At 34.2% G+C, this 72,089-nt stretch overlaps 5 protein-coding genes across 5 annotated transcripts; 2 read left to right on the forward strand and 3 right to left on the reverse strand.

The window, feature by feature from the left end:
- Positions 1–283: 283 nt before the first annotated feature.
- LOC109146728 (RING-H2 finger protein ATL67-like) lies at positions 284–1,065 on the forward strand. The gene has a single exon (XM_019294377.1). It carries the CDS (start codon positions 322–324, stop codon positions 850–852), a length of 531 nt encoding a protein of 176 aa, XP_019149922.1. The 5' UTR covers positions 284–321; the 3' UTR covers positions 853–1,065.
- Positions 1,066–12,498: 11,433 nt separating this feature from the next.
- On the reverse strand, positions 12,499–13,644 carry LOC109146639 (glutathione S-transferase T2-like). The gene has a single exon (XM_019294294.1). The coding sequence runs from the start codon at positions 13,642–13,644 to the stop codon at positions 12,499–12,501; it is 1,146 nt and encodes a 381-aa protein (XP_019149839.1).
- A 682-nt stretch (positions 13,645–14,326) lies between these two features.
- LOC109146640 (putative nuclease HARBI1) lies at positions 14,327–15,700 on the forward strand. Its single transcript, XM_019294295.1, has one exon. The coding sequence runs from the start codon at positions 14,327–14,329 to the stop codon at positions 15,698–15,700; it is 1,374 nt and encodes a 457-aa protein (XP_019149840.1).
- Positions 15,701–19,467: 3,767 nt separating this feature from the next.
- On the reverse strand, positions 19,468–34,365 carry LOC109146628 (cytochrome P450 CYP82D47-like). The gene is made up of 2 exons (XM_019294283.1): positions 33,396–34,365; positions 19,468–20,233 (listed from the first exon to the last, which is right to left on the reverse strand). Exons 1-2 carry the CDS (start codon positions 34,338–34,340, stop codon positions 19,610–19,612), a joined length of 1,569 nt encoding a protein of 522 aa, XP_019149828.1. The 5' UTR covers positions 34,341–34,365; the 3' UTR covers positions 19,468–19,609.
- A 9,369-nt stretch (positions 34,366–43,734) lies between these two features.
- Positions 43,735–56,735, reverse strand: LOC109146824 (importin-9). The gene is made up of 33 exons (XM_019294488.1): positions 56,484–56,735; positions 56,148–56,209; positions 55,895–55,987; positions 55,596–55,767; positions 55,288–55,403; positions 54,749–54,835; positions 54,548–54,664; positions 54,306–54,369; positions 54,058–54,200; positions 53,438–53,485; positions 53,285–53,353; positions 52,443–52,518; positions 52,003–52,133; positions 51,732–51,791; positions 51,380–51,449; positions 51,016–51,080; positions 50,876–50,937; positions 50,667–50,790; positions 50,497–50,554; positions 50,260–50,372; positions 49,904–49,981; positions 49,744–49,806; positions 49,545–49,640; positions 49,346–49,455; positions 48,334–48,523; positions 46,126–46,240; positions 45,562–45,674; positions 45,404–45,481; positions 44,888–44,953; positions 44,683–44,814; positions 44,537–44,593; positions 44,365–44,445; positions 43,735–44,265 (listed from the first exon to the last, which is right to left on the reverse strand). The coding sequence occupies exons 1-33, from the start codon at positions 56,605–56,607 to the stop codon at positions 44,215–44,217; spliced, it is 3,084 nt and encodes a 1,027-aa protein (XP_019150033.1). The 5' UTR covers positions 56,608–56,735; the 3' UTR covers positions 43,735–44,214.
- Positions 56,736–72,089: the final 15,354 nt, after the last annotated feature.

Genomic DNA, 72,089 nt, shown 5'->3' on the forward strand with positions numbered 1-72,089 from the left:
CCCCCATGGTGGAGGAAAATGACCATTGCCCATGTTGTACAGCGGCAGACATAGTTCTCGTACATTAAAATATTCGAAAATAATATTATTTAATATTTTTTTTTATATATTATCCACTATGTATATACTAACATAATACGCACAAGTTTTTGAGAAAAACGTGGTCCAATAAAAAGAATAAAATTTTCTATCCATTGATGACGTCAACTTCCAGGTGCTCTCTGGTCTTTTACCTTCTATATATACACCTATATATACACCATGAGAGTTGAGACAGACAATTAAGAATCACACCCAGAAAAGCTTAAAGAGAAAGAAGAAATGAGACCAGCTTCCCAAGCTCTATCCTTCTTCTTCCTCTTGATCATCTGCACTTTTATCTGCAAGAAAACCATAAAGATGTTTCCCGGTTCGGCGTTCCTAAACTACGTCGTTTTCGTGGCCACGCAGTTGAAATGGGCGTGGGATTTTCTCCTCCTGCAATCTTTCTGCCAGGCGCGGCCGGGGGCGGCGTTCAAGTTTGACATGGCGGCGGTTTCCGGGAGCGCCGGGCAGGATCAGCTCGCGGTGCGGCGGTTCCAGGGCGGCGGCGGGGAAGTGGAGTGCGCGGTTTGTCTGTGCAAGGTAGAGGAAGGGGAAGAGGTTAGGGATTTGAGGTGCGAGCACGTGTTTCACAAGGTTTGTCTGGATAGGTGGCTCGGGACGGGGCGGACCACGTGCCCGCTTTGCCGGAATCACGTGAAGCCGCCGCGGGCGGCGGCGTTGGATGAGCTCCACCGCCACCAGGAAGTTATTGTGTTCGACGTGTTCGGTGGCCGGCGCCGGGATCGGTGCACGTGGTGGCTCAGGTGAATGGATTGATCGAATAACGTAGGCTACGCTCGCCGCCGAGCGCCGGGCGGGCGGGCGGGCGGGCGAGTTCTGTATATTAGTATGTATAGTGTCATATGCTTACGCAATGTGCCACGGTTTAGGGGTACGATGATGACGAAATCTCTTTCTTCTTTTGCTTCGATATGTACTTTGGATGCAACAAAAGCCAAAGAAGTTTCTTTTAATTTTTTATGATGGCATTCCATTACTAGCTCCGGAGTCTGTCTCTGTTAATGGATATTAATTAAAGTTTGCCTTGGATTGGCTTTACCAAAAACAAAAATGATGGCATTCGATTATGAATATACAACATCTCCATAGAGCACTAGGTGGGTGGGGGGGTGGATGATATAAAGTGTTGCAAAAATCTTACCCAAAAGGTTGAATCTCCAACGGTAAGGGCCATTCACACTCTGACCCGACAGAGTATGTGGGAGTATGTAAATCAGGGTGACTCAATGGGTTAGTAAACAGGGAGAATGTTGCAAAAATCTTGCCTAGGCACAAGGTGTCTAGGCGGTAGGCACTGGTCCGTTGCATAGCATATCACCCTAATCCGGGGTTTAGGCCGTCGTATAGGTTATCTAAGCGCCGCCTAGGCACTAACCAGTAACCACCTAGGCACCGACTATGCCGCCTTGTTAGCCGATTATCTATTGTGCTCTTCTTTTTTAAATGTGTTATTTCACACAAAACGACATTATTTTTAGCGAAATAACTTTAAATTATTCTAACTCTAGATGTTTTTTAAATAAATATTTAATATTTTAGTATTAACTATTAAAGTATTAAATATTTTATAATTACAAAGTCTTAAACGATTAAATAAATTTTTAGAAAATAAAAAATACACGGGCACCAATGCGCCAATTAATCGCTGCCTATGTGTCTTGACTTTATTTATAAGCACATAATTTATTAACTGAATACACATAATATATTAACTTCTTATACATAATTTTTGAACTAAAGTCGGCAATGCAAAGTGAATCATGTTCCATGTTATAACAATTGTCCATTGTGAATCTTGATCTATATTATATATATAAAGTTAACATATTATGTACTTTCAATTAATAGATTATTTATATTTAATTATTTACATAATTTGTTAACTGAAAATATATGCACATAATCTAAGACTAGGATTGACAACAAACATGATTAACCTGATATAATTTGCGTATGGATAAACGGGTTATGAAAATAGTTAAAGATGGGCATAGATGAGAGTAGTTATATTTACTAATGTACCTTACCCACCATCAAGTGATACTCATTGCATAAATACTCACAAAATAAAATTATATTATAAACTAATCAAATTAAACTGAATTTACTAATTTATAGTTTTTTTTTCAAAAAAAAAAAAAACTGAATTTAAAGATTAGTTATTTAACTACTTTATAGAAAGCAATATCTTAATATTTATAAATTAATAATAATAATAATAAGTAAAATTATGGAAAGCATAGACTTATTAAAGCATATGCAAAACAAAACCACTTGTACTGTGAGTGCACTTTCCTATTAAATTAGAATTATTCGCTTCTATTTCGGCGGCTTCTAATTAAACCTAGCTAATCCTAGCTTGATTTTTCTATTCGAGTTTCTAGAACTTATTAGAATGGAAAAGTATAACCATCAGGGCATCAACCAAGGCAGGATTCTAGGTTTCTTCCCTTTTTCTGCATGAGGGAAAAGAAGATATTTAAAAATTTATAAACCCAACTTTTTAAATATCTATTTTAGAGTCATAAGGTCTTAGAATATTTAATTGATAATATGCCATATATTTTAAATTCTTAGAATATTTAATTTAAAAGAAATATGCTAATTTATATTTAAATTTTTTTATTAAAGTTAATATGTAATTAACAATTAATTATTATAATTAATTTATTATTTATAAAAATAAATATTTGATATTGATGTGGCTATCATTTTATGTGATGAATATAATAAATTATATAATAAGTATCTGGTCGTGCATGTTTTAGTTAAAGTAGTATATTCTCAATTAGGTCCAGGAATTTGAAATTACTCCCACCCCACTTGTGTGTGTCTATATATATATATATATATATATATATATATATATATATATATATATATATATATATATATATATACATTTTTTTTTTTTTTTTTTTTTTGGTTCTTGTGAGGTCAGGTCTTCCCGTGCGGTCAGTGCGGCATACTCCATTAGGTATGCATAAATACACCATACAGTGTTCGGAAATACACAAGAATGAAATGCCAAAAAATACACCACACAACAAAAAAAATACACCACACATAAGGGTGTATTTACAAACATGTACTGTGTGGTGCATTTATGCATACCTAATGGTGTATGCCGCACTGACCGCACGGGAAGACCTGACCTCACAGGAACCTGACCCTATATATATATATATATATGTATATATATATATATATATATATATATATATATATTTTTTTTTTTTTTTTTTTTTGATGGAGTATTTGGGACTCAATGGCTCAGCAGATCGTACCAAATGTCGGTGCGAGTATACAAGGGATCTGTCCACTTTGAACATAATCCCCACATTATCATTGTTGAAGTTCAAACATTGATCTCTTCTTTTAAATAGTGCCTACTGAACCATTGAGTTAGGTTGGTGGGGGCAACTCGCATACTTTTCTATTGATCCTTATCGTGGTATGTACAGCGATATAGGGTATAGCACATAAAAGTGACACCGTATAGTATCAATCAAACATTCCCTTTTCTTCTGATGAAGTTTAATTTCACAAGTTTCAATTTTCATTTCCGTTGGAGTATTAAATAGCTGAGTTTTAGAATTAAGCTGATATAACTCATGCCTGCCAGTTTATGCTTATATTATCTTTCATTTCAAAAATTCTCTCCTAATGTTCAAAGTAAAACTCTTTAATCTCACGTGTGCGGCATAGGTCTAATATTGATACCTAATTAAAAGATACGGAGTATATTTCAATGCAACTAAAAGTCTTGATTAGTGTACATTTATATTTTATATATATTATATGTTTAATATGCACTAATAACACATTAAAAAGTGAACATTAACTCGCACAAATACTCCCGTAAACTCCGAGTATATAGAATTTATAGTTTATTAATTAGCATTGTATGATCAATAATATATTCTTATTGTCTACTCATTGTCAAATGTTGAGCACTAGTTTGAGAAGCCGAGTATAACATCACACTATCGAAACATGACGTTGACTGTTACACAATGCAGATATATAATATAAGAAAATAAAGTTATGTCTTCGCTACTAGTTATGTCTTGACAATTGGTATTAGAGTATACTATCTTCATGTGTATAATCCAGATTTATTACTTAATTTTATTATTTAACTAATACGGAATAATTATATTTAGTTGTTGGGTAAGATAGTCTTTGCAAAGTACGTATCCATGACTAGTTTTAAATAATAATGATAAGTTGAGGTTAATGAATTGTTGCATGGAACCAAAAAGTCTGTGGGTATAGTAAAGTTGCCATTCAAGACTCATACCCTAAACGAGAATAAAATATGTATTGGGGGAAGAGATTAAAATAAGTACGCCAAGACGAAATGTGATTAAGGAATGCAAGAAACGTTTAAAACTGTAATTGGAGATTAATTAATTAAAGTCAATTAATAATAAGCACTCTGATCTCCATCTTCGTGCATGCATGCGCCATGCAAGACCTTTGCCACATGTCTTTTTCAATTTTTGACATTATCATCACCATAAACAATCTGCTGTCGTTTAATTTTGTTATCCAACCTTATTGTTTACTATATATCATCGTACCGCCATTCAAAGTAATATTTTGGTGTCCAATTTCGTTAATTAATTAATTAGTAGCAATATACTGGCTATATGGTCATTGATTGGACTGGTCAAAATAGGAAATTATAAGAAAAAAACATTAAGAAAATGTTAGTAAATGTCAGGATGCAGTGAACTCAAGGATTGTGTATCTTCCCAGAAGATGCTTAGGAGGCGGGCCAGCCAACCAGGCCAAGTCCAACCATGAGTGTTAGGCGTGAAATGTCATGCGCCGAGAATTCAACGATATGTTTTATTTTAATTCAATGTTTTCTCAATCTTGTCCGGTCCAAAAAATTAATGCCCATCAGGATTTGATTAGATGATCACTCATTTGAAATGGTAACAGAACAGTTATCAGATTACATAGTAGTTGGCAATTAAATGTTTACATTTAATAGTGAGAGTGTATTTTAATGTTATTGTATTTAATTATCATGTGAATTTTTTTGTGTTCACTATAAGAAAAATCGTAAAGCCTAGTGCAAAAGTTGACCATCCAATCATGCACCTTAGCTTTCATCACTTTAAAGTAGTTTAAAGGGAAAGGCATATGTAGTGTTGTTCGTGAATCGACAACGGATTATGTTCCGTCACGATTCGTGATTTTTCTTGTAATGATTAACTTATAGTGAAGTTCGTCAATTTATTCATGGTTAGCATTCTCATTTATCAACCATTGAATTTCTATCACTGTGGAACTATATTAAAATTCAAATTTGGCTTGAGTTGCGTCTATGTTCTCGAAAAGGTTTAGCTCGACAAAGCTCTTTAATTAACATGGTACCTTTTGCATACAAGAGTTGATCTTCTAATTAATCTTGTAGTTGCATTAGTTGCACACTTACAAAAACTGCTCTAAGATATAGACGATGTTGGGTTATAATTATGGAGATATATTAGTTGATAGTTTCGTGTAAAGTTGTAATTATAACATACTATATTGCATGTACGTACTTGTGGGTAATAATAAAAAAAACTAAGCGTAATTGTAGGTCAATTGAGACGCATCCCAATATCCCATAATTTACATCTCCACCAATTTTTTGATAGAATGAAGTTGTAAGAGCCCTTATGTTTAGAATTTAAAGAAAAATTAAAATAGCTTTCTAAATATCTAATTAATAAGCTAAGCTATATAAGATATTATGTTAAATGCTTATTCTCCAAAGAATATAAACATAAAGACAAAAGTAAAGGAGCCAAATCTTCTCAACAAAATCATTCACGATCTATGGTGTCACGTCCCACTCAACATTGCACATCAAGCCTCCATTTTGATTTGCCCATTAGATTTTTTTTTTTAAATAATAATAAAATAAAATAAAAAATTGATAATGTGGATGATATGATGCGAGTTTTTTCTCCATGATCTAAAGTTTTTCATTCGAGTCATAAGATTGCAGTTACCTTTAGAATGTAGTTAGTTAAAAAAAAAAAAAAAAAAAAAAAAAACTTTAACAAAAGCTCTTCTTCGAATGGTGAACATCTGAATAATATTGTTGCCGACGATATCTAAAATAATAAAAATAATATATTTAATACTATTATAATACTTTCCATATACACACACATTATGTAATAATAATAATAATAATAATAATAATAATAATGATAATGATAATAATAATGATGATAATGATGATAATAATGATGATAATAATGATGATAATGATGATGATAATGATGATGATAATGATGATAATAGTGATGATAATGATGATGATAATGATGATAATAATGATGATCATAATGATAATAATGATGATAATAATGATGATAATAATGATAATAATGATGATAATAATGATGATAATGATGATGATAATGATGATAATAATGATGATAATGATGATGATAATGATGATGATAATGATGATAATAATGATGATAATAATGATGATGATGATGATGATGATGATGATGATGATGATGATGATGATGATGATGATGATGATGATGATGATGATGATGATGATGATGATGATGATGATGATGATGATGATGATAATAATAATAATAATAATAATAATAATAATAATAAGATTAAATTCCACATTGAATGGCTAAATATAAAGTGTTTAGGTAAGTAGAGTAATTTATAAATATTGAGTCAAAAAAGGGGGGCCTAGCAAGCATGGACCCACTCCCACCACACGTGCAGTGGGTTTCTATTTCCTTCCACCATTCATTATTCTATGGGGGAAAAAGTGCATTTTACTCTCTTAATCATAAAGAGTTTTTTTTTTTTTTTTTTTTTTCAAAAAAATAATTTTAAATTTTATTATTCTTTTTTTTTTTTTTTGAAAATTTAAATTTTATTATTCAAATAATGATAGTTTCAAACTTATTATCAAATAGAGATCATTTTTGCATGTTTTTAAGTTGCCATTATCATGTCATAAACATGGCTAAATAATTTTTATAAATAATATATATATTATCATACTATAATTAAATAAATAATATTTTGATCTTCTGAAATCTGAACACAATAGATATTCACATCATTCACATAACTACATTATCACATCATCTAACATGCCATCATGCCATATCAATATTAATATCACTTGCATTAACACCATCATATATATTATGGGCATGTTTAAGTAAGAACATGTCTTTCTATAAAAAAAAACAAATGGGAAATAATTATAAATTTCAAATTATTTTAATTTTCGTATTTTAGTTATTGCATAATACACTTCTAAATTTACAGCCCAAAAAAAAAAATATCATGTCAATTAGCAGGTGTTTTTGGTTATTGATTATTATTATTTGCTAATAATTTAGGTTCAATCTATGTTTTACTTGAACGACGAAAATCACAACTTTTTATATAATTAGAGGTATTCTACAATAATGAAAAAATAATGGGTAAAATGACTAAAATATATAAGTAAGATATTAAAAAGACATTTTTCTCTTAATTATTATCATTATATCCATTATCACAATGCAAGAACACCATGGGCCATGGAAATGAACTCATTTTCCATTCTTACCACATGCCCATTTTTTAAATATTAACATTTTACACCCTCAAAGTATATATCAAAATATAATTAGACCGTCATAATAAAAAACATTAAATTAAATTTAACCTTTAAACTTATTAAAATATATAATTAACCAATTTAACCTATACTAACATGTTATCCCCAAGTCAATTGCCACGTGGATGCCACATAAAATGCTACATAAATTTATATTTTTAAAATTTATTTTTAAAAAAATCAAGATAATTATGTTTATAAAAATAAATAAAATAGATTAGCATGGCTTCTTCGTCCATGTCATAGAAGCTTGGCATGGCTTCTGCGCCATGACCAAAACAACATCATTTTGTATCTGTTTTTTGTTAGAAATTTTGGTTCCCATTTTTGTCGTTAACTTCTAAAAAAATCTCATGTTTCGAATGTACATAATTGTATAGTAGAATACACATAAACTCATAACATAATACACATAATCTAACATAATACATGATATACATAAACTCTTAACATAATACACATAAAAACGACGTCGTTTAGGGCAGGGTGCACGGTATAACGATAGACCAAATGCTACTACTTAGAACGGCCCAAGAATCCACATATGCATACAAATAAGGGAAATCTCTATTTTAGTCCCTTAATTATATCTCAATTGTCAATATAGTTCTTAGTTTTCAATTTCAACTAATTTGATTATCGAATAGTTTAAAATTTCTTAATTAAACCCTTTTAGGGGGGCGAATTTTTAAAAATGTGGAAATCCTCATTTTGGCCCCTGTAAGGGTTTAATTGACGAAATTTTAAACAATTCGATGATCAGATTGGTTGAAATTAAAAATTAAGGACTACATTGACAATTGAGGGGCCAAAATAGTAATTAATTCCAAAATTAAAAACAGTTATGGAAATTTCTATTTTGAGCAAATAGCCATTTACGCGCTCAGGTCCATCCACATAATGACATAAGCATAAAAAATTCATGCTCTACCCGCTTGTATGTCAAATGAATAAGGGTCAAATAGGTCATCAAACTGCACACGATAATGCAATTAGGCCACTGAACCTAAAAAACCAACAACTAGGTCCCTAAACTAACCAAATTCATGCAATTCTTCCAATTTGCAGGTTTCCAACAGGTCATCTTAAAATAAATTTTAAAAAATAATTATTTAAAATTAATTTTTAAAAAAACAAAAAAAAAAAAAAAAACTTCCGACCGGAGACAAAGAAACCGTCTCCGGCTGGTTTCTTCGTCTCCATGGCCGGATAGGAAGAGTTTCTTCGTCTCCATGGACGGAGACGAAGAAATTCTTTGTCTCCGGCTATGGAGACGAAGAAACCGGCCGGAAGATCTGTTTTTTTTTTTTTTTTAATTTCAATTTTAAATAATTATTTGTAAAATTTATTTTTTAAAAAATAATTTAATTTGGGATGACCTGTTGGAAACCTGCAAATTGGAAGAATTGCATGAATTTGGTTAGTTTAGGGACCTAATTGTGGGTTTTTTAGGTTCAGTGGCCTAATTGCATTATCGTGTGCAGTTCGATGGCCTATTTGAATCTTCTAGGATAAGATAATGTATTTTATAAGTTAGAGTAATATACTTTATGTGTTAAAATAATGTATTTTATGTGTTAGAATGTAATTTTTGGAGTAAGATAATGTACTTTATGTGTTAGAATAATATATTTTACGAGTTAAAATAATGCACTTTATAGCTTTGTGGACCACACACGGTCAACTCGATAATGATTGCCTATGTTAAGGCTATGCCAATGACGGCAAATTATGATGTGAGCACGTGCCCACCATGCACATGGTGCGCACGAATCTGTATCCATAATTTCTATACTATAGATCCATAATTTCTAGAATCTCGGTGAACTAAAATTTATACTTTAGATTCCAATTGTTGAACCATGTTTTCACAAATCTATGCAATATAGAAATTATGGATCTACTGTATTTAAATTATGGATCCTACGATTTTAGAAATTATGAATCTAAAGTTTAAATTTTAGCTCACCGGGAGTCTAGAAATTATGGATCTACAGTATAGAAATTATGGATATAGTCATATAGATTCGTGCACACCATGCATGGTGAGCACGTGTTCACAGCAAAACGACAACAGTGCCGTTAGGCACTGTTATCTTCTTCTTTTTTTTATTTATTTTTATTTTTTATTTTTTTTATTTTAAATTTCAGACCGCTTCGTTATAGGAGTATATGTTCATAATTTTATTACTATATGTTCATAATTGTAAGTTAATAATGTCAAAGCTCTATGTTCATAATTCCATAACTGTACATTCATACTTCCGTAACTGTACATTCATAATTTCGTAACTGTACATTCATAATTCAATAACTGTAACTTCATAATTTTCGAAGCTCTATGTTCACAATTTTAGAGCTCTATGTTCATAATTTTATCACTATATGTTCATATTGTAAGTTCATAATGTCAGAGCTCTGTGTTCATAATTTCATAACTGTACATTCATAATTGCATAACTGTACATTCATAATTGCATAACTGTACATTCATAATTCAGTAACTGTATATTCATAATTCAATAACTGTAAAATCATAATTTTCAAAGCTCGATGTTCACAATTTTAGAGATCTATGTTCATAATTTTATCACTATATGTTCATAATTGTAAGTTCATAATGTCAGAGCTCTGTGTTCATAATTTTATAACTTACATTCATAATTCCATAACTGTACATTCATAATTGCATAACTGTACATTCATAATTCCGTAACTGTACATTCATAATTCAATAATTGTAAAATCATAATTTTCAAAGCTCGATGTTCACAATTTTAGAGCTCTATGTTCATAATTTTATCACTATATGTTCATAATTGTAAGTTCATAATGTCAGAGCTCTGTGTTCATAATTTTATAACTTACATTCATAATTCCATAACTGTACATTCATAATTGCATAACTGTACATTCATAATTCCGTAACTGTACATTCATAATTCAATAACTGTAAAATCATAATTTTCAAAGCTCGATGTTCACAATTTTAGAGCTCTATGTTCATAATTTTATCACTATATGTTCATAATTGTAAGTTCATAATGTCAGAGCTCTGTGTTCATAATTTTATAACTTACATTCATAATTCCATAACTGTACATTCATAATTGCATAACTGTACATTCATAATTCCGTAACTGTACATTCATAATTCAATAACTGTAAAATCATAATTTTCAAAGCTCGATGTTCACAATTTTAGAGCTCTATGTTCATAATTTTATCACTATATGTTCATAATTGTAAGTTCATAATGTCAGAGCTCTGTGTTCATAATTTTATAACTTACATTCATAATTCCATAACTGAACATCCATAATTCCATAACTGTACATTCATAATGGCACAAACGAATAACGTCGTTAACGGCGAGACAAAATCAATTTTTTTTTTTTAAACTAAAATGACGCGTTTTTCCTGAAAATGACGTCGTTTTGGACTCGTGTCCACAATACATTGTGGACACGAGTCCACTGCATAATTTGCGGCAAAACGATTGGCCAATGACTATATCAATATCCAATAGTTATGATGTGCAACCGAATGCACCATGCGCATGGTGCATAGAATGCAAAACGACGTCGTTTTGACTAAAAACGCGCGTCCCACTTAAAAAAAAAAAATTCATGTTCGATTCTCGGCAATAGCATTATTGTGGATATATAGTTATGAATTTCTGGATATATAGTTATGAATTTATGGATATATAGTTATGAATTTATGGATATTTAGTTCATTCATTGTGGATATTTAGTTCATTCATTGTAGATATTTACTTCATTCATTCACTGTGGATATATAGTTATGAATTTATGGATATTTAGTTCATTCATTGTGGATATTTAGTTCATTCATTGTAGATATTTACTTCATTCATTCACTGTGGATATTTAGTTCATTCATTGTGGATTTTTTTACTTCATTCATTCACTGTGGATATATAGTTATGAATTTGTGGATATATAGTTATGAATTTATGGATATATAGTTATGAATTTATGGATATATAAAAATGCTATTGCCGGGAATCGAACCTGATTCTTCTTTAAGTGGGACGCGCGTTTTTTAACCAAAACGACGTCGTTTTGCATCGAATGCACCATGCGCATGGTGCATTCGGTTGCACAGCATAATTTGCGATCAATATCACCATTACAATTAAAACACTAAAGCCCAATAGCATAAACCCGATTAGGAATAAACAATATCAATTATAGTAGCCTATTAGGCTGTCCTTAGGTTGTCCCCAACCCAGCAATTATCTCCTATTTCTAAATGATGATGTGGCATGTTTTTAGCAATTTTCATTTATTTTAATATGCCATGTCACTTAGCAAGCTTGCATCTGCAGCAAGCTTGTTGTTGGCAGCTTTTGCTGCCTTTTGCAGCAAAAGCTGCCGACGTGACACCTTTTTTTTTTTCGGAACTTTTGGTTTTGATTTTTTTTTTTGTTACTTTTATATACATATATTTTTGTTTTTATTTTTTTGATTTTGTTTTTGTTTTTTTTGTTTGGTTATTTCTTTTAAATATATATTATATATATATATATATATATATATATATATATATATATAGTTTTGGTTAATGATTTTTATTTTGTTATTAATTAATTAATATAAATGTTTAATATTATTTAATTTATTTTAATGAAATAATATATTAAAAAAGTACATTAATTTTCATTGATTTCTAAATACAATGCATACAAATTAATTTCTTCATACTTAGTCATCTAATAACTTCTTCATTTGCTTATCGTACAACTGTTTTTGCATTTCATTCATAGTTGATGTATCTAGTTGCATAAGCTCAATGAGAAACCTATTTTTATCCTTTTGTTGTTGTTGTTGCAACCTCTCTTCTTGTCGCTTCATATATTGTTTCATAAGATTTACTTTTTCCATCTCCACGGTCATTTGCTTTTCAACTTGCTCGCCATAACTTTCTGATACCGTTGACTGTGTTGGTGATTGCTTTCTTTTTCCTTTCGCCTTAGAAGCGTCCCTTCCCAAGGGACGAGGGCTAGGCACTCCCACACACGGTGTCTCACTTGATTGTGAAAATGTATTTGATGATGATGATGTGAATTTACCTGACTCCGTATTTTTTGTTCGCTTTGGACCCCCGGTCAAGTGAACATCAATGCCCCTCCCAGCTTGGCTACACCATTTCTCTTCATTCCTTAGCACTTCCCAAGCATGCAAAAATATAAAATTTTCTTTCTCAATCTCGTTATATAATTGCATGGCCCTATTTCTTTTATCAGCTTCATTTAAGCCACTTTCCCTCCGATTCAAAATTTGTTCATAATAGTCGACGAATTTTGAAACTGAATGATTTATCTTCCCCCAACGATTCAGCAATGCCTGTTTGTTTCTTCTTGCTTGCTCAGGTTGTCTTCGGTACTGATTGTAAAATTCTACAATTCGATTCCAAAAGCTATTACCACTTTGATCATTTCCAACTGCACTATCTTTACTAATGTTGAGCCATGCGCTACATAACAACATGTCATCCTTATTTGTCCATCGACTTTTCAATATGCTTGCGGGTCGTGTTTCTTGAGGTGTTGGCATTTCTTGAGTGGAGTACTCAGGAAATTCTGGCAAAGGTATATTTGTTGCAGGAGTAGGATGAGTAAACCCAGTGGGGGTAGACATTGGAGTAAAAATGGAATATGATGGATGATAGGGTGGTGGAACACCTTGATACAAACTAGGTAATTGTTGATAATTGACATTGCTCATTCCGTGAAGAAAGGAAGATGGATAGATTGGGGGTTGTGGGCTTTGATTGGCTTCATTAGTATCATTATGTGAAAGTAGTGTGAACTTAAAAAATGGATTGGGTGGAGGATGTGAAGGATCCATTTGAAGGTGTTACAATATTTCGGAATAGAAGAAGGCAAAGGATGGATGAAGTGATATGCATGGCAAGAATGATCCATTATTTATAGGTAGGATGATTCAAAAATTTCTTACAAAAAAAATGATATTCTCTCCCCAAAATTTCCTACAAAAAATGATGATATTCCAAACCAAAATGTCATATTCAAAATGATGATATTCTCTTACAAAAAATGATGATATTCCTTACTTAAATGTCATATGCAAAATGATGATATTCTCTTACAAAAAATGATGATATTCCTTACTTAAATGTCATATGCAAAATGATGATATTCCCTATCCAAATTTTCTTTAACAAATGATGATATTCCCTACCAAAATGTCATATTCAAAATGATGACACACACACATTTGTAATAAATTTGGATAGGGAATATAATCATTTTTTGTAAGAAATTTGTGTAGAGAATATAATCATTTTTTGTAAGAAATTTGTGTAGAGAATATAATCATTTTGTGTAAGAAATTTGTGTAAAGAATATAATCATTTTTTGAATGAAATTTGTGTAGAGAATATATAAATATATGTGTGTCTACAAAATATATATATATATATTTATTGTTACTTGAATTGATTCTATTACTCATTTTACTAAATCTCATTATTCTTTCTTCTTCTCCCAATCTCATTACTCTTTATGAGATGGATGAGTGGAACTCAATTGGTGATTCTAATTCATTTTATTCGGAATTTTCTACCCAAAATTTTGAAAACTCACCCTTCTCTGACTCGTCTTCTTCTTCATCCCAAGACCCAGATAATCCTCTTTCTGAGCAAAATATCATACAGTGGTTCATGGATGATACTCTATCGAACCTACTAAACCTACGACGAGAAGCTATAGAAAATGAGGCTGCATCCTCTCAGCGTAGAAGAAGGCCAAGACAGGTCATTGAGAGAAATCGTGAAGAAGCAGATCAACGATTATATAATGACTACTTCTCTAATAGCCCAACGTACACCGACGATTTATTTTGGCAAAGGTTTCGAATGCGAAGAAACTTATTTCTTCGCATAGTTGAAGGTGTTACAAATTATGACCAATATTTTCAAAGCACTATAGATTCTACCGGTAGAAGGAGCTTTTCGCCGCTACAGAAGTGTACTGCAGCAATGCGTATGTTAGCATATGGGAGTTCTGCAGATGCTGTTGATGAGTATATACGAATGGGTGAGACGACTGCAATTATGTGTATGAAGAGATTTGTTCAAGCTATCAATGGTGTGTTTGGGGAAGAGTACCTGAGAAGGCCAACTGTTGTAGACGTACAAAGGCTAATGCAAATTGGAGAACAAAGGGGCTTCCCAGGTATGCTATGGAGTATCGATTGCATGCACTGGGAATGGAGAAATTGTCCAACCGCCTGGCATGGACAATATGTTAGAGGAGATCACGGCTATCCAACCATTATACTTGAAGTTGTTGCTTCTGCAGATCTGTGGATATGGCATGCTTTCTTTGGTCTCGCAGGTACATTAAATGATATCAATGTGTTGGACCGATCCCCAATCTTCCACGAGGTCTTGGAAGGTAAAGCACCTCAGGTAAATTACGTTGTTAATGGTAACCATTACAATTTGGGCTATTACTTGGCAGATGGAATATATCCAAGTTGGGCAACCTTTGTGAAGTCAATCCCCTTACCTCAAAGTGCAAAACATAAATTATTTGCAAAGAAACAAGAAGGTGCAAGAAAAGATATAGAAAGAGCCTTTGGGGTGCTCAAAGCACGATTTGCTATCATTTCTAACCCGGCACGAATGGGTTCCAAAGAAACACTTGGACAAATTATGAGAGCATGTATAATCATTCACAATATGATTGTAGAGGATGAGCGAGACTCATATGCTATTGATTTTAATTATACGAATGAAAGTGTGAATTGTAATGTATCTATACCTGAAAATAGTCCTGGCCACTTCATTAGAAATGAGGATTATATTCGAATTCATGCAAGGATTCGCAATAGGCCAACAAACCATCGACTACAAGAAGACTTGATCGAGGAGATATAGAATCGGTTTGGTGGAGATGAAATAAATGAATAAATGTATTTGCTTTCAGTGGAATCGGTTAGTTGTAGTTTCTTAACTTTTAATGATTTCAGTGTCTTCGGATTTGTAATTTGTTTAATTTTAGTTATTTCGATGTATTCAAATTTGTACTTGGCTTAATTGTAGTGATTTCAGTTAGTTCGAATTTGTAAGGTTCATTTGAGGTTTAGTTTTACAATTTAAATCGTAATTCAAATTAATAACACGAATTATTTTAGATTTAAACAAAATTTATAATATAACTTGCATTCGGTTATATATATAGTACGAATAAATTTTTAAATTATTTTTAAAAATTACGTTTTTAAATTTTCCGTATATCTATTTTTAATATTTCAAAGTAATTTATTTTAAAAAAATACTCCATATGTTTTTTGATTTGAGGTCATTTTTATTATTTTTAGTATTTAATGTAATTTATATATTGATATACATAAATTAATATATAAAGAAGAGAAAATAATATTTATTGAGAAAAAGATATTAATTTTTTTAAGTGATGTGATATTGGGGCCCACTTTAGAAAGTTGGTTGAAATTGTAGGGATATAGTGTGAATAGTAAATGATTTGTAAATTGGGTGATGTGGAAGTGTGACCAATTTTAGAAAGTGAGAGAAAGTGACTGGGATGGGGTTAGCCTTATCCCAAAAAGTGGATCAATTGCAAAGTGATGTGTAAAATGATGTGGAATTTTTATTTTTATTTTGCTTTAATTTTTAATCCTACATGGCTTGAAAGCTTGCAAGAATAACAAGCTTTCAAGCCTACAAAAGGCTGCCACGCATGGCAGCCTTTTGACTTCTCTTTCTACTTTTTGTTATTTTATTATTATATTTATAATATAATATGAAAGTGGGCTCATTTTAGAAAGTGAGAGAATATTGTATGGATGTAGAATAAATAGTAGATAATTTATAAATTTGATGATGTGTAAGTGAGACCCATTTTAAAAAGTGAGAGAAATTGCTGGGATAAGGATAGCCTTGCTCATTTGATCAATCATTATTGTATGGACCATGGTCCACACAAGTTGTGTAGATCATATTTGTCTATTGTAAAATAATGTACATTCAGTATAAAAATAATGTATATTCAGTACAAAAATAATGTACATTATATTCAGGGGATGTACATTATTTTTATTATGAGTGTACATTATATTGTATAATGTACATTCAGTACAAAAATAATGTACATTTAGTATATTAAAAATATACTTTTTGTTATGTTCTACGTAACATTGTGTGGACCATCCACACAATACTTTGCCCTCATTTGATTGCAAATTTGCAATCAACCCAATGAGCCCAGCATTAGATCCATTCAACATTTCAGCCTTATATTACCCACAGCCAAATCTTTCAATTTACATATTTGTTCGTAACACGTAACATTTTTGTGGCAGTATTTTACAAAAATCCTATAATTTTTGAGCGAAAAGAGAAATCCATAGTTATTATTTTTATATATGCATTAAATAAATCTCTTTTTTTTTTTTTTTTTTTTTTTTTTTTTTTTTTTTTTGTAACCGTCCGCAAACTACAAGAAGAGACAAAATGCACTTTAAAAACAGTTTTTTTTTTCTTTTTTTTTTTTTTTGCGTCCGCAAACTATAAGAAAAAATTTGTTGACCAATTTTATTGGCATCATCGGAATCTTTGTTTCTAACACTAATTTTATTGACAAATAAAGAGCGAATGGCTGACATGTACAATGGACATACTAAATAAAATTAAAAATTAAAAAAAATGTCACATAAATATCTAGGTAAGCAAAATGATATATCCGTGCTTAATATACAAGTAATTCGCTATTTAGTATAATTGCACAATTTTAGCCCGGTTTGGTAAAATAGTTAGCTTATCAATCAATTTTGATTTATTTGATTGCTATTAGCTGTTTGACTAGGTTAAAAAATCAATATAAGTGTTTGGTTAATAAGCTTTTTGTAATTTTATTCCAAAATATTAAAATTCAAAAAGCTGTTCAAAATAACTTTTTCAAATAATTTTAAGAAATTATACCAACAGCTAACAGCTAATTTACCAAACACTTTTCTACAATAAGCTAATATTATCAACTAGTTATACCCTCTAACCAATCGTTATACCCTGCACCACGGCGCGCGTAGCACTGTGCGCCCCGCGCCTCCCAAAACGACGTCGTTTTGGTAAGTTATGTAGGGAGTTGACGTGATTATGTGTATTTTTTTTATACAATTATGTATATTATATATACAATTATGTATATTTTTTATACAATTATGTACATTTTTTATACAATCATGTACATCTTTTTTTATACAATTATGTACATCCAAAATGTGTATTATGTTAAGAGTTGATGTTTATTATGTTAAAAGTTTATGTATATTATGTATTATGTTAGATTATATGTATTATCTTTTTTTAAAAAAATGTATGTGTATTTTGTTATACAATTATGTACATTCATGTATACAATTATGTGTATTCTAATATAAAATTATGTACATTTTTGAACATGAGATTTTTTTTTAAAAAGAAAATTAACCACCAACATAGGGTAGCGAAATTTCAAAAAAAAATAAAAATAAATCTGAAACGACATCATTTTGCATCAGGGCGCACAATGCAATGCGCGCCCTGATGCAGGATATAAATTGCCCTCTCTAACAGCTATCAGCTAACAGCTATTTACCAAACAGAGTCTTTATGTTGTTTAACAGTCAATTAGACTTCTTTAAATTCAGTGTTCCAAATGCATTTTTATATACCTACAGTTATTTACACCTTAAATTATTGTATGTTTGAAATACAAAACCATTAGTCATCATAAATTCGTAATACAAAATAATATTATTGATTTTAAATTAAAAAAATTACATGCTACTAACTTACTAATTAGTATTGTCAAAACATAGTTCAAATTATATATATGCAAAGAACATACACAAACAAAAACTACATTCCCATTATGAATGAAATTATAACATTTTTTAATATATAATTAAATATAGTGTTGTTTCTCCATCCCGAGATCTGTCTTATGCAAGCTATATATGAAGTATTATCAAGGGATGTCAGATATTAGCAAGAATGTAGACAGACTCCCCCATGGTGGCAGAATGCATGTACTTAATGGCTAATTTGAGAAAGGTTAAAGTTGTCCACACCTTCAGGGAAGGCAACCAATGTGCAGACAGACTCGCTAATATGGGACAAAACACTAGTCCAGGGACTTCTATACTTGAAGAACCGCCGGACTGCATCATGGATCTTCTTTTGGCCGATTCAGGAGGTGCTCGAACTCGTAGAATTAGATAATGGGGGCCTTGCCCCTCCAATGTATCCAAAAAAAAAAAAAGGGATGTCAGATATTAGCAAGACACTTTCAATTGATGTTCTTTCATTATATTTTTCGATCACCAAATTTGTTAGCCTACTCTCTTGCTAGGGTTGCAAGTTCACAAACCGGTTCATCGATCTGGATGTATTCAGTTTCTGTATGTCTTCAACATCTTAATTATTTAATGATATGACGTGGTTTAATTTACCTTCAAAATATATATTGCTGCTTCAATTATTTTAGTTCAAACATATTGTAACAAATTAAAACATATGAAATCAAAACTTTTATAAATTTAGTTAGAGAAAAATCCCATAAAATTCATATGTAAATCATTTTGCTCTCAAATTATATATACTCCAGTAATACAAACAACAAACATTATATTATAACCAAACTCAAGATAGACACCAGTTCAATATATTTTAAGATAACTTCTCTCAAAGATACAATAATCTTATTGAAACCCAAAATGCCAATGGTAAAAGATTATCTTTCAGTTTATTTTTTTTATTCAAAACTAAAAGGAAATGAAATAGAAGTCAAGAATAGAGATGCAAAGGAAGGCGTGGGGTGAGGAGAGCTTCTAATGGAGTTGCCTTAGTAACTGATAGGCCAGCAGCCTCAGTCATGTCAATTTTCTCATCTAAACTCCTCCTTATATCAAAGCCATGAATGACACTGGCCAAGCCTAGTTCCACACTTTGTAACCCTAAAGAAACTCCGGGACACATTCTTCTTCCACTACCAAATGGAAGCAGGTCAAAATGATTACCCTTAACCTCGACTTCTTTTTGCTCCGTCAAGAATCTATCAAGCTTAAATGCGTCAGGATCTGACCAGAATTTTGGATCGCGTTGGATCTTTGCCACATTTACAAGTAATCGTGTACCCTTCGAGACGTGGTAACCATCGACCACACAATCTTCTACAGCTTTGTGCGGCACTAAGAGAGGACCTGGTGGATATAATCGTAAAGTTTCTTTGACAACTGCTTGAATATAAGTCAAGTTGTTTAGGTCAGACTCATTGACATGTCTTTCTCTCCCGACATTGCTGTCTAGCTCATTTCGGATCTTGTCTAATACATCACCATTGTTCAATACTAAGGAGAGGGCCCATATTAAAGTTGTCGTAGTTGTATCGATGGCTGCTGACAGCACACCCTGTCATAAGAACAACATAAATGTGTAAGTATTTTCCCTAAATACAATATATTATAATATATTGTATTATTAGGTGGTTGTGGTGCAAGTAGGAGATTGAGTCAATTAATTAGTGACTTAATCTGTTATGCAACTCAGAATATTCAGTCTGCATATGTTGATGGCATGTAGGCTTCAAAGAAAAAGAGTCCTCCCACAGCTCCCGAGTTCAGGACACGCACCATCACGTATTCGGGAGAGAAGTGGTAGACAAAAACGTACACTAACCTTTATTCGACAGGTTTACCATCTCGTGGCAATACCAACGACTATGGCTAGGGATATTCGGGCGATTCTAAAGCTTTCGCTACTACAAGACAGGTTACTCGTTACTACAGTTCATGTTAGACTAAATTTATTATCTAACATTTGGTATCAGAGCCCTATCAAATCTTTGCCTGGTTGATTAATTAGTAACAAATATATATTTTGAAAAATATATTTGTTCTTGTTGGTTAGTCTGGAAATCAACATTCGGTAAACAGTATATATTGTTTTGGGAGATATGTACTGCTTGGTTTTGTTGTTTTTTGGTTTGTCAGCACCGTGGACTCGCGATGGTGGCGACTGGATCATGGGTGATGACTCCGACGATTGGAGGTTCGCCGGAACGGTGGGGCTATGGCTTTGGTTCTCCGCTGTGAGATTTGCCGCTGGGAGGACCCTGCTGTGAGCCATGACGGTCGCCGGTTTCCATGGTGAACAACGCCGAGGTTCGGTGGTGGTGTCCGCGTTTTTAGTTGCGGGCGACGGCGTTGCAGCGATGCGACAAGCGAGACCAGATGGGATTTCCGGCGAACCGTCGCTGCTTCCTCTCCTCCTTCGCGTTCTCCTCTCGTTAAGGCCGTCGACGATGATGGCTTTGCGATGAAGATGGAGGCAGTGGCTCCTCATGTGATGAAGACAACGGCCGGATGTTGCGCTGGTTTTCTGGCCATCTCTGTTTTCTCCCCTTCAGTGGCGCTGGTTCCGAACGCTGTTCCTCAAGCTTCGGGCGGCGTCTTCCGAGCGTGATCGACGGAACAGAGAGCTGCGGAGAAGATGGATGCACGACTGGTACGCCTCCTATTTACATGCAATTATCCTTTTATTTACCATATTTAATATTTGCCTTATATTTAATAATTACATATTAATTTTGGTAAATGGTAACTACATTAGGATTTAATATTGCCATATTAATATTTACCTTAATTAATATTGTAAATTATTTTTGGCAAATAGTAAATTACAAGGTAATTGCTTGTTTTGAAATAATAATGTCCTTTAGTTATTCCTTAATTTTGGCATTAAAAATTTCAAATTGAGTTCAGATTAATTGTGACATTATTTGTGATTGAATTATTGTCATTATAGTAATTCTTGTCACAATTAAATTATTATTCATTTTGAGCAAAATATTAAGTTTTGATTTGCTATTTGAATTCTAATTTAATATTGAGAGTTGTATTAATGCCTTTTAGTTTTCTCTCAATTTTGGTATTATATTCACAATTAAATTATTATTCAATTTTGAGCAAATATTAAGTACTAAATTTGCTACTTGAATTTTAATTTAATATTAAGGTGCATGTTAAATTGCCTGAATTATTGCAATTTATTTAGGATTTAAGAGTTTTTTTTTTTTTTTTTGAAACAAACGCAAGAACTTTCATTAACAGCTCAGAAAATTGACAATACAGAGCGGCGGGGTAGACACCCACACACCCGAGACAGAATCTGAAACGGTTGCCCGAGCAAGCTCGTGAGCGACACGGTTCGCTGTCCTTTTGATGTGGGCCACAGAGACGGTCCCAACATCATTAGCAATCGATAAGCATTGCTTTACATAAAGACCTACATACGAAAAATCAACACAACGGGAATGAAAAGCATTACAAAAATTAAGGCAATCAGATTCAAGAAAATAAACTCTACGATCATAGTCCTTCAGCCAAGTCAGTGCTTCCTTGGCCGCTAAAACCTCTGCCAGAAACGGATCCGTTACACCATCAAACCAACCACTCTTCGCTGCTACGAAGCGACCATCATGGTCACGCATGACCGCACCGTAGCTCGCCCCGCCCGAAAAAACAGCCGCGTCAACGTTACATTTGATTGCATGCAAAGGTGGAGGAGTCCACGCTGTCGTGTGCTCTAGCCCGCCTGCAGAGCAGCGTGATGCTGGAGAATACGTGGCTTCCCAAGTTTGGCAATGAGTGTTCACCTGTCGACTCAGCATCTCCTTCGTTGGCGAACGGTTGTGCCACACTGCATCATTTCGAGCCAACCACACAGTCCAGAAAATGGCCGCAAGCTTTATTGCCGAGTTCGAGGATTGATTGCCAATAACAGTGTTCATGAAAGCAGCCAATTGTTGTCCCTGCATCACGTTATCGTCCGCCCACAAATGCCGCGCAAACACGCAGTCGCCCAGTAGGTGTTCTGCTGTCTCTGTCGGAAAACCACACAACGGACAGCCCCCCCCCCCCCCCAATCCACACTCGCTTCAGCCGCAGATTATCTCGCACCGGAAGAACACCCTTTGCACATCGCCATAACAGGTTCTTTACTTTTGGTGGTATTGACAGGGACCATAGCTGTTTCCACGCCTGGAAGGTCTCATTGTCCACTTGGCGGCTACCGCCGCCCATGAGTAGATGGTAACCGTGCCTCGCAGTATACTGTCCTCGTACATCACCGACCCATCTCCAGGAGTCCTTATATAAAGGGCAAACTGGTGTTGCAATGATTCGCGTCACATCCTCCACATGGAAAATGTCTCGGAGAATCTGCACGTCCCAATTCCCCCGGGCGTCCAGTAAACCATGAACCTTGGCGTCAAGCAAGGGGTGGTCAAAGGCCCTTTTGCAGCATCAGCTAACCAGTTCCAACCCCAAATGTCCGTATCCAGGCCATCTCCAATACGCCGTGCTAGACCCAACTGTAACACCTTCTGCCCCGCCATAATGCTACGCCAGATGTAGCTCGGGTTCCCCCCGACTTGGGCGTCCATGAAATCTGATTTTGGGTAGTATTTTGCTTTGAGCAACCTACCAACCAAAGAATCAGGATAGATTAATAGCCGCCAGCCTTGCTTAGCTAGTAGCGCCAAATTGAATTCATGTAGTCGTTTGAAGCCGAGACCACCATCCGCTTTTGGCTTACACATACGAGCCCAGCTCAACCAGTGTATTCCCCGAGATCCCGTACCACCGCCCCCCCACCAGAATCTGTTAAAAGCCTTCTCCAGAGTGTCACAAACACGCACAGGCAGCAAATAAATCGACATTGTAAAAATAGGGAGCGCTTGTGCTATGCTCTTCAGAAGTATTTCTTTTCCTGCACGGGACAAGAATTTGTGTGTCCACAGACCAATACGTGTCCGGATATTATCCTCAATGTAGCGAAAACAAGCAGTCTTGTTGCGTCCCAGAACAGAGGGGAGGCCCAAATAGCGACCTAGATCCGTAGCGGTCCGAACTCCCACACAATCCGTGACCATCTTTCGGCTATCTGCACTGGTGTTGGCACTAAAGACCGCACTGGACTTATCATAATTAATGAGCTGTCCCGAGGCCAAGCTATAAAAGTCTAGACATGACTTGACTTTTGCAGCTTCGTGATGGGTTGCCCTGAAAAATAACAAACTGTCGTCAGCGAAAAAAAGATGAGTGATAGCCGGGGCACCCCGGGCTACCCTCACTCCGTGTATATCACCCCGGGCCTTTGCCTGTTGTAATAAAATTGAAAGCCCTTCCGCACATAGGATGAAAAGATAAGGGGACAACGGGTCGCCCTGTCTTATGCCACGAGTGGGACAGACATGCCCCACTGATGTCCCATTCACCAGGACAACATAATTCACCGTTGAGACACAAACCATCAATAGATCCACCCACTCCCCGGCAAAACCCAAAGCCCGTAGCATTCCCTCCAAAAACGGCCATTCCATGCGGTCGTACGCTTTGGCCATGTCTAATTTTAGCGCCGCCCAACCCATAGCCCCACTGGTCTTTCTCCGAAGAAAATGGCCAATTTCACCGGCCACAATTATGTTATCAGTTAGCAGCCTTGCGGGTACAAAAGCACTCTGCGACTGAGACACGACATGTTCCAACACCCCTTTTAGCCTGTTAGCTAGCATTTTAGCAAGCACTTTGTACACCACATTGCACAGAGCAATAGGGCGTAAATCCGAAACTTTTTCCGGGGTCTTTTTCTTCGGAATTAAAACGATATTTGACTCGTTTAACCCCGCGGGGAAGACTCGCGTTTCCGCGCACCGGATGATGAACATTGCCATTTCATGACCCAGCACCGGCCAGAAATGCTGAAAGAAAGCCGGGGACAAGCCATCTGGCCCCGGCGCTTTCTCAGGAGCCATATCAAAAAGGGCAGTCTTGACATCTTTAACCGTGTACGGCTGTAACAACGTGCTATTCATCGCAGATGTTACGCGTTGCCGGACATGACTAAAGAGTTCAGGATTGCTCGGCCCAGAACAGAAAATGTGATCAAAGTACCTGATAATTTCCGTGTTCATGTCCATCCCATCCACCCATGTTCCATGCTGGTCCTTGACTCGGGTGAGCGTGTTTCGTCTACGCCGATAGGTAGCGGCGTTATGGAAATATTTAGTGTTGGCATCCCCGTGTTTTAGCCATAACTGTTTTGATCTTTGCTTCCAGAAAATTTCCTCTTCCCGCATAAATTTATGCAAATCCCTTTCAGCTTCCTGAAAACCCTCCACCCCAGCAGGTGATCGGTCTTCCTTCAAGCGCTCCAGTACCTGGCGGAGCGATTTCAATTTATTGCCAAACTGCCGGAAATGTTCACCTCCCCAACGGCCAAGGTGAGCGCTACAAACAGCAAGTCGCTCCTGGAAGTTCTGGCCCATCGACAAACGCCAAGCGTCTTTGACAACCTTCGCACAACCCTCCTCCAAAATCCAAGCGGACTCGAATATGAAAGTGCGTGCAGTAGTGCGGACCAGTGCCGGATCTAACTCAACAAACAGAGCATGATGGTCCGATTCAAGTGTGTAAATACAACTGACCACCGCCTCGCCGTGCAGCTCCAACCAGTCCATGTTTGCCACCGCCCTATCCAACCGTTCCTCCACCCATGCTTCAGTTCCACGGCCCTTCACCCATGTAAATCTGCCCCCAGTCATTCCCAAATCATGTAACTGACAATCCGCCAAAGTATCATTGAAACCTTCGATCAATGCAGTTGGATGAGAGTGCAGGCCCCTCTTTTCTGATAAACAAGAAATATCATTAAAATCACCCGCTACCAACCACGGAAGCGGGGATTTTTCCTTTAACTGTCGTAACAATTCCCAAGTGATGTGTCGATCTGCCCGATCTGGTTCCCCATAGAAACACGTTAGCCTCCATTTGGGTTTCCCCGGAATGGACACTTCCACATCGATATGGTTACAAGAGTAAGATAAAAGATTTACCACATCCGAGTCTCGCCAGAACAACGCGAGACCTCTTCCTCTGCCTATTCGTTCCACACACAAGACTCCCTCAAAACCCAGTTTCACACGAACCTCTTCAACTTTTGATTCGAAGCTTTTGTCTCCATTAAGAAGACGAGATTGGGTCGCCGTCTGGACACCATGCCCAGTAACTCTTGAACTGTCCGGGTGCCACCCAAACCCCGGTAGTTCCAGCTCAGGAGACTCATTGCTCTGGGCGAGCCTGGTCCACCAGACCCGCCTTCGAAATACGCGATGTCTCCGACATCTGCACGTCCTCTGCGTTCATTCCGTCGCCTGGACCACCATCCTCCCTCCGCTTCTTCAGATCACCATGGACCGCGAGAGTTTCCTCCATGGCCAACAGTGCACCCGGCGATAAGCCGGATTCGTTAGTAGCGTTAGGCGCCACTGGAGTTGCTGCTGTCGACAACAACCAGCGAGCCCCGATTGGTTTCACCTGCCGGCGAGGCCCTGCACGCAACCAAGCTCCGAACGGGAAGGCGTCCGGTAGGATTCCCTGTTCATACGCGATCTTACAAAACTTGTCCGAGTGCCCAAGGTGACCACAGCAGTAACAGAACGTCCCCAATTTTTCATATCGGAATATGATCCATTGGGTCTCTCCATCGCGGCGGAGCAGCTTCATCCGTCGTTTCAGGGGATTCGACACGTCAAGGCGCACTCTGATTCGGTAAAAGCTCTGCCAATTCCCGCCGAAATTAAGCGGATCAAGCGCAACAAAAGAGCCAATGTAGTCACCTATTTTTTGAATAAATTCCGACGAAGCATACATCGCCGGTAGCCCGTGCAGCTGGACCCAGAATGAAACAGAATTCAGAGTGACATCCTCAGGCCTGATGCCCAGCGGAACCTGCTCACAGACCAAAAGTTGATTGTCGAAGGACCACGGTCCATCATCGATCACGCGCTGCATGTCTCTGGGATGCGGAAACTGGAACAAAAATAAATCGTCGGCCAAGGTGACCGCGAACATGCCCATGAATGGCCTCCACACCGATGCCAACACCTGTTGCATGTGCTCAGCCTTGATCTGCCGATCTGTGAGGAAACGCCCCACCAGATTATGGTGAATCTCTGAATCGGGCAAAACCGGCATCTCCGGCGCTGCCAGGCCACCCGTTTCCTCCTCTACTAATTTCAACGCCGCACATTGTTCTTCCAGCGAACGTGAAGCCATAATGATCGACGTAGTGGAAAGATTTGTTGATGATAGGAGTGCAGTGAATATCAGCAAGATTATAATCGCCATTGGAGCAGGACACGAACACAATATATATACGGCCCTAGAAATCTAGGGAGAACACTCTCCTGATCCACGTTCAAGAGAGATAGCCACTATTGCAGAGCAGATCGTTGATCACGATCGGAATCTCGATTGGAACCACGATCGGAAAAACAAATGAAAATTGCGGAGCACTTTCTCTCGGATTTAAGAGTTAATAATATATTAATATGCAAAATCCAAACATGCTTTGTATATTCATAAATTATTTTATTATAAGTATACATTTAGAAAAGCATATATTAAGATTGGATATAGCATACTATTAACTCATAGCTTCCATATTAATATCATTCAATTTTGGATCCTTAGGCTAATTTTGAACAATATAGCCTATTAAGTCAGCTTGTTGGTTTCTCATTTAATTTTGAGCATACTTTAGTCCTAATTTTTTACTTTGGACTTTAAAACCTATTTTGAACAAGCTATTTAGGACCTATATGGGTCATTAAAGTATGGATTCCACCTCTTTGATTGATATTTTAATAATAATTGTAGCACTTTTATTTGATTATAACATGTTTATTAAGGTTTAATTATTACTAACTACCGTATTTTTGATAACGGTATTTATCGTTGGTGATAATATAATGTTTGGATCTATTTCCATATCAGAACATTTATCATTCATGTTATAATTAACTTGGGCCATAAAGGTTCTTGGTCCCGACTTAAGCAATTTAGTGTTATAATTATTGTCGTTGCGTGATTTTGAGTCATTAAGGGTTTAAGGATTACAATTACCATTTGAAGTCATTAAGACTTATAATTATTGTTTTGGCCATTAAGAATTATAACTATTATTTAAGTTAATTATGTTTTTAATCTATTAATAGTTTTCAGGGCCTTAACAATAATATTCTATTTTCTTAATGGTAAGCAATGTACATAGTTATGTTGCCTTTACATTATAGGTAATTTGGTTATACCTTAATTTTAGTCTCCGACTCATTACAGTCTTGATTAATTATCATGTGGTAAATTGAGATTAGTATTTAGCATCCCTTAATTATAGTTTTACATTTATTGTAATTATTATTAATTTACATTATTAATTAATGTTATTAAATTTAGGGGCTAATCTCATTTATTATCTTTCATAATAATTATTCATTCATGGTAATCTACTATATTTGGTACATTGGTAAGATTACTCATGTCACTTCATTTTTCAATTATTATTAATAATGGTAATTAAGTGTTACCATTAAACTGTTACGTACCATTGGGCGATTCAACTAAACTCTCCGTGAAGATGAGAGATTTTGGAGGCTTTCTTCGCTATTGAGGTTAGTGCTATTGATAGATGCGGTTTGAATCATTACGGTACGTAAATCATTAATTACAGTTTACAGTTTATTATTATTGGTAACTACTGTTATAGCTGTTAACCATTTTGAACTAGTCACATTTTATCCTAAAGAATATGGAAACATTAAGATATGTATTATCATGATTATCATTATTAAAATGTTAAATGGTGATTATAATGTTCTTTATTACTATTAATATTTTAATTAATGATAACATTATTTTTATGGTATTCAGTCATGCATTGTTTCCAAATTGATTTATGTGACATTCATTTTCGGACTTAAGTTTTATTTCATTTTAAAGTTATATCCAAAAATGTTTTAAAGGCTAACAGTTTTAACTATTGTTTTCCATATTTAGTCTCTAAATTAGCATAATAATATTATTATAGCTATTTATTGCTTTTTTGGTTTATTTGTAATTTTATGCCATTAATAATACTATTAATTGAGTTTTGGAGAGTGGTTTTTTTTTAATCAATTCAGAATTTTGGAAAAACATATTTTCTAGGCAAATGACTATTGTCATTATTGTACATCCATCACATAATTTATTTAGCATTTGAATTATGATTTTAGATGTCATTGCTCACATTTAGTTAAGTATGAATAATTGAATACACATTTGGTGTTTTTCATACTCTTTAAATTGTTTTATGCATTCAATCACATTAAGTGCATAATATTAAGTTTAATTATGCAATTAGAATTTGTGAGATTTTTATTTACGAATAAATATATACTATGGCTTGATATTTGTGAATTCAGCCTGTTTCTCACAAATTTGATTTTATGCAATTAAAACATTTTCACGTGGGCTAGTTTTTAACCTTTCAAAGTATATATCTGTTATATTATTATTCAAATTTTGGAATTCTTTTGGTTAGAAGTCATACTTGTTTTGAATATTAATTGTATACTTGAGGTTATTGCTCATATTAAAATTGTTTTCAGTTATGCAATTTATTTGGAATATATGAGTTTATTATTTATTTTTATGCATATCTGTTCTAAGCATAATATTTTATTTTAGATTATGCGATTTATTATGCCTTTAGAAAGCATAGTTTGAGAATGGATTTAGTTCCTTATTAAGTTGAACGTTATGCATAAAATTAACTGCGGTAGTGCCTGAATTTAAGCACGTTTAGTCCGTTAATTTAGTTCATCAATTTAAAGCCTTATCCATAAGTGAATCTACAATTGTATAAATCTCCCAAACGATTTTACTTCAATCATGAGAACACATGACTTAGGGAAGTTTCTTGGGGAGGAATACTAGTTCTATGGCCCTGGCTTAAAAGCCTTGTTGCTACTAGTCCCCTTGCGACGCTACTCTGTCTAAGGAGTTGGTATTTAACCGAGCTTCGTCTCGACCAACTTTCCTGGGATTATACCTAATAATTGTCTATCGTGTGTTGGTTTAATTCGTTTGTTAGGCTTTAACTTCCCCTTTTGCCAAGTGATTACAATTTCTAGATTAATTAAAGAGTAGCCACAACATCTTTAATTTACTAAAAATTGTCTAAAGTTCAAATCACATAAAGATGGCAATGATAAATGCCTAGTGATCCTATAATTTTAATTAGTTGGGGAGTAGCCACAGCATCCTTAATCAGTTAAAATTATATATTGAGTTGTTGGGTCACATAAAAAAAAATTGATAAATGTCTAGTGATCTTATAATTTTAATTAGTTGGGGAGTAGCCACAGCATCCTTAATCAGTTAAAATTATATATTGAGTTGTTAGGGTCACATAAATTTTTAGACATATCAATTGTGATTAATTGTATATAATATGATGGAATTTAGCCCACATGCAATTTCGTTATATTTGTATGATTAATTAGGATGAAATATTGAACTATGATCATAATTTAGCCCACATGCAATTATGTATCGGAATATAGTTTAGTAGTTTTATCAGTAATGATAAGAATAAAGAATTTTACTTACTTTATGAGTAATTTTCACCTCTATCATGAAGCTTAATTTTATGATGTAAGCTTTAGGTCATATATCTTAATTTGCCCACAGGGATTAAGATAAGGAACATGATCTCTTAAGTTTTTTGTCATAATGGTTGTAATGAATCTAATTGAATTAAAACTTTAGCACACAGGCAAGTTTTATGTCACTTGATTCTTCAACTCATTTGCTAATTGTTTCATCATAAAATTTCAGTTGGATCTAATTGAGTGAACTTTAGCCCATAGGCAAGTTTTATGTCACTAGATTCTTCTGACTATTTAGTAATTGAGATAAAATACTATCATAAGTGTTTAATTGAATTTAATAGAATTAAAACTTTAGCCCACAGGCAAGTTTTATGTCAATAAATTCATCAACCCATTAGATTATAATTTTATCCCAATTTCTTAGAATTTATAAATTTAGTTCAATTATATATAATTCTAAGTTTCATGGTTTGCATTGGCAAAGCATGTATTTAGTTACTTTCCAAAATTTAGATACACCTTTTATTAATTATTTTTCACGAAGCTTACTTGGTTATTTGGACTAACTATAGTATGTTGCGTGGTATGATATACCTCTTATGAATTCCAATAATAAAATATATCTTCTGAGCCGAATTCCAACTTGGTTTTGGAAGGCGTATTTTATTATTTTAGTATGTCCAACTATGGTGGAGAATCATGTCCTCATTAATTATTTCTTTAGTTGGACTATAATTGAAACCAAATATTGATTATTTAGTATGCCCAACTAATGGTGGAGAATTATATCTTCATTATTTAGTTGGTCAAATCAATTATGAGTGTTATATCATTAATTTGGCTAAAGAATATCTTAATCAGTGGGAGTGATCATTTAGGAAAGATCATTAAGATACTCCACAGATCATTAAGATACTCCACTAAAGCTGATGGATTTAGTTGTTCTCATACATTCCAAATTGGATTGTGCGTCTAGCAATAAGTCCAAAAGTTTCCACAAGTATTAATTTAGTTTTTGTTCTTATAATTCATAAGTTCATTTCATTGAACGTTTGGTTGTACAACATATTTATGAAAATGTTGTAACAATATTAATGAATTTATTAGATCGAAAGCATTTAACTTGTGGTGCATTGCCAATTAATAAATTCTTTAGCAATTATAGAGTCTTTAGTTTCTTCAAAATTGATCCTGGGCCATTTTGGTTTGTAAGGCTCAAAACAATTTTGTAAGACATAATAAGACTCGTAATGTTCAATTAATTTCGAGGTGGACCTTGAGATTATTTGGGAAGTTATGGTGGTTATTGGAATGTTTCTGTGACTTGACTATGTTTTGGGCTATCTTAATGAGTGGGAGTGACAGACGTGTCAACTCCAAGCTCTTAGCCGTTAGAGGTAGTGTTTATGTTAACTTATAAACAAGTCATAGAATATAGTTAGCATTATGCTAACATTAAGATATCTCTACTTAAGGCATGCTTCTAAGATTTTGGAGATCATACAGTGAATTTGGATGGTTTCTTCCTTCAGTTGTGCACATAATATATTTTGAGAAACATCCATTAAGGGACTAAGAATAAACGTAGGGTTTGTTCATAAAGAACCTAAGTTAGAGAATTTAAATGCATGTGATCATAGTAGATATTACTCACTTGATCAGTAGATGACGTATTACTATGGTTCTTGTATTTTGTTCTTTAATGAAGGTTGTACCAGTACTTGCACAAAGTGGGAGAATGTAAGTATTTTCCCTAAATACAATATATTATAATATATTGTATTATTGGGTGGCTGTGGTGCAAGTAGGAGATTGAGTCAATTAGTGACTTAATCTGTTATGCAACTCAGGATATTCAGTTAAGCTTTAACTGAATATCTGCATATGTTGATGGCATGTAGGCTTCTAAGAAAAAGAGTCCTCCCACAGCTCTCAAGTTCAAGACACGCACCATCACGTATTCGGGAGAGAAGTGGTAGACAAAAACGTACACTAACCTTTATTCGACAGGTTTACCATCTCGTGGCAATACCAACGACTATGGCTGGGGATATTCGGGCGATCCTAAAACTTCCGCTACTACGAGACAGGTTACTCGTTACTACAGTTCATGTTAGACTAAATTTATTATCTAACAAAATGTCCATTAAATTTAGATAATTGATTGGTTAATTCAACTTGAATACAATAATATTGTCTTCTTAAAATAACTATTAAGCTAAGTGTCATGAACTCTTAATTGCAATTTCAACCCTAAAAAGTTTCACATAATTAACGATATACACATTCCAATATGATAGAAGCAAATACTTGTTTTGTAGTATATATTTAATCTAACATGAGTGCCGTAACTGTGTTGTTATAAAAGATTAAACATCCTAATAATAAATTTTCACACATACTTACATTATTATCATTTGTCAAAATCTATATAGTTAAGCAAGCTAAGACTAATGTGTCATACCAATTTATTAGTGTGAGTGTAGTAAACTAAAATTACTATTGCTTAAAACAACATAGAGGAGTGGAAAAGTGAGTTCCAAATACAATTGCGAGTTCACACTTTCTTTCTTTTCTTTTCTTTTTTGTGTAAAAGTCAAATTCTAGTCCTGACTTAAAGTCAAATTTAACTTAGTCTCTCCATTTAAAGGATATCTGGGATTATGGTCATTGGTATTATTCCGTATGAATGGGACATATAAAAAATCAGGTGAATTAATCTTTTTCTTTTTCTTGATTGACAAGATAAACCCGCAACCATTATCTGGGTGTGCACTGTCCCACCTTAGCTTGTGACCTTAGTAGGCAAAGAATCGGATCACAATGAGGTAAATCAGCTTAGATTATCTATAGCCTGATTAGTTCAAACTAGATAAAACATGTCTTGTGACCCTAGCCTGCAAAGGGCCACAAGAAAGTAAATCAGCCTAGGTTGTCCATAGCTGACTACTCAAACCAAGAATGTTAATAGGCCACTCCAGCTTAGAGTATGTAATATTGTGATTACTAAGTCAACAGTTTGATCTGACTAACTTGGTTAAGGTTGCCTGGCAGATAAAAAATTTGCAAGATACATACCGTGCAAGTGGCTTTGATAGCTGTATCTGCGTCATAACCATTTGGAATTTCTTTATCACTATCATAATGAGAAATCAATGCATCCATGAAGTCTTGTTCCTCTTTGGGTTTGGTGTTTCGTTTCCTGCTATGTTGTTGCAGCCAACAGTCCACCACATCGTCCATTTCCTTAGTGTTCTCCTTAATGGCTTTCTCGTACCCTCCTATGTCCAACCATCTCAGCCATGGCAGAAAATCACCCACAACCGACAACCCCAACAGCTCAAAGTTTCTCCTCAACGTCGCCGCCACCGAGCTCCCGACATCCTCGTACCGATGCCCGAACATTATCTGCAACATCACGCCGATGATTAATCTCCCGAACCACTCCGACATGTCCAGCTTTATTACTTCGCCGGAAAAACAATCGTTCTTCTTCTTCTTCTCCGTCGCCCATCTCCGGTAGATTTCTTGGGTGAATCTTTTCACCCCCGACTCCCGCACCCGCCGGAGCGCCTCCAGGCGGCGGCTGGACAGCAGCTCCAGCACCACCACCTTGCGGACGTCGCGCCAGAACAGGTTGGGCGGGCACAGCGCGATGTCGGCGTAGTTGTAGCCTATGTGCTCGGAAGCTATGGCCTTTGGCCGGCCGGCCAGCGCTCTGTCGTTGACGGTGAGACACTCTTTCGCTATCCGCGAGTCGCTCACAACGAATACTCGATGCGCGCACAACCTCAATCCGAATATTGGCCCGTATTTGTCCGCCATGTCGCCCAAAACTTTGTGCGGCAGCCGGTCATTGGCCGCGAGGAGGTGGAAATTCCCGATTATCGGCCATGCAAAGCTGGGCTCCGGTAGCTTCCGGCGGCCCTTCCCGCGTCTTGCCGCCTTTTTGTTGCGGAGAAAAGTGGCAAGTAGAAAAATGGTAGCGAAAGCTGCTAAAAGCCATTGTAGAGGGGAATCCATTATGGTTTTGAGTTTTTGTGGTAGCCATGCATGGACCTAAGCCATCATTTTATAGTGATAGTTGGTGACTAGAGGTAGCTAGGTAGTGAATATAAAATAAGGGTGAAATTGAAAATAGGAATAGAATATGATAATATTGAGAAAGAAAGATATATAATTATAATGTTGTGTATTCAATTCTATGGATACTAATTAAAATTTTAAAAGAATTTCATTTAAATAATAGAACTATGTGGTCCAATGATACCCGGGTTGGACTTCCATTTGGAAGGTTGTGAGTTCGAGCCTCAGTGGAGCTATTATTAGCTCTTTGTGTTTCAGTAGGTTGAGAAAGTATATGAACAGATACTACAATGTAATAGAGCTAGTAGCATTCAAAAAAAAAAAGAAAAAAAAAATAATAGAACATATTTGTACTAGAAGGTATGTCGTCACATGGTTTGAATTGATTTTGGTGCATGAATATTTTAATTTTTTTTCAATGTGAAGAAATTTGATAGAAAGAAAATCTTGGCCTTTACTATTCACTAGTATGACACGGATAGTAACACATATTCAATAATTATATTATTTATTAAATTTAAATAACGCAAATAAATACTCAAAATATTACATCTATTAGAGCCCAAGAGAGTTAGGCCTATAATAGGGAGAAAAAATGACGGTCAAATTTTTTAGTCAAATAAATGGCTCAGATTGATCAGATTTTATTTTTTCCTTAAGATTTCCTAGTTTATCCTTAATGAATATGATTATCTGTTAACTTTTCCGTTAAATATTATCTTTTCCGTTAATTTCTGTTAGTTTACCGTTAACTTACTCATTGATTTTAATAAGAAAGGTCTTAAGTTCGAACTTCATCACAATCAAAGTTGGCATAATTAGTACTCTATTTTACTCTTATTAAATTAAATAATAATTTAGTAGCTACAACAAAAAATAATATATATGCATTTCTTTAATTTAGAATTATGTGTCTACAATGTCTTTATTCAAAAAAATTATTCATTATCAATAAATTAAATAAGAGAAATAATTTATTAGTTATATTGTCTTTATTTTTCTCCAATATAAAAATCCATTACATTCAAATTCGCCAATTGATTATATTTGCTACATTGTCCCTACAATGTCTTTATTAAAAAAAAATTATTCATTATTAATAAATTAATTAAGAGAAATAATTTTATTAGTTATATTGTCTTTATATTTCTCCAATGTAAAAATTTTTACATTCAAATTCATCAATTGATTGTATTCACTACGTTGTCTATTATCTTTTTAGTGCACTATTTTTTAATTAAATATCAAAGTTATAATACAAAATAATGCTATATACTTATTTACCAAGTATTTTATTAATACCATGAAAAAATTAAAAAAAATATATAATTAATAAATCCAATCATATTAACTACTTGAGGAATTTATTGACAAAGAGAGTATTCAAATAACACAACAAATTGAAGTGAGAACTACCTCGCAATGTCCTTGTTTGACAATCAATGGTTAGTGGATTATATTAGCGGATTTGACTAGCGAATTATATTAACGGTTGGTAAAAAGATATTTGAAAAAATTAGATGTTTAGATTATCATATAAAATGACCTAAGGGTATACATAATAATAATAATAATAATAATAATAATAATAATAATAATAATAATAATAATAATAATAATAATAATAATAATAATAATAATTGTTTTAAAAAAATTAAAAAATATATATAATTAAGTCAATCATATTAACTACTTTGAGAGTTTATTGACAAAAAGAGTATTCAAATCACACAACAAATTGAAGTGGGAAACTACCTCGCAATATCCTTGTTTGGCAATCAGCAGTTAGCTCTTCAATATTAGTATATATTTAATATTTTATGCTCTAATTTTTGTTTGCTCTCCCTTATGTCCCGTATTTGGTTTCAACTATACCTATACAATTATTTTATTGACAATTATAATCAATCTTGACTATATTATCTTGCATTTGTAAACTTAGAATTACCTATTTAAATACACAAATTCAACATTCAATTATCTATGCATGAACAATTTCAATATAATCTTGCCTTGATATACTTTAAAGTACATATTTAAAAAAAAAAAAAAAAAAAAAAAACATTGGGCATTATCTCAATCGCGCAATGCGCGTAAAAAACTAGTAATATTCTATATATATGTTATTATAATAAAGTATGTATAGTACTTAATATCAAATTTTGCTTTATAATGACTTAGTGTTGGACTAAATTATAAAAAATAAAAAAAAATAAAAAAAAAAAGTAAATGACCATAAACCCATCACTTGTCAAACTACAAAAATACCATAGGCATATAAAGAGAAGTATACCCAAAAACAAAATAAAAAATTAAAAAAAAAATCATAAATACTGAACCTAATTTGTGGGTATTTATAAGCAAACTAATGAACATCTAAAAGTTAGAGTGCAAAGTGACTTTGGTAGACACAAATTTTGAATTTGAAAATTTTAATTAAATGTAGTCAGCACAACAAATAATGTATTTGGCTGCTCAAAAGTATTAGAATTTGTATCTATTAAACTATTACACTAAATGTAATATTACTAAGTGCAAGCTATGTGTATTGTTTAAGGTTTTCAAGATAATATATTTCTTTAGTAAATGCAAGACATGCGTGTTGCTTCCATGGTTGACCAGGGTCACCTTCCATGGTGGATCCTAGTCCAAAACGACATCGTTTTATATCAAATGTCAATTAGTACATCATATTTAATAACATTATAATAGACTATGTTCATAATATTTAATTTGTTCTATATGTCCATAAATCAAACCTTAGTGTCCATAAACACTAAAGTAAATGTACATTATATGCATTTTCATTCACTCTATAGTGAGTTCATAATATTCATTCTATATGTTCATAAAAATAAAGGTTAATGTACATAGACAATATACTATGAACGTATCATGTTTAGTATTCATCGTGTACTATACTCATAATATTTGTTCTATATGTCTATAAACATAAACATTAATGTTGATAAACACTAAACTAAATATACATCAAATGTATTTAATTACATTCACTTTATAGTAGGTTCATAATGTTCATAAAAACAAAGTTTAATGTATGAAAACATTACTATAGACGCATCATGTTTAATAACATTCATCTCATACTATGTTCAAAATATTTAGAGAAAATTTCACTTTTTGTCCCTTGACTATTATAAATGAATCACATTTGGTCCTTGACTATTAAAATTTTCTAATTAGGTCCATTACTATATAATTTATATCACATTTGGTCCTGTCTTCTAATTTCCCAGCCAACTATTGCAGGAAGTGTTGCATTGCTTCTTCCGCAAATGCAAAAATGGATGGTAGGATCAAATGTGATACAAATTACATAGTCATATACTTAATTAGAAAATTGAGAAAATTACACTTTTGGTCCTATGACTATAGGGGCGTGTTAATTTTGGTCCCTGACTTTAAAAACTAACAATTTAGTCCTTTAACTATGTTTTTTTTAGCAGATTTGATCCTTCTGGTCAAATCACCGGTGAATTTTCGCCGGAAAAACATAATCCATTTTAAATTAAATATAAGTTGGGGTAAATCAGTCATTTCATCACCTCCTTCATTGCAGTTGCTTGTCGACTGATCTTCCTCAACCACGGCGACCAGAATTTGAGCAATAATCCATCCAACCCGCTAGGCACGGTGTTGGACCGGGAAACCATAAGAGATGTAGTGTGTTTAATCGCCCAATAATTTGATTATCGCCATGCCCTCACGTGATTTTCCTTCTTCGCCGTCGTCGCCGCCGGTGGTTCACGCTTAGATACACAGCCTGTTGGTGCCGCTCGCCGGAGGGATAGCAGCCGCCGCTTCCATCCTCCTCATTTTCACTTCTTGCTTCCGGAAGATTTCCACACTCAGACCACGTGAACCTCATTTTGGTTCAATCATACACGGCTTTGATTTGTGCAGGGTTGCACTCATTTTCATATTCCAGAATGAGCTACTCTTCGCCGGCGACTTTGATTTGTGCAGGGTTTCACTTTCAATTTCACTCCAGCGACTTTGCCCCTTTTAAAAAGTTAAATTGACCATTTTGCCCCCACTTATATTTAATTTAAAATGGATTACGTTTTTCCGGCGAAAATTCACCAGTGATTTGGTCGGAAGACCAAATCTGCTAAAAAAACCATAGTTAAAGGACTAAATTGTTAGTTTTAAAAGTCATGGACCTAAATTAACGCGTCCCCTATAGTCACTGGACCAAAAGTGTAATTTACTCTTAGAAAATTTTAATAGTCAATAACCAAATGCGATTCATGTATAATAATCAGTGGACCAAAAGTAAAATTTATTTTATCATTTATTCTATATGTCTATAAACATAAATTGTAATGTCCAAAAATCTTAAACTAAATGTACATCATACTATTTCCATTGGACCTAAGCCAGTGGACCAAATGCGATTCAGCCATAGTCATGGACCTAAGCTATCATTTTATAGTGATAGTTGGTTACTAGAGAAAGTAGCTAAGTAGTCAATAGAAAATACGGGTGAAATGGAAATAGGAATAGAATATGATAATATTAAGAAAGAAAGGTATATAATGCTGTGTATTGTATGGATACTAATTAAATTTTTTTTTAAAAAATCATTTAAATAATAGTATTTGTACTAGAAGGTATGTAAGATGGTTTGAATTGATTTTGGTGCAGAAGAAAATTGATAGAAACGAAATCTTGGCGTTTATTAATCATTTAGAGTTGTCATAACGGGGTAACTCGACCCGTATGGCTGGTCTATCATAAGTTGGTTCAAAACGGATTCCAACTTATTTTAAATACAGGTTAAAAAATTGAACCCAATTTATATGTTAGTGGGTTGGGGGCTAAAATAACCAATTTTAATATCTGGAAAAAAAAATTAATAGAAAGAAAATTTTGCCATGACTATTCATAATGCATTCCATCAATTCAGTGTTTTTTTGAATGCTACTGGCATCAATTCAGTGTTTAAACACTCATAATTAATAAAGGAAAATGTTTCTTTATCCACAATTTCACCATCGCATCCCTCTCTAATGTTATTAAGTTAAGGAAAAAGGAAAATGATTATTTCTTCATATTTTAAATCTTGTATATATCATTCATATATGTTACTAAGTTAAAATGGTATATTAAATTAAAAAGTTTGAATAGTCAAAACGTTTTTATTGGTGAAAATCATTTCCAAATCCGCCAATAAAAAGATATGGTGGAAAATGAAGTGGGGTATAACATTTTAAGTTAAATAATCTACTAAATGAAAAAAAAATGAATATGGAGCACATTTTTATTAGTAATTAGTAAAAAGTATGAGGTGTTTGGCAACCAGCTCTTAACTGATAGTGGTTTGAGCTAGTTGAATGATTAATAATTAATTGAGTTAGTTGATGGTTTCATCTGATAGTAGTATAAGGACATAAATAATAATAATAATAATAATAATAATAATAATAATAATAATAATAATAATAATAATAATAATAATAATAATATATTATTATTATTATTATTATTATTATTATTATTATTATTATTATTATTATGTGATAATAAAATAAAAAAGACTAAATAAATATTAATAAACAAAGAACCAAAAATAAAAATTTTTTTAATTAAAAAAAAAAAAAGAAAAAAAAAAGACAAACCTTTATGATGTGGGATCCACATCGAAATGGTTTGAAAATTAGGGGCGCTTAGCTCCTCTACCCCTCTTCTAATAGATGTGAGATTTGATCCCACATTTTTTTTAATTTTCTTTAATTTGATATTAGATCAATGGCTCATATCTCATCCCAAGTTCAAAAAAAAAAATCTCAAAGTAGCATTTTGAAACAAAACACCGCAAAATGCTGAGTTACCAAACATTTAAAATGGCGTTTTGACTTGATCAAAATGCAAAAAATGACTTAGATTAGCCATTTAAAATTTATGTTGTTGTGTAATCTTTTAAATAATATGTATGCATACTAATAACTAGCTCGCCAAAATTAGGTTATATCAAAGATATTATAATACAAAGAACAAATATTAATAGTCAAATTGTTATTGTAATGGAACAATTAAATTTTTCTTCTTATACAAGTGGATATGCATGCCATTTGGTTCAATTGAGTGAAAAAAATATTGTTTAGTTGCAAAATAAATTTAAAAATACCGAATTTCTTTCTTAAAATCCTGCATGTATGGAAGACCTCTATCAAATATCATTCTTTGATATGATTTCTTTACCGAATTTCTTTCTTAAAATCTTGCATGTATGGAAGACCACTATCAAATATATATATATATAGGAAAAATTTCAAATGCGGCGATGTCCTTAGATGCGGCGGTGCGGCGGAATTTCAAAATACACCAATAGGGTTAACAACATGCACCAATAGTGTAAGGAAAACACACAACATTGAAATGTAAAAAAAAAAAAAAAAAAAAAAATACACAACAGACCCAAAAAAAATTTAAAAATACACCATATAACTCACCACACTCCAATAGTGTATTTCCGAACACTGTATGGTGTTTTTTACTCACACCTAATGGTGTGTTTTTTGTGATGCGTACCTAATTTGTGTGTGTTTTTGTGGTGCATTTTCCTAACGGTGATGGTGTATATTTGTTAAACTATTGGCACTGCCACACCTAAGGACATCGCCGCACTTGAACCTCTCTCTCTCCCTCCCTCCCTCCCTCTCTCTCTCTTGTGTGCAATTAACCAGCAAGAATCGCAGACAATTTGATCATGGTTCTATGAAATTATTAATTAAGTCACACAAACACAACACTTAAGAACAAACTACATGAAACAAGCTAGGTTGGCGTGAGTGGCCGTGCACTCTCATCTATTAAGAGAGGTCGGGGGTTTGAATCCCCTCTCGTATGAAAAAATCAATCTAGCTAGCACTTTGCCCCTTAATTGGGCCAGCCCGGTGTAAATGGAGATTAGTCTGAGTATAGTACGGACTTAAAGACAGTCGTTATATTATAGACCGCGGTGCATGTGCACCGCGGTCAAAAACGGCGCCGTTTCTTTAAGTAAAGAAACGGTCCGTCGTTAGAGTTAACGGAGTCCAAAGAAACGGCCCGTCGTTAGAGTTAACGGAGTCCGTTTGTTTGGTGTATTAAACACCAATTGACACTATAGTATATCTAAACCGACACTGCAGTTATATCAAAATGATACTGTAGTTATAGTGAAATGAAAGTGCAGTGTATATAAAATGAAACTGAATAACATTTCACATATTTGAGTGTATATTGTACAATGAAGCTGTAATTATATCAAAATGATCATGTAGTTGTGTTTTAATGAAACTATAGTGTATATAAAATAAAATTGAATAACATTTTCACATATTTGAGTCTATAAATATCGAACGAAACTATAGTTATATCGAAATGAAACTGTAGTTGTGTTGAACTGAAACTGCAGTGTATACAAAATGACACTGAATAATAGAGTTACTTTTTTGCAAAAGGGTACGAAACGGCGGAAACAAACACCGTTTATTTTCATTTAAAAAAAAAAAGACGCGCGGTGCATAATCGATTATGCACCGCGGTGCATGATATAATTTGCCCTTAAAGGTGCATCCTACAGTTAGGGTCTACTCATGACACCTCATGGTCTGACAAAAAACAAACAAACAAACAAATAAACTACATGAATAAACTTCACTTGAATTAGCCACTCACAATAAAGAAGAAATCACGAAGATTCAAAGTAAATATCTCAATTATAACAAGAAAAAAAAAGAGAAACATTTAGAAATTGATCATCCCGAAGCCTTGTTTTCTTCCTTCCCTTATTATATGTTTGAGACCAAACTCCAAGTTTCTTGGTGCGGTTTTCTCCCCAAAACGTACGAAAGTGTCTAAATCTAACTTCACCCTTTATCATTCTTGACCTTTTGAAACGTCAAAATTGCATTTATAACACATAAAACTGACTTATGGCGACAAGGGAAATTAAACAAGTTTCTAAAAATTTGTCTCGTTGCAACTAGTTTAATTTGGGACTTCAAAAATTTGTGCATGATGACTTTCTCGCTGCAGCGAGAATGGCATGTTCTCTAAATCTCAGCGCAAGAAACTTATGCACGTAATTACACATCCTATATATATAGTGGAAACAAAGTGAAAGGCTAAGAAATGTCATCAACCATTTTTTTTTTACAAAGGATTATTGGAAGTGTCAAATTTGTGATAAACTTAGAACAAGGTCAGAATTACTTGACATGACATATATAATTAAAAGATTATGTACTTACATATGTAAATTTATATATGTACCTACATTTAATAGATTAATAGACTATGTACTTAATGCAAAACTGAATGTTGACTACACGGAAGGAAAAGAAGAAAAACAAAAAAGGTTGTGCTAATTTAAATAGAACGACATCGTTTTGGACCGGGATCCATAATGCAAGGTGGATCTTGATCCATGATATAATTTACATTTGTAAAAGATCTAATTCAATTAATAATTTAATTTTTTATAATATTAAGTTTAGTACGGAGTATTAGACTATTAGTATATAAAATAAAATTTATATATTTAGAAACTACATTAAAAGTACTATTAAACACAAAAAATTAAAATTAAAATATAAAAAAAATACTAAAGAAAAAAAAAAAAGTGTTGGTTTGATCTATTAATAGTAAACATAACAATTACACAGGAACAGAGAAAGTATTAATTATTACATAGTAACATGTAAAATACCTTATAAAAACATGAATAATTATTTATTTAATTGTTAGTAAAATACTTTTAATTTTAAATATCAATTTAAAAATTATTAATATTATTAACTATTTTTTGTTGTCGATAATATTTTGAGCTTTTTTTTTTTTAAATGTTACTGGCTCTATTACATTGTAGTATCTGTTCATATACTTTCTCAACCTACTGAAACACAAAAAACCAATAACGCCTCCACTGAGGCTCGTACTCACAACCTTCCAAATGGAAGTCCAACCCAGATAATATTTTGAGCTTTATTCCCTAAAATTTTAATGAATCAGGTAGCTAAATTTTCATTTGATAAGATCAATTTTGATATACATATCATAGTATGATTTTTCACTTTTAGTTCTGAATTTATAATTTGATCAAATTTAGTACTGCTTAAAATCAATCAAATTCAATTCAAAACATCTAAAATAAAATCATTGTATGAACACTCCAAACATTTAGGACATTTGCATTGAACTTCATCGATTTGAAAAAATCGTACATTAAATTTGATCAAATTATTAATAATTAGAGACAAACGTTTCCAAGGTTGAAAATGTAATTTCAAAGAGTATGGGGTAAAAGAATGAGAAGTGGAAGGGATGGGAACTTGGTGTATACTACTGAAACAAGATTTACAGTTGATTCCTGGACTTCAACAATAGTCATCTTCACCAAAGTTTAGCTTAAATTAATGTCGATATACAAATGAATAAATCCAATCTTAGCACCAAACACAATGCACTTCCACCTCCCAGACATAAACGAGCGTCCGAGGTTACAAGAATGTTATCCTACCTTATACACACTTCAATCAGATGAAACTAACGATAAGAATGACAAACCGCCGCTTTACAACCCACAGCCACTCTCTCTCGAGCACAATGGAATTAGAACAATCGAAGAAAAATAAAAAATAAAAATAAAAATAAAAAAAAGTTCTCGAGGTCAAACAATATCAAGGAAAACATTCAGCACAACATACAAGTTGTCATTGATTCGGCACCATCAGAATCGCTTCTTGCTGAGCTTTCAGAATGCGCTGCAATGATGGACAAAGCAAGATTTCTCAAAACGCCCTCAATGATTCAGTACCGTCAGGATTGCTTCCTGTTGAGCTCTGGTTAAGCTCTGCAATGATGAACGATGCAAGATTACTCAAAATGATTTTTCATTTTTTACTTTTCAAGTACTTGGTTTTTAGTCGAAGGATAAGAACTTTGAATGCACCTTTAAAAGATGGTGAAAGAGTGCTTCACTGCTATGACAAAACTTCTGAAGAAAATCTTTAAGATAATTCACCAGATTTATCTACAAACGTGAATGAATGGAAGGTGTCAACGGATACAATTAGCAGTGAACAACATGTCTTCACTGTTGATTTTTAGAAGGGATAGCATACCTCGTTCAGGGGGTCACCACTACAATGAAGGTCGTCATTAAATCCATCATCGTCATCCTAGGAAGTCCCAACATGTAGAACAATGAAACCCCATCAAACTAAGCCCAAAAAAAATGCACAATAAGGATGGAAGAAAATGGTGAAACCTCATTCAAAGCCTTAGCCATTGCATCAAGATACTCGTAAGAGGGTCTGCTATTGGACGTAGAACCAGCTGCAAACAATAGAGCTTCATCCCTTTCAATATCTCCACCTTCTGCTTCCTCCCAGTCATCATCCTGTCACAATAGTTAGGTTTAGAATTCCACCAGCAGTTCGCTTTAATAGCAGAATTACTGAAAGGTTAATCACCTCATCACCATCTACTAAAGCTTGTTCTTGAATTTCAATTAAGGAATCTGCCAATATAGCCAGAATCTAATTTCATCCAGAAAGAAAATTGTTGTTAGACCATTCAATTCAATAGTTCAGGAGAAAATAGAAGATGAGGAAACTGAGGGAATCTACAGTAACTGTGTTGACAAAGTTGTACGCAAAATAAAGAATTCAACAGAGTATATTATCTATTGATCACCAGCCAATCTAGTGTTGTGGTATTATTCAAAGCTTTGTAAATTCTATAGGTTATAGTTCAGGGCCCATGCCTTAAGGGACCAGCTATTAACCGTACAATGATAATATATTTTATATGAGAGATTGTCTCAAGCCAGACGAGGCATGAATTCTTCGTTAGAAGAGTTAGAAAGAAAGGAGGTCAGCATTCTCTATGCCACAATTCTTCAATGAGCTCTAGTCTTAGAAAAAGTTGCAATGCATAACCAAGTGCGGTCCACAGGTGCATCATTGTGACAAACAATGAGAGTGTACCTTCACAGGAAGAGGCATTACTGTCCATTGATCTGGAGCTGTTTTAGCCTTTGAGCGTGTAGTAATCCCAGCAGAAGACTTCAAATTTTACACAACAAATCAGATTTTGACAAGGCTCTGGAGTCAGATAATGTGCTAAGAAAAAATTACAACTGAACCTTAATAAGATGTCCTTGAACATTGATTTTCTCCAACTCAGCATGCCTGGTAGATAGCAATAAAGCCAAAGCAGTTGTTGTCACTTTGATTTGGTAGGCTCCCTGAATTTCCCCTGAATAGCAAAAAATCAATTATTTTCTGAATGCAAGAAAAAACTAAAAAGAAAGAAAACATAAATCTAGACTAAGCCAATCATATAGTATGAGCTAATAATAAACATGGAATGATTTCTCAAAAAAAATTAATAATAATAATAAACATGGAATGATGGATCGGATCCCATTAAGCGTATCAAAAATATTCAAACCAAAATATAGGCTATGCCACCCTAACTAACTGTAAGAGGTGTCGGGAAGACTAGGGCCAGATGCTCGGGTTAAATTTATTTCATTTATAATTTTTCATGAGAAATATGACATCCTTGCACACATGGAGCAATACCTATAAAAAGCAAAGTTGTTATGCCTAATGCAAATGTTACAATGATTGATATCAATATTCAGGCAGTTCAGCAAAGTGTTTCTTGAGACATTTACTAAAATCACCACTTAGCATACACTTGCCTTGCATTTTAGTCCATTCAAACATTAAATAAGCAAAGGAATTATGATGGCCTTCAGCTGGTAGTCCAAGCAACAAATCAATGAATTGTTCAACATGTGGATCACTCATATGGACCTGAATTAAAATTAATACATTTAGTGTTGCCCGTAGCATCTTCATCCTGGCAGCTAGAGAAGCTTTAAAAATGCAAAAGAGAATCAGACAGTTAAATGGATAGGCATTAAAAATCAGTTTGAAAAAAAAAAAAAAGTAAAAAGTAACTGTGTGTTCAACATTTCATATGTATTTTCTGATGCTGGCACATACTTAATAAAGTGATTAGATTTATTTTACAGCTTGTGTATTGTTGAAATTGAGGGATTGATAGGTCTGGCGGGTGGTTATTCACCCGCCAGTTAGGCAGAAGCAAAATATGTGAGAACCAAAGAACAAGAGAATAAAGAGAATATATTATAATGAAATATTACAATAAATTGTTTCTCTATATGTCTATGGACCTCTATGTATTCTAAACTAGATACTAAATTAACCTAATAGGAATAGGAAACTAAGTCCACCCTACTAGGAGTTTCCTAATATTCAATGAAGGTTTCCTAATATTCAACACTCCCCCTCAAGCTGGAACATTAAAGTTCCAAGCTTGGATTAAAACGAGCACTCTACCTCACTCAAAATTACAAATGAAAATTAAATGCAACTAGAGGATAACAGTGCTGAATGGCTTCAGAGGGACAATGCAACCCTTGGAATGAAGGCACCAGGGGCGAAGCTTGTCATGAACATGCTTGGGAATGGAGGCACAAGGGAAAAGACTAACACGAACACCATCACAGCAACATAAGCACTCTAGGACAGATGACTTCAAAGAAGATTACGCTATGTCTGACCCTTCCTTGGGAATGAACACAAAGGCACCAAGAATGGAGCTGAACACAATCCTTGGGAATAAAGACGAAGACACAAAGGACGAAGCTGAACACACCGAGGACGGAATTGAACAGGAACCTCGGGAATGAAGATGAACACACCAATGATAGAGTTGAACATGAACAACCTCCAGATAACACAAGAGAGCGGTAGAGACAAAAAGGGAGCAAAGAATAGCAAAGGATGCAATAGAGCCCATAGTAACGAAGACAAAATAGCAAAGGATGCAATAGAGCCCATAGTAACAAAGACAAAATAGCAAAGGATAACACACCGATTGTACTCCCCCTTACTTGAAACATGGGAAATAATCAAAGGTCTTTATAATAGTGCTGAAACTGAAGGCCCATGGGATAAGGCATACCGGAGATAAGAAACAAACACGGTTATACCAAAACACAAACACCATGGGGAGAAGTTCGGCAACAAATTCAAAAAGAACCTTCAAATTTCACCAAAAAGTCGAAAGAAAGGCGAAACAAACATCTGGAAAATCCCGCCGGAGGTAGACTCACGCGCCGGCGCGTGACGGCGGCGGTGGCGCGTGAGGTCGACGGTGGAGGAAAGCGATAAAATTTTCCAGATATGGTCGCAAGAGGGAGAGGAATCCATTGGTGTAGGAGGTGAGATCACAAAATCACCGGAGAAGAGGAGATCTGGCCGGAAAATGAAAGCACTCCCGATGATGGTGGTGGCGCGTGCGGCGGCGGATGGCGGCAGGATTTCAGGCGAAGGCTCGCGATGAGATTTTAAGGGATCCTGTGGTGAAAGATTTAGAGAACAACCACAAGACACGTCGGAAAAGGAGAAAACAATCACTGGTTCGCCGGAAATATTGGAAGAAAAATAACTTAGGAAAGTAGGCTCTGATACCATGTTGAAATTGAGGGATTGATAGGTCTGGCGGGTGGTTATTCACCCGTGGAAGTAAAATATGTGAGAACCAAAGAACAAGAGAATAAAGAGAATATATTATAATGAAATATTACAATAAATTGTTTCTCTATATGTCTATGGACCTCTATATATTCTAAACTAGATACTAAATTAACCTAATAGGAATAGGAAACTAAGTCCACCCTAGTAGGAGTTTCCTAATATTCAACATGTATCATCTAGATATCCCAAAAAACCAACAACATTATTATAATTTCAAATTGCTTTGAATTTGTGAAAATTGAGTCTAAAAATTTGAGGAAATACGTCAACAAGTTTATATGGACTAAAAAGAAATGTAGATTCTACAGAGGAAGCGCAAAAAAATATATTAGTAAGAATACCAGTCTGGCAAAAATAAGCAACAATGAACTCTTGAGTGCAGAAATTTCGCAAGATTGCATGCGCCTCAAAAGTGCAGCAACTAAGTCTCTGATGTGATGTGCCATTTGCGAAGGGAGGTGCAAAATAAGTTGCAGAATGTAGCTCCCAACAAAAAGTGAGACTGAACTTTCTAGATCAGGATTCAAAAGCCTGCATCCATGACCCAAGGTTATCAAAAATTCCAAGAACATATCATTGATAGTGGTTTGAGACAAGACCACTCCAACTCTACCACACACCACAACCAACTTGTACATATTTATTAAGTTCAAAAGTAAAGACTGTAAAAGCCATTGTTGTAAAAGAGGTGATATTCATATCCTCTTATTTTTATGATTCTAGAAGTTCAAAAGTCATTGGATCAGTTGAAGAGTCAAGCCCCATAGTTAACACGTCATAAAGTGATGAGACACTCAATACCTATAAATACTTATGCTCTTGTAATCATTTGAATAAAGCAATCTGTCTATTATCATATCTCAGCTCTTCCTCTCTGGTTATTTCTCTTTCGCCCATTAGTAGCTTCAGCATTACTAGTTGGTGTTGGCCCTTCGTCCTAGCCGACCTTAAAAATCTTATTATTCTTAACAGTAAAAGGATTCTCTGTCCACATCTTTAGTTAAACATATAATACAACTATATGAGAAAATGAGTACTTAGAATTTCATCTATGCTCCATATCACAAGGAAATTTTTGTTTATGGCTTTACGCAACCATATTTGATGGTTAACATGTCTTGCAGAGACATCTAAGCAGCAGCATTTCATAAGGCATTTTACTTCACACATTGAGAGGTGTAAGAGTAAGACTCACGGTACAGGGCATAAGAACCAAAAGTTCACAGATTCAGCTTTAATTGTTAATCAGTTCTTATTGGGAAGGGAGAGTGGGGGATAAAAAGCACTTCCCTGAGCATATTTTGTTATCAACACTATGCTTGGAAGAATGAGATAATAGAATGATAAACACACCTTGAAGTTACATCAAGCAAGCATTTCATTGTGAATCCAGGATCACCACCCCATCCAAGTAAGTCTTGCTTTCCACCATAGACAAGAGCAGCTAAGCACTGGGTTGCATTCTAATTTACAAAAGCAACATCAACAGGTTATTTTTAAATCTTAAGTCAAACAAAACATATTAACATTTAACGAATGGAGAAAGAGGAACCTGCATTTCACTATGATCATCACTTTGGAGGATTATCCTAATAACAGGATCAAATGAAATGTCATAAATAGCTTTGATGACATCTTTTGGTGCATTCTGAAAATGTTAAATAAAGAATCATCAATATTAGGAAGTAGAACATATACTTCTGCATAAATGTAAAGTAATAATAATGCCACTACCAAAGCACATAGCTAACCTTCAACAACATTGCTAGAAGATCTAGTGAACCAGCTACTAAACCTTCAGACTGCTGTTGTGGCTAATAAATGCCAACAAGTTTTAGAAACATCAAATTAACATTAATGATTAATCCCCAAATCACTCATAAGAAATCTGTAACAGATTACACATCATACTTTAGTTAGCACTGGCCCAACAAAAGGTAAAATTCGAGAAACCAACGGTTGTATGCAACCAGGAGCATTTTTTATTGCCTGCAATAGCAATAGCAAATAGTATTAGAACTGAAGTCTGCATAGTGCACAATGCTTATAGGTGCACCGATAGCAGAAGTCAAAATAAAGTATAGTACCAGTAATGTTGAGAACTTCAACAGAAAAGGTCAGAAGAGAATCAGATCAAAGGCAAGGGGCTATAGGTTTCATCACAATTAGATTACAAGATTTCATTTCAGTAACACATAATTCATAAATGCAGTAAACTGATGATGACAACAGAACTATTTTTAATAAATAAGATTATAAAAACCAACCTCCAAAACCTCAAGAGCATCAATGCTGGCAAAAGGGTCTGAAACATGTGAAGCCCACACATTAAGGATGATAGGAGAGAGAATGGGTTCCACTGATGGCAATAGTTCAGGACCTACAATAGAGCATAAAAACATTTTAAAAATCTCTTACAGAAGTTGACATTTGAGAAAATATCATAAATAGTAAAGCTAAGCACCAAGTCAGCATAGACTACAATTTTGGGCATGAGAACTAACCTGCCTTGACAGTAGCCTGTAGTGTCTCAAGCACCAGATGCATTGTTTCATCAGATGCCTAGGAAGCCAGTAGATAGAAGGTAAGAAGATTAAATCCAATTAATCTGAAAGACGGACCCAAAAAACGAAGGAAAAAACACTAATAATAAATTTCACTCAAGAGTACATACATGTTTAAGAAGGTCTGTAAGTGATGAAAACAAATCCATAATATGTGGCTGAAGAGTTCCAGTGTCTGCATCAAGTAAAAGCTGGGAAAGTGCTCGACAAGCGCCTACCTTTACAGGGGGAGGCCTATACATATTAATTATGAATCTATTAACATTCCAAATGCTGAATTTCTTTTACCTGGAATGTACACAAAAAATTAGGTTCTTACACATCCATGCCAATTGCCTTAACAGCAGCATACAGAAACTGCTGAATAATTCCCTGGTTGATCTGAATAGCATAAACAAAAAAACTTTAGCATAGAGCCAACTCATGGTTTTAATATCAGAAGTTAGATGTAATCATTACCACAGAGGAAAATTTAGCAATGGATGAAAACATACGAGCATAAAGGAAGGGATATTCATTAACCCCTGAAAAGGAAACATAAAGCACATTATGGAGGAAAAAAAAAAAAAAAAACCAGCATTTAAGAACTACACCCTCCCCCCTCTGCCCCCCGCCACCATCACCTCCCCCTCCCCCTCCCCCCCCCCCCCCCCCCACCACAAAAAATAAAACCTGAAAAGAATAGAAAATGAAAAGAAGCAAAAGAAACTTTCTTCATCCTCTTTCTCCCTATGAAAGTACATCAAGTTAATTCTTCCAATCACACGTCATTTCCCAATTAGACATGCAAGAGAAATTCAAATTGATCTACAAAAGAATTTACCAGTCACCATGTCTTCTGTAAGAACTTTCTCCAAAATATTTCCTAATCTAGCTCTGGAAATCCCAGAAACCTGGAAAAGGATTAACTATAAGATGTATGAAATAATGCTTTCATATAAAGACAATGAAAAAGGTCAAACCCAATGAGCAAGACTTCTACATCATGGCATTGCCAAGGAAGGAAGACAGCACTTTTATGTTGTTTCTTTTTCCTTGACATGTTTTTTGTTTCTTTTGGTCCAGAATATAGATGTAACAAAATAGGGCAGGGAAATATGAGAAAGAATATCCCGCCCAAAAAGTTAACTGTCTCCCAGTTCTTTAACACACTACAGATTATACATGGCATTAACCTCTGCTTCAAGTAATTGTTCTGACACTGAAGCCAAAGCAAAAAGGGTAGCCTCCCGAATCTGCAAATTAAACAAATAAATGTCAAAATTACAACAAGAGAGCGATTTGAATAGGAATGCCAATCACCTAAAGACAAATAACTAATAAGCACCACTAAAGGGTGATTCAAATAATAATAACAGTCATCAGGCAAGTTTATCACCTAAAAACCAGATAAACATGAACAAAAGTAAAGATTAATTTGAGCTGAAACAGTGTCTTTCCACTTACTCTCCACCAAACGATGGAACCAGCAGTTTTCTCCTGCTGCGACTCATTAATTCGATTCTCTGCAGATTCAAGTATAGCATCTATTCCCTCTGCACCACAAGAATGAATGACCTCTTCCAGTAACAGGGCACCTGAAATCAATGTTCTTATAAAAATATATCTGCAAAGGAAATAACAGAACATGCACAATCTAGGACATATTACCATGTTAGTGGTTAGTATATTGAATTGTAAAACTCTTAAAATATAGTAATTCTTATGTGCATGATATCTAAAACATACCAACCATAATTGTTGAAGATGCGTAAACTTGGAAGGAAGAAAGTTTGAGTATATTATCACAAACGAATACTAATGAATAACTGTCTACTTCGTTTGTAATTATAATCAAACATGAAGATCTATCTTAACTTCTGAGTTCTGATCCCTAACAAACTTACCAGAAGCTCGACAACTATAGGTATTATCCTCCTCATCAGCAAGGAATTGATTAGCATCCATCAACCATGTGTGAGCCTAGATTAAACAACACAACATGATAAATACAGAAAGGAAATAGAAAATCAAAAAGTCACTATTTGGTAGCAAATAGTAAATGGGCATCCACTATTCTGCAGAAAGGAAATGCTCCTTACGATGTTGAAAAAGAGAAAAGCTAGAGAATAGGGTGTCAAATAACTGCAAGTGTGTACATTTATGGAGTTGGGTGCTGTTAATAAAGAAGAATATTTTAGAAATGACTGTCTTACATCCTTAAATGTTTAGTAGCGAGCACAAATTAGATTTTTCTTATTAGCCACCCTTTTACTTTTTCACCCAAAAACCTGTAATTTTAAGCTCTACTTGGCCTATCAATACAAAACAGTCCACACTCAACTTCTGAATAACACCCAACATAGGCATATGGTTATCTAAGGTGGACTCCCTTTTAAGTAGATAAGTAGATGTCAAAGAAAATGAGAGAAATAGCACAGAAAGAGAGGGAGAGAGAATCAACCAGGCGTTACAAGAAACATGAATTTAATTCAACAATAATAAATACATTAAAAGCTCTAGGTTCTAGTGTTGAAAAAAGAACCTTCAGTCAGTACTTATCCAGGTATTGTACTGCTAAAATTTTACCAACACATGCAATGCACATACTAAAAACTTAAAATGTATAGTTCTCTCTCTCTCTCTCTCTATCTATCTATCTATCAAGCATACATATGCACATATATATACACCCACTCATATATCTATATATACACAAAACAAAACAAAATAAAAGGCTTGTCATTACCTGCTGCTCTGTTATCTGAAGAAAAGCAATGGCACAGTAGACCAACTCCTTCATGTTATTTGCAATTACCTAAAATACACTTCAGTTAGCACATCATACTGCATTTCAGTATATAAAAAATGACAGAAAGCTAAAGAAAGTTTTGGAACACACCTTTACAAACCTTTTACTGCCCAAAATAGTCAATAGGAACTCAAATAACTGTTTAATCAAACATGTGGAAAAAAATTAATAATAATTTCAGATTGCCAAAAACAGAATACAAGTTAGAAACATGTAGAAGCGGGCAAAGGCAAAGGCATTTTTGCCAGCTGCATGTCTACCAGTATAAGTCATCATGTAGGACACTGATAATAATATACTATATAATCACATTAGGTTCTAAGACTATTCCAGACAATGAAGGGTTGATTAAAAAAGAAATGAAAATTGTAGCAATACTTAAGGAAAAGGAAATTATCATGTCCTGGCAGCTCCAGAGTCCAAATCAATAATTCAATTTTCTTTTTTAAATCCATCATTCTAACTTTTATGTGAAAAAAATAAAAAAAGATTTGAAGAAAAAAGATATTCCTACTTTCTATATCCCAGTGCTGTACTGATAAAAAGTTTGTTGTTGTAAGTATAAAGTTTATGCTTTCTGAAAGCATTTACTGTCTACAGGTATGAAGAAAAAGTTAAAGTTCAAAATGCTCTCTTCCAATGCAGGATGTCATAAAAATTGATTAAAAAGTGGTTACTGCTACACTACAGAACCCCTGAGGCTTTCTTACCTGGATGACAAATGATTCAAGGCTTTGTTCTGCACCATCAGAATCATATCTTCCATCATATGGATCATCTACACCCTCAATTGATGCTTGTGTGTACACTCGTAAAGATGATACAAATGTCTGCCATAGTGGTCCTAGAATAACTGAAAATGCAACATGGTTAAATACAGTATGAACTGGCAAAGAAATGACAACTATTGTTTCTTCATATACTAACAACACCTAAAAGAATGATTTGGCGTGCTTACCCATAAACTGACTTTCCATAAGGCCAGGGAAATTTTGGACAGACTGATTCAAGCACTTTAAAACCTGAAGTATTCAGGAAGATGCCTCACTTAGAATAAAAATGAAACAAGTAAAAATTTTCCAAACATGCAAATGAATTTAATGTAATAACTAAATTCAGGTGAGCACTATGCCACTACACCAAGTCCAGCATTCTAGAGGATTTAATTAATTTAATAAACTACAGCATGAAAAGCATCACCTCCATTCTGATGCTCCAATCCTCCGGATCTTCAGATGGCACGGGCTGTTCTAGAATGGAAGAGAACTGATTGATCCAGGGTTGAAGCATGGGTAACATCAAAGTAGTTGTCTCGGTCTGAGAACACATTAAGTGTTTGTCATATAACAAGTCAATAGCTGCATTTCACCAACTTAATAATTTCAGACAGCAAAAGCACACCTTGTACACACCACTGATTGTCCCCAACATGGCAATACAATCATAAACTATAGAAAGGGCCTTTGTGCGAAGAGCTTTGTCATAAATCTGCAGTACGAGGGACATTTAGAGAATTAGAAGAAAAGTGAAAAAAGAAGATTAGATGATATAAAAAGGAATAGAGGTTCTGGCATAAATAAATAAATAAATATAAAAGCACAAGAACTTGGAAACTCTTTCCCTAAAAACTTTTCAGTCACCTAGCCATTAGTTTAAAGAATAGTTTTGACCAGCGTCACTTTTAATGCATCATTTCTTGCTCCTAGCAGTGCCATACTTCTACATTTTTCTTTACTTTTCCTTTTAATGTTTTCACTTTTTTTTTTGTTTTTCTCTATGGGGAAGAGGGTATAATGAATAGGATTCCATCTTCTTGCAACCAACCTTTTCTGCCTTCTTTATTGTTTCTCTTAAATTAAAACAAACACTTATAAATTTAATCTCCAAGTACATTCAACTAAACTTGAAAGAAAGAACTAAAATAGTAGAATTAAATTAACCTGAGGAGATGATACAATTCTGTGCAAACATGGGAACAAAACAGGAACAAGTTGTGGAACCATCTTATCATCCAAATCTGCGGAAAGAAGAGCCAAGCACCTCAATGCTCCGTGCACTGCATAACACCACAATCAAGTTTTTATCTTTAATTATTTTGAGAAGCAACTATAAAATTCCGTAATAAGTAAGGAAATATTGACAGTCTAACCAACATCACTTGCCAAGTAATACATTAAGAAAAATCCAGATAGAACATGTAATGTATTTCAATGCTAGACATCATTCATAAACTATACCAGGTACTTACCGGCATTCATGCTAGTTTGGTCCACAATCCAATTTATTAGAGTTGGTAAGAGATCAGGCCAGTCCTCTGGCCAATCATAATGTGCAATAGATGCTACAGCCATACTTATTGCAGTGCACACTTTTCTGTGAGGATCATCTAGCAATGTGGGGAGTAGACGACGAATAGCTTCCTGATAAAAGTGAAACAACATAATGAATGAAACACCTTCAGATAAAGAATACCACAACTCTTGTAAACTGAAAACACTAAGTGTCATCCAATTAAATACAATTATTTAATAATAAGAAAAAGAATACCTTTTCATCACTTGAAACAACTGGATGCTCAAAGTCCGGTTCATCTTCCTGCCAGTGTTTCTTTATAAACTGCTTTAGAAGAACTGCAGCTAAGTTATATTGTTAAGTCTCACAAAGAAAAATGAAAAGAATACTAGTAATAAACCATAATTAAGAGGCAAACTTCATACAAGGCATAATACTTTTAGACATTCCTATAAAATTCAAAATTAACACTACTATGTGAAATTCAACAACAATAATGAAAGGATATTTGGCGCAATCCCAAAGGAAGCTCCCTGCTTGCAGCAACTCTTGACAATGCGCCTCCAAAACCTTCCATCACAAATAGAGCAAAGACATTTAGTTAACTAACTTTATTCACGAAGTAAACATAACAAAAGCTCTATTTTAGCAAAAGATTAATTGTTTCCAATTCTCATCCAAGTTAATACTTTGAGCTTACTAAGTTCTGAATTAGTTTCTCTAGTTTTTTTTTCCTCAAGCCTAATTTAGAATGATCCAGTTCCGAAAATTGGGAAAATTACAACTCCATTATTCACTTCTCCATCTGACAATCAATCCTCGACGACGGAAGGCATAAAATTACCTGGTTGAAGGGAAGCTTGTTTAAGAGAGGTTTCGGCGAAGGATCGGACTTGGTGATTGGGGTCCAGAGTGGCATTCAAGCAGTTGATAAGCCATTGTTGATCTTGATCCACTGCGTTCTCCATTCGAATTTCAAGCTCCGATTGCCGGGCCGTTCTGTTCTTGCGAATGAGCGGTCTTCGAAATGGAGTGGAGAGTGGAGAAGCGTTTGAGCAAAAAAGGAGGGAGATGGGTTTTGTAATTGGAGTGGTTTATAGTGTTGTGATTAGGGTTTTGTCAGGGGTCAAAGGTTTTATAGTACGCGCCTGGCCGGGTTCGGACAACGGTCCAGACCACTTTGCCATTTTTTAGTCATTTTCCTACTAACTTTTCTACTTTCTACGGTTCTATACTTCTATGCTACGGTATACCGTGGACCCGGGTCCACCTACCATGTATCCGAGTTCACTTTGTAAGGTGGATCCAAGTTCAAAATACACAATTTATATATTAAGGGTGTGTTTGGTTATTGGCTGATCAGGCAAATTTTAATTGATTTGACCAAATTTGGCTGTTTGACTCACCTGTTTTGAAGTGTTTGGTAAATGGCTGATTAGCCTTAATTGATTGGGTCAATAAGTCAAAAATTAAAAGGCTAATGGATGTAGCTTTTTGGATCAGCTGGTCGGAATCAATTGTATATTGACTATTTTATCTTTAAGAATCAATGTGATTTGCTTTTAAATGGGTGGTGGGTTTATCATTTTATAATAATAATAATAATAATAATAATAATAATAATCTATATCTATATCTATATATATCTATATATCTATCTATATACATATAAAAGCCATAGGGATTCAGCCAATCGGATTTCAGCATTTTCCCGCCCAAGAAAAACGCAGCGTTTAGATTTCTTTTCTTTTTTTCGTAAAGTGTTTAACCAATCAGAGAGTAGGTGTCAGACTATATTTGTAGGGGAGTGGCCTATTGCGTCTTTGCAAAGTTGGTACTTGGTATCCACTCCTGTTTGTAAATGAGTAGCCTATTCAATTCACTACCTCACTTGCACGCTTATATATAGAAGATACATGTTTAGAGACTTCAACTTCAACTCAAATACAAGCTGTAAAAAAAAAAAAAAAAAAATCATATTTATGGGATCAACGAAGAAGATGTCCCCAGGATTGTTGATGCGCAGCTTCGCGTTGTGTGCTGAACTACAAGTTTCAGCTCCCGTCGATGTGCCGCATCTTCAAGGTAAGCTTTTTTCAGTTATCTTCTTCGATTGAATCATCGTTTGCCAATTTTTGGGAACGGATCTGATGGACTTTTGAGTTTCTGGAATAGATTATTCACCGGAAGGATATCCCAAGGATGCTTATCTTCAACCGTTTACCCGTCTTACCCTCCTCCCTCCACAGTATGCAGCCCCGCCACTTCAGCAACCTGCAGGTAGCTCAGGCTGTTTGGAAGGATGGTAAACTTTTCTCAATCCTCTTATCTATGTTGAATCAGAAACAAAAAGTAAAAAATAAAGGTTTAAAATTAATTAGAACACTTTAATCAGGAAAAAAAAAAAGCATAAGACTCTTTTATCAATAGTTGGTGCAAGATTTTGAAGTTCCTTACCTTTGATGTGCCAGATTTGGAAGTCATCTTCCCAAAAATAATAGACTATTTCCCGAGAATTATAATTATGTTGTAACCCATTAGCCCAAACGATCAAAGGAATTGCAGAAAGAAGAAGTAGGAGACAAGTCAAGAGAGAAAGTAAGAGGCAATGTCATCTCATTCATTCATCTGTGTATTACATACAACCATAACACATCTATATATAATATACAAATATAACAGAAGACATAATGGAGACATAAATACAGAACCGTTACAACTGTTATATAATCTATAATAATGTCAACATAATGATATATTTATAACACTCCCCCTTGGACATTATTTGTTCATGACCTTGCCTCGTTAAAAACTTGCTAGGAAAACCCTGTGGGAAAAACCTAGACAAAAAGAGTACAATAGAAAATATATTCATGCCTCATTAAAAACTTCACTAGGAAAACCACGTGGGAAAAACCTAATTGAAGAAAAAAGTACATAATATATGTAAAACGTATATTGTATTGGTCGCCTCATTAAAAACCTTAACTTAAGAAAACCCTGTGGGAAAAACTTAGTTAAGGGAAAAAGAGTACACCATAAGCCTTCAGGGCATAATCTGCATAATCTTCAGGATTTTGGAGTTTGTTCATTTATTAACCAATTATTTTGCAACTTTTCCCCATTGTCATTACTATATCATACTCATGCCTCGTTAAAAACCACACTAGAAAACCCATTGGGAAAAACCTAGTGAGGAAAAGAGTACACGGTATGTATATGCTGCAAAAAGTATAACTATTAGTCATTTTAAGACCTAATCTACAGGATTGACTCGATTGAATATATACGATGCAAAAAGTGCAACTAGTAGTCCTTTTAAGACCCAATCTACAGGATTGACTCGAGTGAATGTACTTCCTGTCCCCCCTGAAGATAACAATCTTCAAATTCTATACTGGGATATGGTACAATATTCAGGATTGTCATTAGAATTTATCATATTTTCTCATGATCATCTGGACCAATAAAATTATTTATAGTTTATATTGTTGCTCCCCCTAAATATAATAATTTTTCTTTACCTACACATACCAATCTTATGGATATCTTGTAGGTATACATTTGCTAACTTGTCACTAGAGCAAACCTTCTGAACAAATATTTTATCACTCTTCTGGAGTTCATGTGGATCAAGGTATTTTATATCATGAAAAATTATATACGTTTTTATCTGTAACAAGTATGATGACTTCATGCCAAAAAGCATCAATACGAGTATTTTTACCTTGATTTGCTATTCGTTATCTCATCTCATAACTTAACAGCATCAAACTTTTTATATATTTCATTGATGTTTACACCATAAATATTGACTGAGATAATAAATAAGTCCATTATCAACTCTTTATTGAGCACATAATGGTACATATTATTCCTTCTATATGAGGATAATAACCCCATTCGCAACTCTTTAAAAAGTAAATAATGGCACTTAAAAAAATCCTCATTTCGGGAATTATAAATCCATTAGGGATTTTTCAAGATAAAGTAGAGGATATATTTAGGATATTTTCAAGAGGAAACAATATTTAAGTTTCCCAATCACATATAACATTACTTTGTTCTTGGGGAGAAAATACTTTTAGTCAATTTATTGACTATAAGAAAGAACATAGTTAGTAATTTACTAACTTTTATACTTCTTATTTTTGTGATTTTCATTCATCACATTTTGAGAAAATCCATCAAGGATTTTAAATATAAGTAACAAGTTACCCATATAAATATGTGATAACTATAACTATTAGCTACATATCTAATTTATAAAGTGGGTCATGAGTTTTTGGGCTAAAATCTGACCTTATTTCTTTTAACATGGATTATAATGTTTTGTGCCTTCTTCTAATTAGTTATTATATTTGGGCTTATGATTATTTAATCTTTTATGATATACATATCAATGTATAAATTGTTTTGGGCTTATTATCTGAATTTTTATTGTTGAATATGCTTATATATTAAATTGCTATTTTGTGCAATTTATTTTGGATAATATGATGAATTCATATGCATATTCTGTTTCATTAGCATAATATATAGTTTTATTATTATGCGAATGACAAATTATACTTTAGAAGTGGACCCTCGGTTTTAGGCAGCCTTAGTATATAATTCTTTTTGCAAAATCTCGATCTTGGCTGCTATCATCAAGTGTGAATTCACCGAGCTTGGTTTCAATGGGAGCAATTACTTGGGAGTCCACAAGCGATGAGGCTTTGAAAGCTAAAAACCCTAATTTTTCCTCGCCACCATCTGAACCATGACCTGAAAAATGAATACATTTCTGAAAAAGGACCCATATGCCTTATAGAAATTCCTGGAGGATAGTTTTAACTAGCAAATATTTCTAGCCCTTCCTTTGACACAATTTGATTGACTTACCTTGAGATTTCAAGATTTTAAAGTCAGTGACTGATTATAATTTGGCTTTACACAAAATTGTGTCCCAATCTAACTTTGCACCAGTGCCCGAAGCACACAATGTTGCTCAGTCATGCAACGCCAAGAGGGGCCAAAGAAGAGATCGCGATAGGAATTAAGGCAAAGGTGGCAACAATAACTCCCGAAACTATAATACACAACAAAATGATCAAACTTGTCGAGGACAACCACTTTCATACAATTAAAACTCTGGCCCAACATCAAGTATGCTTGTGTATAGGGTATTGATCAAGTACGTGACACACCTAAAAAGACGAATATGATATAGTATCTTATGGATAATGCCTAATTTTCAGGTTATCCTATGAACTTCGTCCTTTTTTCGACGATTATTATATGACATTAAGCATTAAGGCGGAGTATCAAGTACCTTATGCTCATACATAAATGGCTTAGCTAATTAATAAAGTTATGACTTATAGCTAAACCATTATTTTTAAAAAATTTCAATGTGCCGGATACTTGGTGGGGAAATGCAATATTTATGCAAATTATTTCGGCACACTGCATATCCTTATTCCCCCTTACATCTAATACGTGGTTTTCAAACAAACATTTCCCAAATCTGTGTTTCTATTCTTATGAATGCAGTCCAATCTATTACATAACCACCATAGCGTATCCATCTAAACCTCCATCTATTGTCTCCAATATTTAAAGCCCACGAGAGAGACGCGATGGATACGCTGACTGCGTGAAGATCGGTTCACGGCATTAGGGGGAGATATGATCAAAATTGAAATAGAATGCCGAGAAATTTCGTGAAATGAAATGATCTTCAGAAATTAAATCCACGTACCAATTAGATTGAACTTGAAGTTCAGAAAGAAATCTGCCAAATAAATCTATTTCATAAAAAGAGTGACTAGGTCCCATACACATTCCCAAAATTGGACCATATATATCTATCGATACTCCTTGACGCCAGAAATGTGGGAGATTAAAAATAAAGAATCCACAAATAACTAGATCTAGTAAAGTTTTTTTTTGTCACTCTTGAAAACTCTTAGAGCTCTTGAAATATTAAAAAGTTATATCTTTAAGACGATCGTCCAAGACAACGAGAAAAACCCAGTAAAATTATAGGTGCACCAAATATTCATAATACTGGGTTGCGGAACAACCATATATAAATATTCGGGAAATGGCTATAATCTGGTTAACTTTGAAAATTACTTTTATATATGGGAGAAATTATTGAAAAAAAGTTTTAAGTTGTCGACAACACAATTGCCTTCAAAATTGCTCATATTATATGACAATCTGGATCTAGAGCTAGGTGCCAGAAGCGCCTAGATTGATTAACGTATAAAGAGAGCAATTGAAGGCATAGCTCGACTCGCTAAAATGGATATATTATGAAGCGAGTTTCTAGCTTATGGGTTCACGCAGAGACCCTTTTTTCAAATATACTCACCCACGGTAAATGGCATTAAGTTCCGCTACATAATACAATTGGCAGAATAATAAATTTAGATATGCAGTTAAATTTATCTTGAAAAATCCCTAATGAATTTATAATTCCCGAAATGAGAATTTATTTATGTATTATTATGTGCCATTATTTACTCTTTAAAGAGTTGCGAATGAGGTTATTATCCTCATATAGAAGGAATAATATGTACCATTATGTGCTCAATAAAGAGTTGATAATGGACTTATTTATTATCTCAGTCAATATTTATGGTATAAATATCAATGAAATATATAAAGAGCTTGATGATGTTTAGTTATGAGATGAGATAACGAATAGTAAATCAAGGTACAAATACTCGTATTGATGCTTTTTGGCATGAAGTCGTCATACTTGTTACAGATAAAAACGTATATAGTTTTTCATGATATAAAATACCTTGATCCACATGAACTCCAGAAGAGTCATAAAATATTTGTTCAGAAGGTTTGCTCCAGTGACAAGTTAGCAAAATGTATACCTACAAAATATCCATAAGATTGATATGTGTAGTTAAAGAAAAATTATTATATTTAGGGGGACCAACAAAATATAAACTATAAATATTTTCATTGGTCCAGATGATCATGAGAGAATATGATAAATTCTAATGACAATCCTGAAGATTGTACTATATCCCCTCTCTACACTCTATTGGAAAAATGACTTCACTTTAAGCTATTTAGAACTTGAAGATTGTTATCTTCAAGGGGAGACGAGAAGTACATTCACTCGAGTCAATCCTATAGATTGGGTCTTAAAAGGACTAATAGTTATACTTTTTGCAGCATATACATACCATGTACTCTTTTTCTCACTAGGTTTTTCCCAATGGATTTTCTAGTGTGGTTTTTAACGAGGTATGAGTATGATATATTAAAGGGGGGAGTTGTATATAAATACTTAAAGAGACAAACCCTAAAATCCTGAAGATTATGCCTTGAAGGCTTATGGTTGTACTCATTTTCCCTTAACTATGTTTTTCCCACGAGGTTTTCTTAAGTTAAGGTTTTTAACGAGGCAATCAATATGATATATGAATTTACAAATATGATGTACACTTTTCTTCAACTAGGTTTTTCCCATGTGGTTTTCCTAGTGAAGTTTTTAACGAGGCAAGATCATGGATAAATAATGTCCAAGGGGGAGTGTTATAAATATTGTAATTATGGACATTATATTGTAACGTTTGTAACAGCAACTTGTAATTATTACCATTATGTCATTCTTTATTATCTTGTAAATATATATACTCTTGTGGTAGAAAGAGTGGCTCGTTAATAAAAATATGATTCTCCCTACATCTTTGTCTAGTACTTTTCACTTTTCCTCTCATCTTCAATCCTGCAAATGATTCATCAGTTAGGAGCTAATGGCCAACGGGCATCTCGCAGAGCACTTGCGGTTGGTGTGCGTGGGTCTAGGTTTTGAGTTTCCGTTCACCCGGATTGAGCGACTGATAACGTGTTGTAACCCATTAGCTCAAACGATCAAAGGAATTGCAGAAAGAAGTAGGAGACAAGTCAAGAGAGAAAGTAAGAGGCAGTGTCATCTCATTCATTCATCTGTGTATTACATACAACCATAACACATCTATATATAATATACAAATATAACAGAAGACATAATGGAGACATAAATACAGAACCGTTACAACTGTTATATAATCTATAATAATGTCCACATAATGATATATTTATAACAAATTAATTTTATAACAAACTAATAAGATGCAACAATTAGAAGATTATGCCCTTATCATGATAGATGAAATAATTCACTCATCTATTAGCAGAGCTAAGCTGAACCACTTAAAAATTCAACATTGAAGCAAAAAATAAAAAAATAAAAAATAAAAAAAAAATCACATGTAAAGAGTTAAGCACTTAACACTAGAGCTGTCAATGCGGGCTGGCGGGGCGGGGCCCGCCAAAGCCCGCTTTTTGGTGGGGCGGGCTAAAAAGCCCGCCAATAATACGGGCCTAGGTAGGGGCAGCCCGCCCCGCGGGCCCCGCCAAAGCCCGCCTGTTTTTTTTTTTTTTTTTTTTTTTTTTTTTTTTTAAAATCATGTGTGATGTGTCCATAAAATCAAAAGTCTTATGTGACTATGTTAATAACTTAATTGCTATCTACTTAAAACACTTATTCATAAGAAAATAATATAAATTCGTTTATCACATTATGACAACAATGATACCAATAGGGGTAAGTATAATTACCGAAAAATTGATAACCGATAATCGAACCGACTGATAATTTCCGTTATCGATCGATTATCGGTTATAAGGCAAAAAAAAATTCGATTATTCGACTATTCGGTTATTTATCAGTTATGAAGGTGTAATAACCGCGGTCACCGAATAACCAACACTATTATTTATATTATTATATTATACATAGTGTATATATATATATATATATATATATATATATATATATTAGTAACTAATATATATTAGTTACTGTACGTGTATATATATATATATATATATATATATATATATATATATATTAAACTAAAAAAAAAAAAAAAAAAAAAAAAAGGCAGGCTGGCGGGCTAGCCGCCAAACTCGCAGGCTAGGCGGGGCGGGCAAAAAACTCGTTTTTAAAACGGGCTTCAAAAACACGAGCCCACCCCGCCTTTTTGGCGGGCGGGGCGGGAAAGCCCGGCGGGCTAAATTCATTTTGACGGCTCTACTTAACACCCACACCAACATAAAAATCAATTAAGGAGAAGATTGGAGCAATATATGGCACTACTTTTTTTGGTAGATAATAACACTATTAGATCTAAGATTTAAATGGGTGATTTTAAACTTACACCAAAGTTCCAAAAGCAAGACTTCTAAAGCTCCAAGATGAAATCTATCATAATCAAGCAAAAGATTAGCATGTTAGTTCTATTCTTTCCATTTTCTTAAATTCATATTTAGTGTCATTATTTACGGCCCGTTACAATTATTTATCCAAACTGTTTTTATCTTTCTTAGCATTCTAGCTTCTTCTTTTTTTTTTTTTTTCCCTTCTTGTGTGATTTAATTTTTACTTAAAATTGGCTTTTTAAACTTATATATAGTGACTAGTTTTTCACGCGCATTGCGCGATTGGGATAATGCCCAATGTTTTTTTTTTTTTTTTATATAAGTACTTTAAAGTATATCAATGCAAGATTATATTGGAGTTGTTCATGCATAGATAATCCAATGTTGAATTTGCTTATTTAAATACATAATTCTAAGTGTACGAATGCAAGATAATGCTATCATGATTGATTATAATTATCACTAAAATAATTGATGGTAATTTTCTAAATACTTAGTCTAAAAATAATAGTCTAAATAATGCTAGTCTAAAAATAATAGTGCAAATAAATACTACATTTGGTTTAAATTTCTCTAAGCCTTCTTAATTCTCTTGAGGGTAGCATTGTCATTTTCTTCATCTTCAGTACATATCCTCTTCTTTTGTATTGGTAGTGCGCCATGTTCAATTGTGTTAGTTGTTATAGCATAAAGGGCATCATCATGCAATGAGATTATAGTGTAGAAAGATGTTGATCTGCCTTGTTGTGTATATGCCTGGAATCTTAGTTGTACAACGAACTCTTGATCTTGTAGGCGCTTGTTGATATTTGGCAGTGGTAGTTTTTCCCCTACATGTTTCATTCGTCGTGAGATGTGTGCCATATATTCTCATGTGACAAAATTAAACAAAATATTAATATATTTGTAGAAGGTTCATGAATATATAGTACCTCTTGTTTTAGTTCCATAACTTGTTTACTTGAATGTAACAACAATGACTCTACAGGTAGTCCGAATACTGATGCCGCAATGTTCCCAATTTCATCAACAATTTTCACATCCATTTTGCACCTGTGCATTTTGTAGTTCATATTTTTGAAATTGGTATGAATGAGTGTAGTACTTAAACTTGTGTGTGTTTGTGTGTGTGTGTATTTTGTTAAATTGGTTTGTTGAATTGATACTAACCTTGGAATACCCACCGCTCTCTTTTCACCACAATGCATACAGTTAAATTGTTGGTCACTTTGTGCATAAACCTTTTGTAAACAATGGCTACATCCTATATACCAAGCGTTGTTGTTGTCAAGGTTAATGCTGATTTTACCCTTAATCTAAGCAGGTTGACTCTATAAAATGAAAGTGATTGTTAATTTATATTAGTTTAAATATATTTAAAGAATGCTCAATAAGTATTTTACATACAAGATTAACGAATGTGGAACGGTCGCTATTTTTTTAATTTCTTCTTTTTCTAGATTTGCAAGTTTGATTGCAGCATTGTTGTAGTCTCAGCATCTTTTCAATGCGTCAAGTGTGTCACGATGTTCTTTCGCCGTACATAGACATTTTTAATAATGTGTTTTTCAATATAGCTATGCAAGATAATGATATATTTCGCATGTACATAAATTATTACAAGTATAGAAGTATACCATTCTTTTAGGTGTTCTGCTATAGGTACCGTTTGGTTCAACCAGTATTGTTGAATGAGTTCTTGTGGATAGAGAAATGGCTAGTTTATTCAAGGAATGAGATAATACAAGATAAGGTATTTAAAAAATTTATACATTTTAAATCATATTAATAATGAAATATGATTTACCTTTAAAGTGAACCACTGTAATGTAATCCAAAGATATTATAGGGTAGTATCCCGCTTCAATTTCTTGAGTTATTTGAATACCCTCTTTGTTAACAAATCCTCCCCAAGTAGTTAATATGATTGACTTTAACCTGTTTTTTTTTTTTTTTTTTTTTTTTTTTTTTTTTTTTTTGCATTGGAAAAAATAAAGACAATATAACTTATGGAACTATATCTCTTAAGTATAGTAGATATATATATATATATATATATATATATATATATATATATATATATATATATATATATAAAATTTAAGAGTATAAATGGAGTGGGGGACTTTTCATCCACACGAATGAAGTCATTGATTTTTTGATTTCCATTAGTTGTTAAGACAAATTCTTTTGGTAGCCTGTCAATGACGATTGCTACAATTGCTGTCAATAGAGGATGAAGATAAATAATTTAGAATATATGGTTAGAATAGATATTGTTATAATGATATAGTAAAAAATAAACTTACAATTTTCTCTAGAAGTTTTCATGCATTGACAAAATTCTTTGAATGGTGTATAAACTTGTTCAGTTTGTTCAAGTGTAGTTGTATTTCTGATCTACAACTTTGAAATTAGATTTCGCAGGTCTGACAGCGGCATTTGAAAAACTGTACCATGAGTTTGGTTGTAGAAACATATCATACATTGGAATGTCGTAATCAAACACTGTTGCTTGAATTCGAGTTCTCTACATTTAAATATATCATTTATGATTATGCATTTAATAATAATAATAATAATAATAATAATAAAATAATAATAATAATAATAATAATAATAATAATAATAATAATAATAATAAGAGAGATCATGTTTTGTGAATTACGGAGTAGTTACACTTTCATCTTCAAGGACAATGAGCATGTACTTTTTCCCCTTTGGTTCAATAACAAATCTTGGCTCATTTTTCTTAATGACACGAACTTTACAACTCCATTCTACTGTTTGCGTATCAATATCAATTAACTTGAGTTCACTTATCATGTCTAATATCCTGGGCTTCCCTAATTTTGGCTTGATGCTTTTCGTTTCTCTCATCTAACATCTTTCGTTTTTTATCAGGATCCATTGTTGAGTATGCATTTCGTCGTTTCAAGTTGTTCTCTGCTCGTCGACTCTCCACACAGCTAGATTCAGCAATTTCAGAACGCTCAGACTCCATAAAGAGAGATGCTAAAAAATGATAAATTCAATAAATGGTCATAACTTAAAAAAAAAAAAACTTATAATAAAAAATGACCACATTTTATCCCAAGAGAAATAAAGAAAAGAGTAATCACCATCTTCTAATGATGCATAACTGAAAGTGCACTTAATATTTATAAAAAATATAATTTAAAGACAAAACTAAAGGTCTTTTGAGACAAATTATCATATATAAATTGTTTTATTGTTAGATTAAGTATTATCAGTTTAGTTTATAGTATTTTAGATTAGTATGTCGTATAACATACTTTTTGATTGTGTTTAGGGTTCTTTATTCTCATGTATGTTTATTCTTAACGATGAACACAGTATGTATATTCCTAAACTGAAAACAAAAAGCTCAAAGACATTCAAATGGGGATCTGTCAAGGAGCTAAACATTTAACCTGTCAAGGAGCTAAACATTTAACCAGAAGCTAATGTCAGCAAAAACTATTTATTTAATTTGTAAATTCAGAAATCATTTGCATAGTTGACTGGTGATTTTGTTTCATGAATTTCATTTACATTGTTTTTGTAAATGTGCTTCTGCTCCATAGTGTTAGGATCATAAAGTGTCTTCTTTCTTCTTCTTTGTTTTTGTTATTTGGTGGCAGAGATGGAACATTCATAATTTTTTTGCAACATTGTATCATCTTCTATTTATTTATTTATTTATTTATTTATTTATTTATTTATTTATATATTTGTTGGTGTAGAATTGCTTTGGCTTTAAACACTTGCAATGCCACCACTGGTGATATTATTAGTACTACAGAGAGGCTGAAACAGGAACTTGAAATTACTACTCAGAGGCAAGAGATAGTGTCTTGCTTTCTACGTGATTATCAACTATCAAATGAGGAGGTATAAAATATAAATCAATCATGTGTATCATACTATTGATTTCATGCTTCTCAAGTAAATTTCAGTTCATGGTTGTTCTATGGATTGAGAGTTGTGCTTTTGCTTTCAACAGATAAATGCACTACTGGAGGAAGTCCTTAATGAAAATTGCTCATGTTCAAGAAATACATGCAAACTGCAAAGTGCTCCTTAGGACTCATCACCAGGTGACCTTCATGTGTATGTCTCTACTTAGTAAAAAGAGAACTATCTAAAAGTAACAAAAGGCAAATCCCCATTTGATTACCTAAGAAAGTAAAACTGAGAGGCAAAAGGAACAATCAATGCTGAGAAAAAAAGAGAGGCCATACAGATCTCCATTTGATTACCTAAGAAAGTAAAACTGAGAGGCAAAAAGAACAATATAATCAATGCTGAGGAAAGAAAAAAAAAATGTCCAGGAATCATACCGTCCGGCCAGGTCTTATAGGTCTAGAACGTCGCAGCTCCTGCAATTTGCCAACATTAGCCACCCCATGAACTGCCAACTCGAAGGTTCCACGGTTCCCGACAAATTATGAACCTGTGATATCCTTGCAATTTGGCGAGATTTGGCGAAACCATTAGCAAAATCAGAGAGAATTGAACAAGAGAAAACATAAGGAACACAGCAGCAAGAGGAACTAACGAAAATATTCAGAAGCCAACGCAAATATATGTTTATCAGCGCGAAAATTTTACCCCGTAAAGGAAGAATGGCCTGCACAAAGCAATGAGTTGATATGCCAGTTGCTGGAGTTTGGATATTTTGAAAAGAAAAAAAAATACATGAGAACCATTCTAGCCACATTTGTAACTTTGGGCACCAATCCCTGAGTGATAAACAGATAAAACTGTCACCTGAAACCACCGATCACAGCCTTGTTTAGCACTTCCACCAGCTGAATCCCCCTCCACAATAAATATCTCTGCAAATATTTGACAGAAAGAAACAATTTTAATAACCATGATCATGTGAAAATATTGTGTACATCTAATACTAAAAGAAAAGCTATTAAATAAAAAACGCCAATTGATCTTGAAAATGACTCAGACTACAATTTTGCAAAGACCATTTTGATAACATCACGCAATACTCTAATGCAAACACAATTTAGTGACCTACACAATAAACAAAAGTAGTGACTGTTGGGAAGAAGACATCCAAAGAGTGTGTTTTAGCAAATAAGCTTGTCCCACATTGGTTTCCCAAGAGGATATTTCTCACTATTTCACTACCAACCCAAATGGGTCCTTTGAAGTGTTTTCTAGAGAGAGGAAAGGGGGAGCCTCACGCGCGCCGCCGCCGCCCGCTCGGTGTGGTCAAAGTTTTATACTTTGTCCGAATTTTTTACTTTTGAATCAGTCTTCTAGTCCGATTTTTGCGCTCAGGAAACGTTCTTGTGGACAGGAGCAATTCGAGCTGCGTAGTGGCTGGTTTGTGCGCGACCTATCCTTTCTTTGCGTTCTTAATTGTGGTAGTAGTGGGAAGGCAGTTATTATAAACTAGTATAAATACCCAGCCTTCCCATACCGCAAATGCATTCAGCAACTGCGCTAATACGTATACTCTGTGCAACCTATACGTGAGTAACCTCTGTGTTTGCTGGTCGAAAGCCCCGGATATAAAAGACTCGCACGGTCTCCGGAATTAGCTTTTAAGGCAGTGTGTCTATACACACGTCACAGAAATTAAACAAATAACCCTCCATTAAATATTATATCCGAAACACTCCCAAATCACAACAGTTAAAAGCTAATCCCTCCGTACCAAAAATCAATATGTCTACCTTCGTCGCCAAAGCTGCTGCTGACCTCACGAAGATCGAACCCCTCAACGGGCTCAACTACCGCAGGTGGGCGATGAAGCTAATGATCCATTTCGAAGCCCTCGAAATTGACTATGTCGTCCTCAACGGTCCACCGGCGAACCTGCTAGAAGCTGTCCTGCCTGCACAACCAGTCACGACTGATGATGAGCAGTCAGACAATGCAGCCACTGAACAGAATGCAGCAGCAGCAGATCCAAAGACGCCACTTTCGTCCAAGACAGACGATCGAATCCAAGACACTCGTACCAAGTACGAGCGCGATAATAAAACGGTAAGGGGTATTCTGCTTCATTATATGTCCGATGCACTACTGGACATTTATGCCAGCCACAAGTGTGCCAAAACAATATGGGATTTACTGCGAAAGAAGTACGGCTCAGACGACGCAGGGCGGAAGAAATATGCCGTTGCCCGCTGGTTGAACTACAAAATGATGGATGGTAAGCCAGTCATTGATCAAGTGCATGAGTATGAAAATTTGGTTGGAGATCTAATCACCGAAGGTATACCTGTAAGTGACGCCCTTCAAACTTATTCTCTTCTTGAAAAATTACCAGAATCCTGGTCAGGATTCCAAAATAAAATGAAACACGAGCCTAAGGAATGTACATGGGAAGAAATGGTAAACCATATCAATATTGAGGAGGCATTTCGCCTCAGGCAGAACTCAATTTCTTTTTCTGAAAAAATGAAGGCTAATGTAATAGAAACGAGTGATAGGTCTAAAAATGGAAATGCTGGCCAAAATAAAACCTGGAAAAAGAATGTGAAAGTCAATAACACCAACAACTTCAAAGCGAATAAGAATCACAAAGCAGGTAAAGGGGGACCATGCTACGTCTGCGGGAAGCATGGTCACCGGGCAGCACAGTGCTACTACAAGAAAGGAGGAAATGACCCGAAGGGAAATCAAGGCGGACCCAAGAATCAAGCCAATGTGGTGGAAGAAAGTGAAGTGGTAGCAGCAGTAATAACGCTTGAAGCAAACATAGTAGAAGATTCCAAAGAATGGGTCGTGGACACCGGAGCTTCACGTCATTTCTGCTCAAATAAAGGCCTCTTCAAGAACTTCCAGGCAATTGCTCAAGGACAAGGTGACCAAGTCTACATGGGAAATGATAGCATGGCTGAGGTAAGAGGTAGTGGTAGTGTAGAAATAAAGCTGTGCTCTGGAAAAAATTTACTATTGAGCAATGTAATGTATGTACCCACTCTGCGTAGAAACTTGGTCTCGGGGCCGCTGTTGGTCAGAGCCGGGATCAAGTTGGTGTTTGAATCTGAAAAAATGATCATGAGTCGCAGGGGGGAATACTTGGGAAAAGGGTATTTGCGTGGGAGGCTGTTTGTGTTGCCTCTCATTGCACTTACCAACGAGAACATTACAAATAATGCAAATAAAGTAAATAACGTGGCCAGTGGTTCTGGCAATTCTGCTTATATTGCTATCTCATTTGATATGTGGCATGTTAGGTTAGGACACATAGGCG

Source organism: Ipomoea nil, unplaced genomic scaffold (genome assembly GCF_001879475.1).
Source record: "Ipomoea nil cultivar Tokyo-kokei standard unplaced genomic scaffold, Asagao_1.1 scaffold1936, whole genome shotgun sequence".
NCBI lineage: Eukaryota > Viridiplantae > Streptophyta > Magnoliopsida > Solanales > Convolvulaceae > Ipomoea > Ipomoea nil.

Coding starts and splice junctions, on each gene's coding strand:
- LOC109146728 (XM_019294377.1), top strand. CDS start 322: ATGAGACCAGCTTCCCAAGCTCTATCCTTCTTCTTCCTCTTGATCATC.
- LOC109146639 (XM_019294294.1), bottom strand. CDS start 13,644: ATGGATCCTTCACATCCTCCACCCAATCCATTTTTTAAGTTCACACTA.
- LOC109146640 (XM_019294295.1), top strand. CDS start 14,327: ATGGATGAGTGGAACTCAATTGGTGATTCTAATTCATTTTATTCGGAA.
- LOC109146628 (XM_019294283.1), bottom strand. CDS start 34,340: ATGGATTCCCCTCTACAATGGCTTTTAGCAGCTTTCGCTACCATTTTT. Junction 20,234..33,395: donor CTATCAAAGCCACTTGCACG/GTATGTATCTTG, acceptor TTCTTATGACAG/GGTGTGCTGTCAGCAGCCAT.
- LOC109146824 (XM_019294488.1), bottom strand. CDS start 56,607: ATGGAGAACGCAGTGGATCAAGATCAACAATGGCTTATCAACTGCTTG. Junction 50,373..50,496: donor ACAGGCTACTGTCAAGGCAG/GTTAGTTCTCAT, acceptor GCTCTATTGTAG/GTCCTGAACTATTGCCATCA. Junction 49,456..49,544: donor ATGATCATAGTGAAATGCAG/GTTCCTCTTTCT, acceptor TTTGTAAATTAG/AATGCAACCCAGTGCTTAGC.